The sequence below is a fragment of the Hemiscyllium ocellatum genome, chromosome 38, assembly GCF_020745735.1.
Source record: "Hemiscyllium ocellatum isolate sHemOce1 chromosome 38, sHemOce1.pat.X.cur, whole genome shotgun sequence".
Classification (NCBI taxonomy): domain Eukaryota; kingdom Metazoa; phylum Chordata; class Chondrichthyes; order Orectolobiformes; family Hemiscylliidae; genus Hemiscyllium; species Hemiscyllium ocellatum.
Genome location: NC_083438.1, coordinates 35,942,486 through 36,014,574, shown reverse-complemented (window position 1 = coordinate 36,014,574; position 72,089 = coordinate 35,942,486).

The window sequence follows — 72,089 nt, the reverse complement described above, 5'->3', positions numbered from 1 at the left end:
AAAGGAATAAGGGACAGGGCCAGTGAGGAAAGGCAGATAATGGCACAATGCCCTTGGAAAGCCACATGTTGGTGAACCTGAAGGTTTTTATTGCAGTCTGCAGTTGCTCCATGCCAGCCATTAGAATCATCCTTCTAGATATTAGCAATTTCAGAATTCACCATTTGTCATGGTGTGATTTGAATCAATCCTCCAAAAATCATTAGCCAGGTATGTTGTGTTGCTACTCTGGTGTGATTTCTACTATGCCACCAAAATTGTCACGGACATGAATGTTCACTCTGTTAATCATTCGTCAAGACCCGCATTATCTCCAATCTTCTCAATTTATCTTGCAGCTGATTTGGTGACAATTATGATTCTCTGCCGTGGACAGTGTGGCATCACCAAAGGTGTTTCCCTCTACCTAATCTCCATGGTAACAGCCGATTTACTGATCATTTTGTTTGGTGTCATAATCAGTGTACTTGGTAACAGATTTTTCCCACTCTCATTCCTGTTATACACAGCAGTGTGCAGTGCAAATAATGCGCTGGCCTATGCTGCTATCGACTGCTCTGTCTGGCTGACGATCACTTTCACCTTTAACCGCTTTGTGGCCATTTGTTGCCACAATCTAAAAGCCAGATATTGCTCTGCCAGAACAGCAGCTGCCGTGGTAACCATTGTCTGGTCAGTGAGCATTTTGAAGAATATTCCATTTTACTTCAGATACCAATCTTTGGGCACATGGGGTGGTGTGCCCTGGGGCTGTGGCGTCAGACCAGAGTTCTATATCTTACCAGGATGGGTGGCATTTTTCTGGATCCACCATCTGCTGAACCCATTGATCCCCTACCTCCTGATCCTGCTGTTCAATGCTCTGACCGTCAGGCACATTGTCTTGGCAAATCGGGCACGCAGGGGTCTCCGAGCTCCCAGTAACAGGGCCCAGAGAGGAGATGCAGAGATGGTCAACAGGCGGAAATCCATCATCCTGCTGTTTGTTGTCTCGGGCAGTTTTATATTGTTGTGGATGCCCAAGGTCAGTGTTTTCTTACTGATGGAGATTACCAACAACCATTTTTACCCCAGTTATGACCATCCTGTTCTGATCGCTGACATATCTGGGACAATGCTCTTCTACCTGAGCTCCTGTACAAACACTGCCCTTTATGCTCTGACCCAGAGTAAATTCAGAGAGGAGCTGAAGAGGGCTCTGAAATACCCTTTCACTCTCATCCGTGAATCACTCCCTGCATTTCAGTAACAAACACAGGTGGATATGCAGCTTCCCAGTGGTACATATCCCTCCGTGGATATTTCCTGGTCTCAAAGCATTTCATCTTCCATGAATGGAACTCTCATGGATTGAGTTGAGGATGGGAACATTTCTCTCATTGCTGAACGCAACATTGTCCAATTCTGGAAGCATTTCTCAACTCCGTTTATCATGACAGTTCCCTATTAGAGTTTCTGAGCACTGGTGATTATAAAAATATTCAATCCTCCCTTACACACACACAACCCCATCAGTCCGCTGCTAAACTCTGAAATAGCTAATACAAAATCTGATTCAAATATTGATATGGTTAATGTCATTTCTGCAGTTTCATGCATTCACACACACACACACACACACACACACCACACACACACACACACCCACACATAACACACACACACAACTCACACATAACCCACACACATACACACACCTACACACACACTCACTCACACACATACACACACCTACACACACACACATACACTCACTCACACACACACACACACATACACACACACACACTCTCTCACACTCTCACACACATACATACACACACACTCACTCACACACATACACACACCTACACACACACTCACTGTACTAAAACTGAAGTTTAATGAATAAAAGGTAAATTATGAAACTAATGATCGACTAGGCCATAATGAAGCATGAACTAGAAGTTACCTCTGTAAAGCCAGGAACGTGGTAACCTTGGGCAAGAAACCAAGGAATGCTTCAGTTAGACACAGAGGGCAAAATACAATGAAAGCTCTTTTCATGACATGCACAAAAATCAATAAATGTTATAACTAGTAGAACATGAAGATAATAAAGGAATGTGCCACATAGCAGAAATTGTAAAATAATACATTTTAATTAAAGAAATTGGCAGAGAAAAGCGTGAAATACTTTAACCAATGGAATTGTCATTAATGATTTTTAATGTAAGAAAATCCATAGCGTGAGATGTTTTAACCAATAAAATTATCACCAATGTATTTGAATGGAAAAATAATGTATAAGTATTAGTGCTGTAAAATCTTCCGTTGCGATTTCCGAAGTCTTTTTTGGAAACTCGCCCAATCTTTGAAGATTGAATAAACATCTGTTGCTCCGTTTGTGTGTGTCTCGCAGTATTTCGATTTGCCACGGGAGAAGTGATAGCCGGTGGGGATAAGGACTGATACCAGTCAACTTGGAGTTCGCCTTTTTGAACTTAACCTTGCGGACAGTCTCCCTTGACACAAGGGTTAAAGGACAGTCCACGGTTGGCAGAGTTCGGAGGCAGGACCCGGTTGTTCTGAATCAGATCCCGAGAGTTAGAACAGTTAGCCAAGTGTCAGGAACTATTCTCCGGAGATTCAGAAAGCCTAGACAGAAATCACTTATAACAATATCAAAGACATGGCACCACACAACCTTACATCCCTCTGTGTGTGGTGCTGTTGGTATTTCTGATGTGTCTGACCCACTCTGCATGAATTAGGAACAATAGCTTTGTATAATGTCTGTGAATGGTGTGTGATGGGGTGAATATGATTTATGATGATTGGGCTTCAATGTGAGATATTAATTATGTTGCCTTGTTGACTTTTTGTATTCTGCTATGGATACATATTGAATAATAAATAGGTGTTTTTCAATGTATTACCAGGACACTATCACTCGGCTGTAATGAGGTCCTTGATAATGCACTGTCAGTCGGGTTGTACCTCACTATTAGATTAAATTAGATTCCCTACAGTATAGAAACAGGCCTTTTGGACCAACAAGTCCACACCAACCCTCTGAAAAGTAACCCACCCAGACCTATGTTGACCCCTGACTAATGCAACTAACCTGATGGGCAAATTGGCGTGGCTAATCCACCACAACTTGCACATCTTTGGATAGTGGGAGGAAACCAGAGGAAACCCACACAGACACAGGGAGAACGTGCAAACTCCACACAGAGAGTCACCTGAGGTGGAAATCAAACTCAGGACTCTGGTGCTGTGAGGCAGCAGTGCTAACCACTGAGCCACCGTGCCACCCCAATTGTGCGTTGACTTTTCATATTTTTGTTTTAGAAATTTGAGTTGAAGCTGAGAATTGAAAATTGGAACTTGTGCAGCAATGAGTTTCCTTTTTTAAAAACATTACTCCAAAATACTGCTCATTAATGTTGAAAAATGGCCTAGAAAGATAAAACAGATTAATACTGCTCACAGGACACTGTAGACAATTCGGCAGCAAGATCAAATTAGATTCTCTACAGTGTAGAAACAGGCCCTTCAGCCCAACACGTCCACACTGCATCTCTGAAGAGAAGCCCACCCAGACCCCTACCCTATACTTCCCCCAGACTAACGCACCTAACACTGTGGGCAATTTTGCAAAGCCAATTCATCTAAACTACTCATCTCTGGATTGTGGGAGGAAACTGGAGCAAACCCAAGCAGACACAGGGAGAATGTATAAATGCCACACAGACAGGCGGGATTCGAACCCAGGTACTGTGAGGCAGCATAGCTAACCACTGAGCCACTGTGCTGCCCTAAGATGTTGTTATGTTCGGTGACTGGCAGCTCCTTGGGTGTTGAAATGATTATTTAAGGGAGGACCAGTGCTGGTCAACCAACCCGAAACTTAACTCTAAACCTAAACCTAAACCTAAATCTAAACCTAACCCTAACTCTAACCCTAACACAAAACCAAACCTAACCCTAACCTTAACCCTAACCCAAACCCAACCACGATCCCTAACCCTACCCCAACCCTAAAGCTAACCCTAACCCTAACCCGAACCTAAACCTAAACCCAACCACTAACCCTAACCTTAACCCTAACCCTAACCCTAACCCTAACCTTAACCCTAAACCTAAACCTAACTCTAACCCTAACCCAAACCCAACCACTACCCCTAACCCTGACCCTAACCCTACCCCTAATCCTAACTCTAACCCTCACCCTAACATTAACCCTACCCCGTTTTGCACCTACCCCTGCTCTGCAATGACCCTTGTGAAGCCACCCGTGTGGAAAGCTCTACAATGTCACATCCCCAGTCCAAACCAGATGGTAACGGAATGGAAATACGGGCAAAATGTGTCTCAGTCACGGAGAAATGGCCTTTTGTTGCAAAGTCACAATCACCTCTGTTTCCATTTGAAACACATTGAAACTTGACTGTGCATGTGTGAAGGAATATTTAGAGGCATGGACACAATTGGTGAATCTGAATAAATTGTATTTTACATGTGTTGTATCTTCATTTTCCAATGTTGTTGACAGAATCTTCATGTGATTCGTGATAGTGTGATACCAAAAGGGCTTAAAAAATATGAACAGGAGGATGCCATTCTACCCCTCAATGCTGTTCTGTTCGTCAACAGGATCATGTCTGATCTGACATTCCTCACATTCCTGTTGTCCCCAGAACCAGTGATTCCCCAATTCATCAAGAATCAATCAATCTCAGCCTTAAATGTAGACAAATGCTCTGCCCTCACAGCTCTCTTTAAAACTCACAACTCTCTGAGAGAAGAAATTCCTCCCCATCTCAGTCTGAATTTGGTGCCCCTTTATTCGGAGACAGGTTTTTCTGCTCCGAGACTCTCCCATGAGGGGAAACATTGACCCTATCAAGCCTATTCTGAATCTGTATTTGCTCCAGAATTCTTTACCAAATATTTGCATGCCTTTTAACATTACAAACTTGGTAAACTAAATGCTACACCTCACGATCTTTTCTCCTCTTCTGGTGTTCCTGTATTGTCATCGTGTCCAAATAAACCAGAAATGGTGAATAAAAGGAGACAATGTTTTCTTTACACGCTTGGAATTTCTTTCAGCACAAGAAACGACATGGGATGTAATTCAGTTAACATTCACGCAATGAGATGAGCAATGATTCTCTGGTGATGGAGGGAGTCAGATTGTTTGGATCATTTAGGGCATGGATCTTATTCTGCCACAATCTCTCTGACTGCCTGGACAGATTTCAGGGGCTATTATCTATCTATCTATCTATCTATCTATCTATCTATCTATCTATCTATCTATCTATCTATCTATCCATCTCTCCATCTATCCATCTCTCCATCTATCCATCTATCTATCTATCTATCTATCTATCTATCTATCTATCTATCTATCTATCTATCTATCTATCTAGCCATCCATCCAATTCTGACTTTGGGAGTATATTTCCAAGATCCTCCTGGATTTCTGATGAAACAGTGCTCAATGCAGAGAGATCTATGATATGGAGTCACTGTCAATCCTGGTCAGACAACATGCTGGAACCCCAGTGATTGCTCCAATAACCCTTACCTGTGCTGTTCTGATATCAATTCACCCTCTGCTTCCATCTGTCCATGTAATCTGTGCCGTTCACTGAAGAGAGTGAAGGGGTATTTCAGAGCCCTCTTCAGCTCCTCTCTGTATCGACTCTGGGTCAGAGCATAAAGGACAGTGTTTGTACAGGAGCTCAGGTAGAAGAGCACAGTCCCAGATATGTCAGCGATCAGAACAGGATGGTCATAACTGGGGTAAAAATGGTTGTTGGTAATCTCCGTCAGTAAGAAAACACTGACCTTGGGCATCCACAACAATATAAAATTGCCCAAGACAACAAACAGCAGGATGATGGATTTCCGCCTGTTGACCATCTCTGCATCTCCTCTCTGGTCCCAGTTACTGGGAGCTCGGAGACCCCTGCGTGCCCGATTTGCCAAGCCAATGTGCCTGACGGTCAGAGCATTGAACAGCAGTATCAGGAGGTAGGGGATCAATGTGTTCAGCAGCTGGTGGAGCCAGACAAATACCACCCATCCTAGAAGGGTGTAAAACTCTGGTCTGGTGGCACAGCCCGAGGGTACACCACCCCATATGCCATATGGTTGATACTTAAAGTAAAATGGGATGTTCCTCAGAATGCTCACCAGACAAACAGTGCTTACCACGGTACCTGCTGCTTTCTCAGTGTAATGTCTGGCTTTCAGATTGCCACAACAAATGGCCACAAAGCAGTCAAAGGTGAAAGCGATGGTTTACCAGACAGAACAGTCAATAGCAGCACAGGCCAACACAGCATTTACACTGCACACTGCTGTGTAGAACAGGAATGAGAGTGGGAAATATCTGTTACCAAGTACATTGATTATGACACCAAACAAAATGATTCGTAGATAACCTGTTGCCATGGAGATTTAATAGAGGGAAACACCATTGGTGATGCCACACTTGCCCCAGCAGAGAATCATAATTGTCACCCAACCAATGGAAGATGAATTGAGAAGTTTGTGGATATAGGGCATCATGAGATATGATTGACACGGTGATTATCCACACAACTGACCAAGATGGTGCCACAGTGTTGCTATCACTGATTTAGCAAGCTAAAGCACCTGGTTAACACTCCTAGGGGTATTTGTTCAAATCCTGCCATCACAAAAGGTGAAATTTAAAATTGCTAAAATCTGGAATAAAGACTTGTTTTAATGGTTAGCATGTAACAACTGCTGATTGTCTTCAAACTCCATGAAGTCCACTAATGTGTTCCTTTCCAAGGTGTGTTGGGCCATTCTCTGTCCGTGTTAGTGTACCAGTACAATCTCCCTTTCAACATAACATTCCAATTCATCTTAAAATATCTGGTCAATTCTATGGTTATAGCAGAGGAAGAACCAGTCAAAGCAAAACTGCCTCCCTCTCACTGGATTCACAACACAACCAAATGGAAACATTCACTGTCCCACATATTTGCTCAACTGTTCTTCACCAGAGGTTATAACATTACATCTTAGGCATTACATTTATAACAAAAAACAATGTATTATTCATAGTGGAACAAAGATAATCAGCAAGGCATGATAAACAATATCGACAATTTAAATCCAATCACTCTTTATCGTATACGTTTTCTCACATTTTGAAGGACTGCCAATTGTTTTTTAGATTAGATTTCCTACAGTATGGAAACAGGCCCTTTGGCCCAACAAGTCCACACTGACCCTCCAAAGAGCAACCCACCCAGACCTATTCCACTACATTTACCCCTGACTAATGTATCTAAAACTATGGGCAATTTAGCATGGCCAATCCACTTGACCTGCACATCTTTGGACTGTGAGAGGAAACCGGAGGACACAAAGGAAACTCAGGCAGACATGGGGAGAATGTGCAATCTCCACATAGACAGTCGCCCGAGGTGGGAATTGAACCTGGATCCTTGGTGCTGTGAGGCAGCAGTGCTAACCATGAAGGAATTAATTTATAAAGAAGTGATCTGTAATTTCCCAGTTTGATAATCAGTTTAACAATGAATACCTGAACATCATGAAATCTTTGGATGATGGGTTGCATCTCAAGCACTTGGACCGTGTATGGTGCTTGAATTCTGAAGGCACTGGCCCTTACAAGAAGCTTTTTCAGGCTTCTGGAGACTGTTTCTCATTTATTACATTATTTTCTCAGAATTTTCAACAATTCTATAACTGAGGTGAGAGAGCAAAACAAAAGCAGCACCATCCAGAAGCTTTCAAAAGAAAAGTAAGATCTGTCTCATTCTTGCAACCCTATCAGAGTCAATTGTTACAGACTACACCAAACTCTCTCAAAATATATTAAGAAGGTTGCATAGACTCTAGCTTTTAGTGAGTTTTGAGAAGATTTGTCGCTCAGGTTGAGGTTCTGGATGTAGGGTTTTTTTTTGCTGAGCTCTATATAGTTATAGAGTAGACTCTACCAACAAACACATTGACTTGGATCCTATTTACCACTCCCGAGAAAAAAAACAGGAAATGACATCACCACGGGAAATGATGTCACCATGGGAGATGATGTCACTTACCCAAGGAAACCTAAACACATAAATAGAAAGCGGACCATGCCACCAGTGATTCATCTCACTGATGATGTTACCTAGTATGATGATAAAACATCTGAAAACAAACCTTCCAGCTCAGTGAGAAAACCCACATCTACTCTAACTTTTAAAGTAAGAATAAGGTTTTGTGTTCCAGCTGCAATTCGATTGTTCAAATGACCAGGCTTGAAGCAAAATACATTCTATTCTTGTGCTACAGTTAAAATAAAAACAACAAAACAAAGAAGAATTGGTAAAACTGAACTCCACTGGAAACCTTATCATAATAACAGCTTATTTTAAACAGTAACTGTTCCAATCTAGTGACACACCAAAAACATACCCATGGCAAAGGGAAATTCAGTAAAATAGATTGTCTCACATGCAATTCTAGCAGCAGGGAGAGTCGGCAAACCTTCAGGTGTAAGAAAACGAGAAATAGCAGCTTCCAAATCCAACTTCCAGACCCAGTAATGACTGAAAGTTAAAGTAAAATCCTGTTTCTGTTGGAGCTTGTGTCCATCCCTTCATGCTGCTTCTATTGTTCCACATTTTAAAAAAAAGCCAAGGCCTCACAATCTAAACATTTTGTTAGCTTGGAACAGACCATTTGTCACCTCTGTCTCAACCTCTCTCTCCCAAAAGGATACCGGAGAATATATACATCTTACAGCCATTGTAGTCTCCCACAATTCAATGTTTACTTCCCTTTTCTTTTTCAACATGGTCTGTGGGTAGCTGGCAAGCACTGGTCCTCCCCTAATCAACGTCCAGCCATCTTCCACAAGCGTATCACTATCTCGGTGCTGAATCATCTACAATGATCCTAAAGCAGTGATTGATGGGCATTATCTCTCCAGGCCAGTTCCTAAAGCAAGCTGCAGTCTAATATACTCTTTATTTTAAAGGGAATACACTGTTGCTCAAAGGTGACATTACAAATCTCAATTTCAACTCACGGTTCCAAGTCAAAAATGAGGAAAATCAGAGCAGAAAGGTGAAGATGCCAACAGTTCCTAGCCCACACTATCAAGCCCTTAAGTGGAGGCTAGCTGATGGCCTTCTGATATCATGCAAAGCTATTAAGCCAGACAGTGTACTAATCTCCTGAGGATGTCAGTTCAAATCCAACTGTAGATTCTTCAGTCAAAAGCAGTCAGGATTTAAGGGTTTAATAATGACTCTGTAATGATTGCCTAAAGGAAAATCATCACCCAGTTTATTTTGGAAAGGAAACTGCCGTCCTTACCCCGTCAGGCCTGCATGTGACTCCAGACCCATAGCTGACCTATAACTGGACTCTCCACAATAAATGCTGGCCCAGTCAGTGGCACTAACATAACACTAATGAATAAAATATTATTGCACATTCTGAATATATTTTGCGAGCATGTTTCATAGAACATAGAACATAGAAAAATACAGTGCAGTACAGGCCCTTCGGCCCTCGATGTTACGCTGATCCAAGCCCGCCTAACCTACACTAGCCCACTATCCTCCATATGCCTATCCAATGCCCGGTTAAATGCCCATAAAGAGGGAGAGTCCACCACTGTTACTGGCAGGGCATTCCATGAACTCACAACTCACTGAGTAAACAATCTACCCCTAACATCTGTCCTACACCTACCTCCCCTTAATTTAAAGCTATGCCCCCTCGTAATAGCTGACTCTATACGTGGAAAAAGGTTCTCATGGTCAACCCTATCTAAACCCCTAATCATCTTGTACACCTCTATCAAGTCACCCCTAAACCTTCTTTTCTCCAATGAAAACAGCCCCAGGTGCCTCAGCTCTTCCTCATACGATCTTCCTACCATACCAGGCAACATCCTGGTAAACCTCCTCTGCACCCGTTCCAGTGCCTCCACATCCTTCCTATAGTATGGCGACCAAAACTGCACTCAATACTCCAGATGCGGCCGCACCAGAGTCTTATACAACTGCAACATGACCTCAGGACTCCGGAACTCAATTCCTCTACCAATGAAAGACAGTACGCCATATGCCTTCGTCACAGCACTATTGAACTGGGTGGCAACTTTCAGAGATCTGTGTACATGGACACCAAGATCCCTCTGCTCAGCCACACTACCAAGTATCCGACCATTAGCCCAGTACCCCATCTTCTTGTTACTCTTACCAAAGTGAATCACTTCACACTTACCTACATTGAACTCCATTTGCCATCTTTCTGCCCAGCTCTGCAGCTTATCTATATCCCGCTGTAACCTGCCACATCCTTCCTCACTGTCAACAACCCCACCGACTTTCGTATCATCTGCAAACTTGCTCACCCAACCATCTAGCCCCTCCTCCAGGTCATTTATAAAAATGACAAACAGCAAAGGTCCCAAAATAGATCCTTGCAGAACACCGCTAGTAACTGCACTCCAAGATGAACCTTTACCATCAACTACTACCCTCTGCTTTCTTCCAGCCAGCCAATTCCTAATCCAAACTTCCAACGCACCCTCAATGCCATACCTCCGTATTTTTTGCAATAGCCTACCATGGGGAACCTTATCAAACACCTTACTAAAATCCATATACACCACATCTACTGCTTTACCCTCGTCCAACTCCTTAGTCACCTTCTCAAAGAATTCAATAAGGTTTGTGAGGCACGACCTGCCCTTCACAAAACCATGCTGACTATCCTTGATCCCATTATTCCTCTCCAGAAGTTCATAAATCCCATCCCTTACAATTCACTCTAAGACTTTGCCCACAACAGAATTGAGACTCACTGGCCTATAGTTATAGGGTTATCCCTACTCCCCTTCTTGATCAAGGGAACGACATTTGCTATCCTCCAGACTTCTGGCACTATTCCTGGAGACAACGAGGACATAAAAATCAAGGCCAATGGCTCTGCAATCTCCTCCCTTTCAATGATGAGGTATACATTTATGGGTGAGAAATATGATTACAGTCCTTTACCGGTTTTGCTGAATAAGGATTTCCCACGCACTATACATTTAAAACTACTTGAACTATAATCATATTTCTCAACAATAAATATATCCCTCATCATTGCAACATGCTTGCAAAATATATTCAGAATGTGCAATAATATTTTTGGCACAGACATGACAGGCCGAAGGGCCTGTTCATGTGCTTTACTGTTCCATGTTCTATAAACTAACCCCTCCTTTCAAGAGTGAGTGGTTCTCTCTTATTCTCTCATCCAAAGCTGTAACTTATGCAAGGCTTCTTCCATGATTGAGTTTCATATAATGACATGCCCATCAGAGATCGACAGAATTATAGAGCACAGAAGGATCCCAATCCAATCATAACGCTGATTTAGGAAAGAAATATTTAACTGGTCTCATTGTCTCACTACTCTGATCTTTCCTTATAGTTCTTTGATTTTGATCTTTTCCTGTACTTATTCAAAAGTCCATTAGAAATTATTCCCCCTTTAATATCAAACCCAGCATCTAAGCAGGAAGAAATGCAATATATTCTGGATTGATGAGTGGAATAAATCTTATTTCATGTCTGGTCCTTTCATGAATCCTTTCCCTCTGGCAAAAGAACGATACTGCAGTGGAAATGATCTTGCAGTGAAATGTTATTCACCCTTTACTTGCATTGTTGAAAATGTGTTGCTGAAAAAGCGCAGCAGGTCAGGCAGCATCCAAGGAACAGGAAATTCGACGTTTCGGGCATAAGCCCTTCATCCTGATGGTGGGCTTATGCCCAGAACATCGAATTTCCTGTTCCTTGGATGCTGCCTGACCTGCTGCGCTTTTCCAGCAACACATTTTCAGCTCTGATCTCCAGCATCTGCAGACCTCACTTTCCCTTTACTTGCATTGTCCCTGCATTAAACACCTAAAGGATTTCTCAACATCTCTCTCAATTCTGAGAACAATGTACAAGTTCTTTAATTCATTCACCACACTGATGATTCTTATCCTTAATAAAATTATCTCCCTGAGTACAGTGTATGAAATACTGCAGAGATACTGCAATTTCTTGATTAATATCTTCAAAGTAATACCACTCGGCTACAGATTTCAAAGTCAAATTCCCAATGCCTTACAATTAGATTTACACAGACTACAATAATTTCACAATTTAAAATGATCTCCACACCTGACGACAGTTTAAGAAAAAAAATCAAATTGCTAAAATTATTGGTCTTTGAATGATGGGTGACTCTATTCGCTGAATCTACAGGAAAAGTTCAGAAACGGAATTGTCAATAGTTCCTTGTATACACAGTATGATACACCCCCTGTGACACAGTCCATGTTACTTCCAGTGTACTGAGCAGACTCATTAAGCACATTTCTGTGACATTGTACATTCCTTCTACACTGGCCGTTTGAAAATAGAGATGGAACAAATTCTAATCTCTCCCCTTTCCCACCCCAAGGACTTACATGAATAAATAAGTGTGTTTGTTTTTTAAACTGATACTTGCTACATTGGCGATGCTTGGTTTAGGAAATGGGCAACTTATTTGAAATCTGCCTCTATGTCAGTCACTGGCTGTGTCACTGTGGGTGTAGTGACTAAAGCCCAGAGTTGTGTGAATTTGGTACACTGTTCCCCGTGAGATGCAGAGAGAGACTTAGTTGTAGACACAAAACCAAGAGAAATGGCCTTGTTTTGATTCTGCTGTACAAAGTCACCATTTGAGACACAAATGTTTCATTTTATTCAGGAAGTGCGAAAGCAGAATTCTCCCACTCCAGAACAGGTCCCCAGTGCAACAGACACAATGAGTGCCTCCATCAGAAATAAATTTGACCTTTCCTTGAAATCTCCCTATGGAGAAGCAGCCTTGCTTTTCTCTCAGAGTTCAGTTCAGTGTTTGCCCATGTCGAAGCTCAGATGGTGATGTTTTGGTTGGGTGAGATTGCCAAGGCATGTGGAGGCATGATGGTCAAACAAGCAGAGGAACCGAACAGCTATGGTGTGACAGAATGGGCTCAGAGGGCTGAATGGACTCCTCATTTTATTTTTCCACCTTTTGTACCTGAGCAAGTGAGGAACCACCCCACATCACAGATTGGCCAAATGTGGTCGTTCATATGTGACAAGAAATGAAACATTGCACACAGCAATGAGATTCCTCACTCTACACACAACAGTCAGTGGGTAATTAGTCAAAACAAGAATGAATACACAACGTGATGATGTCCAAGATGATTGTACTATGAAACAAGGTTTATCCCAGAATGAAGGAGAAAGTGAGGACTGCAGAATCTGGAGATCAGAGCTGAAAATGTGTTGCTGGAAAAGCGAAGCAGGTCAGGCAGCATCCAAGGAGCAGGAGAGTCGACGTTTCGGGCATAAGCCCTTCCTGAAGAAGGGCTCATGCCCGAAACGTCGATTCTCCTGCTTCTTTGATGCTGCCTGACCTGCTACGCTTTTCCAGCAACACATTTTCAATCCCAGAATGAAACCTGAATTGATAGATCATCTTGAAACATAAAACATAGGGGCATGGGTAGTCCATTCATCCCATCAATTCATTGTCAATCCCATTTGATATGATCATGGCTGATTATCCAAGTCAGTCCCCTGTTCCTGCTTTCTCCTCATGCCCTTAGATCCCTTTAGCTTTCAGAACTGTATCTGACTCCATCTTGAAAACATTGATTGTTTTGCCCTCAACAGTTTGCAAAGATAAACAATTCCAAAGACTCACCACGCTGTGGTTAAAGACATTTCCCCTGGTCTCAGCCCTAAATGGTTTACCCTGTACCTTTAGACTGTGACCCCTGGTTCTGGAATCATCAGTTTTTGGGGTTCACTAATCTCGGGGTTTGTCACTGTGACACACCCACACAAAGCATCATAGACTTTGCTGACAACAGCAGGTTATTGGGTGAAAGACAGAAAAAATAGCAAACACCTCTATCTCACAGAAGGCATTTTTTCATGAGCTTAATAATCAAAATATTCAATATTTCTTGCAACACTGCCCATTGATGGAGATCCATGCAGAGAGAAATCACACACCTCTGATACTGCTTTCTGTTTCTCATTGACTAGTTCCTTCTGGAATCTTTCTCGTTGCCCGTAGAGACATGTTCACAACTGTTTTTTTTATCCTCGTGAAATAATATTTTCACACAGATATGGGGTTCTAAAGTTTTCCACAAAGTGATGGGCATCTTTTTCATCCAGTCTCTCAGGTATCTCCACAAACAGATACAGAGAATGTTGGAAATGTTGGAGGGAGTTACCGAGATAGGGACGGGATAGGTTCTGGAGGGGTTTACCAAGCTAGAGAGCAGTTACTGAGATAGGGAGGGGAATAGGGGCTGGAGGGGATTACAGAGATAGGGAGGGGTGTAGGGGCTGGAGGGGGTTACAGAGATAGGGAGGGAGTGTAGGGCTGGAGGGGTTTTCAGAGATAGGGAAGGAGTGTAGGGATTGGAGGGGATTACAGAGATAGGGAGGGGGTGTAGGGGCTGGAGGGGGTTACAGAGATAGGGAAGGGGTGTAGGGGCTGATGGGGGTTACAGAGATATGGGAGGGGTGTCGGGGCTGGAGGAGGTTACAGAGATAGGTAGGGGTGTAGACACAGGAGGAGATGACAGAGTTAGGGAGGGATGTAGCGATCGCATCAGGTGACAGAGATAGGTGGGTACAGCGACTGGAGGAATTTACAGAGATATGGAGGGGTTTCAATGCTGAAGGAAGTTACAGAGATAGGGAGGGGAATGGGTGCTGGATGAGGTTACAGAGATCGGGAATGGCGTAGGAGCTGGAGGAGGTTACATAGATAGGGAGGGGCTGTAGAGGAGGTTACAGTGACAGGAAGAGAGTCTGGAGGAGGTTGCAGAGATAGGAAGGGGGTCTGGAGGAGGTTACAGAGACAGGGAAGGTGTCTGGAGGAGGTTACAGAGATAGGGAGGGGGTCTGGAGGAGGTTACAGTGATAGGAAGGCGGTCTGGAGGAGGTTACAGAGAAAATGCGAAGGTTGGGTATCTGTACTCTGCTATCCAACTCAGTCCCCTGTTCCTAGTTTCTCCCTAAACCCTGTGATCCATTAGCCCTGACAGGAACGTTGAATATTGGAGCTGGAGGAGAGTGATGTGGTTCATCCTGAATCAGTTGCAATCCCATGGTGCATTTCATTGTCCATTGAGACTGGGGAAGGTCACATGATATTGAAGTACTGTTACAGCATGGAGACAGATGGATTAAATCATCCTCCCTCCCTCTGTATTCACAACAAGTAAGGTTAACTCATTCATAGACCCTTAAAATTGACACAATACTTCCCAAACAGCCTTTTAAATAGCTGTTTCAGACTCTGTGAATAATCAATTCAAGACACTGGTTTATAGGGTAGATATGGTGGGCGGCACAGTGACACAGTGGTTAGCACTGCTGCTTCACAGCACCAGAGGCCCAGGTTCCATTCCCGTCTCGGGTGACTGGCTGTGTGGAGTGTGTATGCTTTCCCTGTGTCTGCGTGGGTTTCCTCCGCGTGCTCCGGTTTCCTCCACAGTCCAAAGATGTGCAGGTTGGGTGAATTGGCCATGCTAAATTGCCCATATCATTAGGTGTAGTGGAATGGGTCTGGGTGGGTCGCTCTTCAAAGGGTCGGTGTGGACTTGTTGGGCCAAAGGGCCTGTTTCCACACTGTAAGTCATTGAATCTGAAGGGCTTAGCAATTTATTAACAAAGGAGTAATTTTAACAGAGTAAATATAACCAGCAAAGTATTCCCATTGGTCTACACTTTACACTCCATTAGCTTTCATTTCAGTCTCATTCACACAGTAGACAGACAGACAAACTAACACAGTTCAGGGACACATTAAAGTATATAAGAAAACTGACCAGATTATTTCAGCGGTTTATAGGATGGTTCATGTATAGGGATGAATTTTCCTTTGCTGATTTTCTGATGATGTGGATGAGAGCCACTTTACAGTTCACTCAGATAAAGGCAGTCATACTTGTAATTTAGTTTTCTGTTCTCTAAAGCTTCCGAGGACTGAGAAGGGAAGTTAGGTGTGAAGATTTCACATCTGTATACTGCAGCATCAATACCCACACAAACAGGAAACACAGTCCAAACACAATCCAATCTGTGACCTCTCCCTGACAGGCTGACCCTATCCTCCTCGATATCCCAGTTACCATTCAACATCGATCACCTTCCTGAGGTAAGGACTTTTCCAGACTTGCTGGAACCCATTCCCAGAGACTGACCTCATTAATAACCAACTGCTGTTATCTATTTCTCAAAGATGGCAGTTAGGGGCTGTACCTTCAGTTGGAAAGATAATGTGAAAGTAGGTGAATTGTCAAGAGTGTAAAATCAAAGGATTGAGGTAACAATTTAAATGGAAGGTGATAAACATTATAAAAAATCTTGAATCAGCTATGATTCAGTACCAATGGAGGTAAGTTTTGTTTTCTGTTGTCTGTATATCAGGCACTTGGTGAAAAAATGCATCTTGGGAAAGGTGCTTCATTTCTCTTAAGGATGGAGACATGTGAAGGCACTATTACTTTTATTATTGTCCGCGAACATAAATGGGACAGAATGTTGCTCTTCTAGCAAGAAAACTGGGCGGTAAAAATGATTCAATTTGAAAACAATTAGTGGAGCAAATTGACAGTTTTATATAAATTGTTGTCTTGTTGGGGGAGCAAGAGAGTGTCTCAAAAAAAATTGTTGCGTGTGTGTGAGAGAGCCTGTGTGTTTCTGTGTCGTGTGTGCATGTGTGAGAGAGAGAGAGACAGAGCATGTGCGTGCGTGTGCATCTGTCTGTGTGAGACAGTGAGAAAGTGTGACAATGTGCAGATCTGTGTGTGTCTGCGTGTGTGCATGTGTGACAGAGAGACAGAGCATGTGTGTGTGTGTGTGTGTGGGTGTGCTTGTGTGTGAGAGAGAGGGTATGTTCAGGCAAGGCACAATTTGATTGGTTTTTAATCAGCACCAGTTGTTGTGTGTTCGGGAGAGTTCAGGACAGTGACAATCTCTTGCTTGTTCCCTGGACAGGTCACTGCAGCCAAGTGCGTGGAGAATACAATGTAAGGACCAGCCTGTGAAGACAGAGCATCTATATCACTCTCTCCTTTCTGCATGGGGAACTGAATGAAGACACCCTGGTAGCTCAGCGCTCCCACTCGGTGTTCCTCTGCTCTCCCTGAAAACCCTCTGGTAAAAGGGACAATTGGAAATCACTTCCAGGCAAACAGAAATGTCAAATTTTCAAGCAGTGAACGGGAGACTGAGAATTGCTGTCCCCACAACCTCGTTAATCAAACTTTTGTGAAAAAATCAAAAGACTCTGAAAGAGAGAAACATACCTGAACTGGAGCTATTAGTTTATGATTCCTTGATTTTATTTTACCTCCACGCATGATGTTCATAACTTCTCCATCCTTTTTGTGCATCTCTCTGTGTGAACAAAAGTCTTTGAAGAGTGAACAATAAAGTCACAGTTACAGATTGGCGATTGCACACAGGTTTTGAAATTTGTTAATAATAATCTGATTGCAATAAATAGTTCTTTTCACTGTGATGCTAAAAAGGTGCGCATATTCCTTTAACAGAAGTTGGATATTTGTGCACAATTGGGTAATGTGGTGTTTTCATCAAATGTTCACGTTCTTGAGAACTTGGTGAATAGTGGGGCTGGATTTCCAGTGCACTTCAGTTAGACCACAGGGAGAGTATTGTGTGCAGTTCTGGAATCCACATGATAAGAGGAGTGTGTTCACACTGGAGAGGGTACAGAGGGAGATGTACCAGCGTGTTGTCTGGGCTGGAAAGAGTTTCAGTTATGTGGAGAAATTGAACAGAGTGGGTTTCTATCCTTGGAGCAGAGGTGACTGAGAGGAGACATGGTTGAGATGTGTAACTGTATGAGGGACACTGACAGGGGAAACAGGAGATAGCTTTTCCCCGTGGTTGGAAGCATGGAGAACCAGGGAGATAGATCTGAGGTCAGGGCAGGTTGTTCAGATGGGATGTGAGGGAAATGTTTTCACAAAGATGGTGGTGGAAAAGTGGAACTCTCTGCCTGTCAGAGTGGTACAAGCCGAAAGCCTTTTAACATTGAAGAAGAATTTAGAAATGTACTTACAATGGCGAGATGTTCCAGGATATGGACCAAGTGTTAGGAAATGTAATTAGAATAGTTTGGTGGATCTTTGGCCAGCGTCTACTAGATGAGCTGTGCTGTAGACATCAATGACTCTCCGACTGCCGCATTGAATCATAAAAGTTACTGTCCGATCACTGTAAATTTCTTCAGACCCTACAAACCTGCCTCTCTCTGCAATCTCTTCCAGCCTCACTATGCTGTCCACATCTGTAACATCCTTGGCCATCTATGGCCTTTGCCGACTTGTTCCTCCAACCCTGCTACCCCTCCCACCTACTTTTATGTTTTACTCAGCCACAGGATATGGGTGTCACTATCTGGGCCAGCATTTATTCTTCAACATCCCTGAGGATGGGCAACAGACTGCATAGAGTGTGCTCTTATCTCTCTCTCTCTCTCTCTTTCGCTCTCGCTCTCTGTCTCTGTCTCTCTCTTTATCTCTCTCCTAAGCCAAGATAACTGAGTAGCTGACAGCTCTCCCTTACCTCTCCTCTGCTCTCCCTGAAAACACCCTGTTGAAAGGGAGAGTTGAACCCCACTTTCAGAGACCCAGATGGGGTGAATTCTGAGGCCCACTGGTGCTGCATATCATTCAGTCAGATGGTGCAGCTCCATTTCCCTCACTCATCCTTTGTCTGTTTTATAGAAGAGAATTGTGCCCGTGCTCATAATGCAGGATGTAATTCATTCCCAACATGGTTAGTGATTGGGGGGGAAGGTTTCCAGATCCCCACTCTATCTGAATGATTGATGTACTTTACCATGTCAATCCCTCAATGCATGTGGATTAAATTTTAAAACTCCCTTCCCCGCCCACAGTCCCGTTCCTGTTTCATCCTTTCCACACACATAATCCCATCCTTCATCTCCTCCTGTCATTCAGCTGAATCCACACTGTACATTCTCCAAAGCCCAGTGCCATCTTTCTGAGGAACAGTCCCTTACACAGTGATGAACTTACATAGATCAAGTATAGCTAAGGGTTTATCAAACTGAAGCCTAACTGGGTTCCCATTCCAATCCAAACACCATTGAGGAATGTTAACACTGCGGTGACCACCTTGAATGTTTCTCTACCGCTTCACCCTGAATGACACACATGGATAGATCTATCTGTTTTCTTGGTGCAACGTTGAATTTCTTGTGATGAAGGAACTACCAGGACTGACCTTTCTGTGACTCAAGGCAGTACCCATCAATAGATCACAGAAGACCTCAAATTTTCAGTTGCTCCATTCGGTGGAAAGCTGTCTTTGTTTACTTTATGACCAACTTTAAATACACTGCCCGTTTCCTTCATCACTCCTTACCAACTGTTCCATGTTCTTTGGGAAGAGCTAACATTCCCATTCCGTGTCTGAATACCGAAGCATGCAGTATCAATGGTGGTTTTCCACTTGAATTTGCATTCCTTCAAATGTACTGAAGACTGTAAGACGAAAACTAGAACAAAGTATTTTGTTTTACAATGCGACTTTGAGTAGATTATCCATCATTTGTCAGGATGAACAACACCAGATGCATGTTTCAAACAGAATAAAAACACAAATTGACAGCAGATCTGCCCAGCTGTGCATATTAACTCAACTGGAACAAATTAAGCAACTTAGTGATAGGGACAAATACATAACTGTTGCTAAAATTGCCATGACATTGGGTTCCATTAGAATTGGACCCATTGCACCTGGGTGTTGTGTTAGACTCGAGCAGAGTGAGTTCAGATGTGTGAAAGCTTCATGAGCTGAGCTCAGTTGAGTTCAAATGGACTCAGTTGGATAGAGATGGGTTGAGTTGGACTCCAATTAATGGAGCAGCAATGGGCTCAGTTAAAACCCATCTGATTGCTTTATTGTTTTATTCATTGCAAAAGATTTTGACGTGAATATTGTTATCTGTCTGAGATATAGAATTATATTTATTATTTTAGGACCATTTCATTTGCAAATATAATTCCTGCGCTAGTTAATATTAAAAGCACAATTGGGAACATCCCCTTGAGAAGATAACGGGCAGCAATCTATTGTTGTCCCTTAATTCCAGAAAGCAAACCCTCCGTAGATAACAATATACTGAGCGACTGACACGTGAAACAAAACTGAGCAAAGAGGAATGATGAACCAAATGAAGAAAAATACATGTTGGCAGAACACGGTTTGGAAAACAAGTGCACTTATTTTTTGAGAATTATTCCTTCAGGGAGTGCGGTTCACAATCCTTTAGCAGCTCCACATGGAATATACCGGTGTTATGGGAATGCACAATGTAATATGGATGGCTTTGAAGAGAGTGTTTAGTAGACTGGAACTAACACCAGATGTCACACACGGTGTTTACGATCATGTATAAGGGAGTGTTGATTCTTATCTCAGGAGCTCAGTCCAGACTCCAAGCCCAGCGCGAGAGTTAATGAATGAGGTCACCCAACATTAACAATGCAAGGACCAATAATTCTACAGATCTTATTCACTTTCTTCCATTTCTTTGCAATTGTCTGTGTTCCAAGTGAGGAGATCTTCCCCGTTACTGAGTGTGGTGTTTATAGTTCGGTCTGTGTTTTATGGTGAGATATTTGATTTATTATTTTGGAAGCGAGTTGTGGATGGACTGATTGAAGGAGGGACATTGGTAATCTGCAGTGCTATTTTATTGGAATGTTACCAGGAATGAGAATCTTCAGTTGTATGGAGAGAGGAAAGAGGTTGCTCAATATTCTTGGAACTGGCGGTGACAGGGAGTGGGGTTGGAGGTGGGGTACTGGGCATGGGCAGAATAAACACTAAAAACAGGAGAAAACTCTCCTGGAGCTTGCTTGACCGATAAAGCAGATCATGCCTGGTCCAACGTTCCTTATGTTCTGTTCGGTTCCCCATTACAGTTTGTTCACCAACTGACAAAAGACTTTATTGACACAGCCTTAAACATGCACAAGGACTCTTACCCCTCACACTTCTGTCAGTAGCAAACAATTCAAAAGACTCACAGCCCTCAAAGAGAAGATAATACTCCCCATCTGAGTCTTAAACTTTCACCCGTTTATGCTTAGACTGTTCTCCCGGTCCTAGACTTCCCCATCAGAGGAAACATCGTCTCAGGAAGAGTACAAATAAAGTGTGGGAGATACATGAATGATGAGATAGAAAGATCCCTCTCAAGACCAGTGGTGTGAATTTAATAGGATCCATCTATGTTCTATCATTTTATCAGTCTATGCATCCCCATGGAATGTTGAACCCTTGTGTAATTTATAACATTGCAGGAATGAACAATGGAATCCAATTCTGACAGAATGAATTAGCCTTCGTGGTAAGGCCTACATGTGATGGTGTCAATGATGTAAAGCTAATTGGCCAACCTGCAGACTGGAAGCGATGGTTTGATAGAATACAATGGGCAAGAGGAACAAATGAGCTTTGAAGAAACACTGTTTCATGGGAGTGAGTGGTTAGAGACTGGAATGTACTGCTGAAGGGAATGGGAGAGAGGGGTTCATTCCGGGAACCCTAGGTGGAATTATGTTTTCAGTCTGGAGTGGAAGAATATGCAGGTTTATGGTACCATCGATGTGTACCATTGACAAGATGCAACACAGAAATATCCCCAAGGCTCCTTCGACAGCAATTTCCAAAGACATGATGAAGGACAAGGGAACATGGGAAGGACAAGGACAGCAGATACATGGGAACACCACCCCCCTGCAAGTTCCCCTCCGAGCCCCTCACCATCCTGACTTCGAAATATATCGGCCTTTCCTTCCTGGGTCAGAATCCTGGAATTCCCTCCATCAGGGACATTGTGGGTCTACCCTACAGCACATGGACTGCAGCGGTTCAAGAAGGCAGCTCACCCCTCCACCTTTTCAAAGGTGCAACTAGGGATGAGTGAGTCTCACTGGAACAAACAGCTACACCCTTAAGTCAAGACTGAATAAAAAAAAACTCAATTTCCGGTTGTATAATCAATTCAATGCCCAGCATTGTCTTGATAAGAAAACACCTCTTTACAATTACTGTGTCATTTTATTGGTGACTCCCTACTATCTTGCAACTACTAGTTGCTCCCTTCCATGAAGAGAACTCACGGTTCACAGAGCAATGATATTCAAACTTTGCACATTGATTAAAATCACTATTAACTCAACACCCAGACTTCAGTTTTGTAGAGTAAAGATTTCAATTTCAGTTTGTTAATGATTTTTAAGAACACCACTCAAACGGAAAGTAGATTTTTATGAAGGAGTTAATTTAGTTTGTTTTCCAATGTCAATGTTATTTTGAATAACTTTGTGTAGTTCAGAGAGGGCTATGAGAAAAATGGTGCTGTTGGTCACAGACAGACCAAGTTCTTATTTATGCTGTCCACGAAGATAAAGATTTTATTAGATTTATGTTTCATCAGCGCGCCTTACTAATCTAGATTAGATTAGACTTACAGTGTAGAAAGAGGCCCTTCGGCCCAACAAGTCCACACCGACCCGCCGAAGCGCATCCCACCCATACCCCTACATTTACCCCTTACCTAACACTACGGGCAATTTAGCTTGGCCAATTCACCTGACCCGCACATCTTTGTGACTGTGGGAGGAAACCGGAGCACCCGAAGGAAACCCACGCAGACACGGGGAGAACGTGCAAACTCCACACAGTCAGTCGTCTGAGTCGGGAATTGAACCCGGATCTACAGGCGCTGTGAGGCAGCAGTGCTAACCACTGTGCCACCGTGCCGCCCACAAATGTAGAATATGAGGATAGCTATAGCTTTAGTCATTTACTCTGGGTGTGAATTCCAACACCTCACATGGATTTTCTAGGAGGCCATTTCAACTCCTGTCTGTTCTCGGTCATGAATACATTGACTAGTGTCTGTAGTCATTCACTCTGGTCACATTTATCTCACTGTACAAGGGAGAGCTCTGTGTGGAACAACTTTGAATGAGACAATCTTGTAGTTAGCTCTCCAAATTGCGTATTGTGTATTGGTGACTCCCCTTCGTTTAGCTTTCTGACCCTCTTCACGAACTTTGATTCAATGTGTGGTAAAAGTTGAATCTGAAGATTCTGTGTTGAAAGTGAGTTCCAGAATTGTAGCACATTATTCACACCCTGTCCTGCAGAGTAATGCTGCCAGGTACTGGGCAGTCTGAGAGGCTGCTCTTGGATGTGATTTCAAGCCAAAGGCACTTCTGCCTGTGTTATTGGATAAGAAAGATCCCAACACACTAGTAATCCTGGGTTTCCTCACCAATCTCCCTCGCTCAGTCAATATCCCACACTAAGGTAGCAAGAAATATCTTGAATTAATGAGATTAGTGCTTATCGGATGTTGTTCAATGTTGGGTACTCATTTCCTGAATTCTAAAGTGATCTTTGCTCAAAGTGTAGAAGATAAAGTTCCAACCTTCCAACCTAGCTCCCTGAAAGCCTGCCTAACATCCTCACCCCTCTTCCTACCTATATCGTTGGTGCCAACATGGACCACGATTTGGGGCTGCTCCCCCTCCCCCTTAAGGATCCAGAAAACACGATCAGAGATATCACGTACCCTTGCACCTGGGAGGCAACATACCAATCGTGAATCTCTGTCGCCCCCACAAAACCGCCTATCTGTGCCCCGAACTATCTGTGCCCAATAACAATCGCTCTACCTTTCTCCGCCCTTCCCTTCTGAGCAACGGGGACAGGCTCCGTGCCAGAGGCCTGAAACTCGTTGCTTACCCCTGGTAAGTCGTCCCCCCCACAAGTATCCAAAATGGTATACTTGTTCTTGAGGGGAATGACCGCAGGAGGTCCCTGCACTGGCTGCTTCCTCCCACTCCCCCTCACTGTCACCCATCTCTCTATAACTTTCGGAGTAACTACTTCCCTAAAGCTCTGATCTATGACCACCTCTGCCTCCCGAATGATCCTCAGCTCATCCAACTCCAGCTCCAGTTCCCTAACACGGCCTTGGAGGAGCTGGAGATGAGTGTACTTCTTGCAAGTGTAATCAGCAGGGACGCTAATGGCTTCCCTCATCTCATACATGTTGCAAGAGGAACATTGCACTGCCTTCGCTGCCATCCCTCTAAAAGGTAACCTTTAAAAACTAGATCTAAAGAAACAAACAAGCAAAATGCAGCACTTACCTGCTTACCAGAACGGGTCTTATTATTAGGTTAGAGGAGGAGGGCGGGTGGGAGGCTCTACCCCTGTAGTGCCTCGGGTTCCTCGCCTGCGCGCTTTTATAAGAAAAAAAAACCTTCCCAGGTAAGGTAGCGCGACACCAGCTTCCGGGTCCTCTAGGAGCTTAAAAAATTTAAATTTTAGCCGTTAAAATTGGACTATACCCGCGACTTAAAAAAAAACACCGCCAGACAGCCGGTACCTGCTCTGCCGAGAGAGTGAGAGCACTTTTACTTTGTTGGTTCATGGATCCGAGTAGGAAAAGGTATTGCTTTTAACAAAAGGGCACGGTGTCAGAAATGGACAAGAGAACGATCATCGAAATTGTGAGATTTATATTCATTGTTTTTTCTTTAAAGAAGAAAGTAATCCCAAAAAAGAGAGTGTGCGCGTGTGTACGTGTCCATGTGTGAGTGGATGGTATATGAGTGTGTGTGTGAGTGTACGTGTGTGTGTGAGAATTTGTGCGCGTGGGAATGTGTGCATATGTTTGTGTGTACGTGTGTGTGTGTGTGTGTGAGTGTGTGTGTGTGTATCTGTGTGTGTGTGTGTGTGTGTGTGTATGTGTGTGTGTATGTATGTGTGAGTGTGTGTGTGAGAATGTGTACATCAGTTTAAGTGTTTGTGTGTGTATGTGTGCGTGTGTGTGTCTGTGTGTGCATTCAGAATCATTCTGATCAGAAACACGATTTGAATCCATTTTACAACATGCACCAGTTGTGGTGTATTCAGGAGAGCTCAGCAAAGTAACAATCTCTTGCTCACTCACGACAGCCCATTGTGTGGAGAATACAGGGTTCGGAACCAGCCTGCGAAGACAGAGCATGCGTATCACGCTCTGCTCTTTCTGCATGGGGAACTGAATGAAGACACCCTGGTAGATAGGTAATCCTTCTCAGTGTTCCTCTGTTCTCTCTGAAAACCCTCTGTTAAAAAGGACAATTGGAAGTTACTTCCAGAGACACAGAAACAACACATTTTCAAACAGCGAATGGGAAATTGAGAATTGGTGTTCCTGCAAACTCATGTCATCATCAAACATTTGGAAGGGATCAAAAGAATCTTAAAGAGAACAACATATCAGTCCCTGCCAACTCAACTGGAACGACTGAATAGTGTTTCCTTCATGAAATTTTATAACAAACATAATATTTGTGTCTTCTCTGGTTTTGCTTGTGTGAATGGGATTACATAAAAGAGCTAACAATTAAACTTTCATTACAGTTTGGCAACTCAACACGGCAATTTTTGTCATTGGTTTAAACTGGTTTGATTGTATTAAACAGTTAAATAGCAAAGAAAACTGCAGGCCTGTATTCTTGTAGTATGATGTGTATTGTTGGGCAACTTGTTGCTTTAAATAAGTGTTCAACTTTTTGATGACTCAGGAAATAGTGGGGCTTGATTTCCAGTGCACAGTGGGATAAACTTGGTTAGACCACAGACAGCAAACTACACATTTCCAGAGGGTTGTGTTTGCCACTGGAGAGAGAGCAGAGGAGATCTAACAGCTCTCCCTCACCTCCCCTCTGCTCTCCCTGAAAACCCCCCTGTTGAAAGGGAGAGTTGAACCCCACTTTCAGAGACCCAGAAAGGGTGAATTCTGAAGCCCACTGGTGCTGCATATCATTCAGTCAGATGGTGCAACTCCATTTTCCTCACTCACCCTTTGTCTGTTTGTAGAAGAGAATTGTGTCCGTGCTAATAATGCAGGATGTAATTCATTCCCAGCATGCTTAGTGATTGGGGGGAAGGTTTCCAGATCCTTAATCTACCTGAATGATTGAGGTACTTTATGATGTCAGTCCTTCAATGTACTTGGATCAAATTTTAACACTTCATGCCCCACTCACACACCTGTTCCTCTTTCCCCCTTTACAGACATAATCCCATCCCGTATCATTCAGCTGAATCCACACTGTACATTCTCCAAAGGCCAGTACCACCTTCCTGAGGAGCGGTCCCTTACACAGTGATGAACTTACACAGATCAAGTGTAACCATGGGTTTATCAAACTGAAGCCTAACTGGGTTCCTTTTCCATTCCAAACACCATTGAGGAAGGATGGCACTGTTCTGACCACCTTGAATGTTTCTCTACTTCCTCACCCTGATTGTCACACACGGAGAGATGGATCTGCTTTCTTGGTGCAACGTTGAATTTCATGTTATGCAGAAACTACCACAACTGACCTTTCTGTGACACGAGTCATTTCAGTCGTTCGATCACATGAGAACTCAAATTTCCAGTGGCTCCATCAGGTGGAAAGCTGCCTTTACCTACTTTGTGACCTGCTCATTTCTCTCATCACTTCCTTAGCAACTGCTCCATGTTCATTGGTAAGTGTTAACATTCCCAGTCCATGTCTTAACACCAACCCATACAGTATCATTGTTGGGGCTCCACTTGAAGTTGTATACTTGCTCGATGTCCTAATGTGTGCAAAATAAAAAAAATGCAACAAAGTAAGTCCTTTTGCATTCATACTTTGATGAGTTAGTCCATTATCAGTCAGGATTTATAACAGAGATTCCATGCTTTAAATGCACAGCACAAAATTGGCAGCACATCTGTCCAGCAGTGCGCAGTAACCGGACTGGAACAAATTCAGTAACTTGGTGATTGGCTCAATCACATAACTGGTCAGGCAGCGTAGTAGGAGCAAGCGAGTCAATGATTTGGGCTTAAGCCCTTCATCAGGAATGCGGGGTGAGAGAGTGTGTCCAAGGGGGCTGGGTGATAGATGGGAGGGACTGGGGCTGGCGGGGTGAAGGTAGCTAGAAAGAATATAGGTCAATGAAAGTGGAAGTGGTGACAGCGATAGTTCAGAGCAATGGGTGGAGCAGATAACAGTGATGCAGGATGGATGGTAGGACAGTTCAAGAGGGCAGTGCCAAGTTGATGGGATAGATCTGAGATAAGGTGGGGGTAGAGGAGAGAAGGAAACTGGTCAAGTCATTTTTGATTCCAGGCACAAGATGAGGTGTTCTTCCTCCAGGGAGTGGATGTCCAGACTTTGGCGGTGGAGGAGACCCTGGACTTGCATGTCCTTGGTGGAGTGGGAGGGGAAGTTGTAGTGTTCAGCCACAGGTTGGTGAGGATGCTGTATGCCTGTGTCCCAGAGGTGTTCTCTGAGACATTCAGCAAGTTGGCGCCCTGTCTCCCCAGTGCAGAGGAGACCATATCGAGAGCAATAGGCACAGGAGACAAGGTGTGTGGAGGAACATGTAAATCTCTGTCGGTTGTGGAAGGATCCTTTGGGGCCTTAGATTCAGGTGAAGGTGTGGTGTGGGCACAAGTTTTACGTCTACAGTGGTGGCAAGGGAATGTGCCAAGTGCCAATATCCAGAAATAACAAATCATCCTCTGCCATTTTCGCCACCTACAGTCAGACCCTGCAACCAGGGATGTAGTTTCCTCTTCATCCTTATCCTTGTTCTGCAGAGACAATTCCCCCTACGACTCCCTAATTAGGTTCACGCCCACCACCCACCAACCCACCCTTCACTCACGCCACCTTACCCTGCCACTGCAAGAGGTGTAGAACCTACCACATCACGTCTCACCCCAACTTCATCCAAGGCCGCAGAGAATCTCTCAAGATCTGACAGAGATGTTCCCGAACCACATCAACTGTGCTTGTTGCTCTCAATGTGGTCTCCTACACACCGGGGAGACAGGGCACCAACCTGCTGAATGTTTCAGAGAACATTTCCAGGACACACACACACAGACACGAAACAAACTCTCTGCCCTGTGACCGACCACTTCAACTCCCCCTACCACTCCAACATCCCCTCCCACACCACCGTGAACATGCTGATCCTGGGCCTCCTCCCCCATCAAACTCTAGCCACCCGCTGTCTGGAGGAAGATCGCCTCATCTTCCACATTGGGACTCTCCAACCACGTGGGATCAATGTCGATTTCACCAGATTCCACATCTCCTCTCCCCCCGACCTTATCCCAGATCCAACATTCCAACTCGACACCACCCTCTTGAACTGTCCTAACTGTCCACCTTCCTTCCCACCTATCGGCTCCACCCGCCACACTGACTATCACCATCACCCCTCACCTTCATCCGCCAATTGCATTCTGAGTTACCACCCTCCTATTTATCTCTCAGCCCCCTTTGCACTAACCCTCACATTCCTGATGAAGAGCTGAGATCTGAAACATCAACTCTCCTGTTCCTCAGATGCTGCCTGACCCTTCTGTGCTTTTCCACCACCACTCGTTTTGACTCTAATCTCCAGCAACTGCAGTCTCCACTATCTCCACAAACGCATAACTGGTACTAGACGTGCCCTGACATTCCTTTAGAATTGGAATCATTGTACCCGGGTGTTGTTTTGAACTCGAGCAGACTGAGTTCAGACGTGTGAAATATCCATGAGCTGAGCTCAGCTGAGTTCCAATGGACTCAGTTGAATGAAGATGGAACTGATGAAGCAGGAATGGGCTCGGTTGGAGTCCATGTAATTGCTTTATTGTTTTATTTAGCGGTAAGTTTGTTACTAATTGACATTCATTACAAAAGAGTTTGATGTGAATTTTAAAAATCTGCTTGAAAAACATAATGTTTCCTATTATTTTAAGACTATTTCAATTGCAAGTACAATTTCTGTGCTACGTAATAGTCAAAGTACAGTTGGGAACATCCTCTTGAAAAGATAAAGGACAGCAGCCTATAGCTGTCCCTTAATTCCAGGATGTAAACCCACCATCGACAATAACATACTAGATTGAGTGACTGACCCATGAAACAAAACTGAAAGAAGATAGATGATGAACAAAATAAAGATAAACAAATGCTGTCAGAACCAAGGTTTGGAAAATAACATTTTTTTCAAGGAATTTTCTTTAGGGAGTGCTGTTCACAATCCCTTTACATTTCCATGTGGAATATTCGAGTGTTGTGGGAGTGTGAAAGGTAACGTGGATGCTTTTAAAGAGACTGCTTAATAGATTAGAACTAACATCACACGGTGTTTGCGATCATGTATAAGGGAGTGTTGATTGTTATCCCAGGAGCTCAGTCCAGACTCCAAGCCCTGCACGAGAGTTAATGAATGAGGTCACCCAACATTAACAATGAAAGGACCAATAATTCTACAGATCTTATTCGCTTTCTTCCATTTCTTTGCAATTGTCTGTGTTCCAGGTGAGGAGATCTTCCCCGTTACTGAATGTGGTGTTTATAGTTCGGTCTGTGTTTTATGTGTAATATTTAATGGATTAGTTTGGAAGCGGGATGTGGATGGTCTGATTGGAGGAAAGCTGCAGTGCCAATTGATTGGAATTTTATCAGTTATGTGAAGAGAGGAGAGGTTGCTCAATGTTCTCAGAACTGCAGATGATGTGGAGGTGTGTGTGGGGTGGGTTGGACGCGGGTGTGTAGAGTCGTCAGTAGATTAAACCTTGAAGGAATTTTCCCTCCAGTCTGCTTCACCAATAAATCTTGGCTGATCAGACGTTCCACATATTCTTCTCTTTCCCCATAACTCTTCATTCCCGACTGATCAAAAATCTAGTCATGGAACCGAAGATATGCAAAAGGTCATTTTATACCCCACAGCTATCAATGGTCAAGAATATGAAAGACTCAGAATCCTCAGATGAGACATCCCTCCTCATCTCAATCTTAAATTTTCAACCCTACACGCTGAGACTGGGCCCTTTTTTCCCTAGACTTCCCCAAGAGGGGAAACATTGTCTTAGTATTTACCCTGTCCAGCCCCTTAAGAATCTTCATTCTTTCAATGATATGACCTCCCATTATCTAAACTGCAGTGACTAGACTCCCAACCTGTTTAACCTTCGATCATAAGACAGTCCCTCCACGTCAGGGATCTTTCTGGTGAACATTCTTTGAACTGTCTCAAACAAAATGCTAACCTTCCTGAAATAACGGGATCAAAACTGTTCACATTTCTCCAGATGTGGTCTCCCCAGCACCTTGCACTACTCCCCTACTCTTAACCCCCTTTCAACAAGGGCCAGCATTCCATGGCCCTTCCCGATTACCTGCTGCACCCGCGTGTTCGCTTTCTGTGTTTCATGCACAAGTTTCCTCCACGTCTCTTTGTGTTGCAGCTTTCTGCAGTTTTCAACAATAGAGATGATTAAAATTATGACAACAAGTCCAAGGAAAATGATGTCTCCCATACCAGGACTTTCATTAGGCAGAGAGCAGACAGTGTACACAGTGGTATAAGGTCAAGGATTGGAAATTGGTTTTATTTTTAAGCAATATCATTGTTTTGATTTGAATTCTGTCCCTGATCACACACCTTAAAGTGGATTTTGTAATGAACATTTCTTTAAAAAGCAATTCGGTAACAGTGGATACATAGAGAGCAGTTAGAGAATTGTATACCGTCCTTGGGACAAGAAAATACTGGAAAGTTTCACAAAGTGCTTCATCTGATCAATGGTGTTGACAGAACAGAGGAGTGGAATGTTTCCGGTGCCTAGATGTCTGTAAGCCAAGGAAATCGATTCTCTGCAGTTCTTACTCAGACCAAAGCTGAACGGAGATTTCCATTTCCAGCCAGGGATTGTAGTCAGCTCAATTCACTGACTGAGAAGGTACTGGAGGGAGATGGCAGTTAAACATTTAAAGAAGTGCACTGATTAAGAATGGTTAAAGATTAAACTAACAGGTCACAGTGTAAAATTGAGGGGAGGTACAGAAACCTGCATCACAAGCCCAGTGTTATGAGGTGAATGGGAACCATCAGTGCTCTACCAATCCATCAGTCTATGCATCCACATGAATGCAGGACACTTGTGTAATTTATAACATTGCAGGAATGAACAATGGAATCCAATTCTGACAGAATGAATGAGCCTTTGTGGTAAGCCCTACGTGTGATGGTGTCAATGATGTAAAGCTAACTGGCCTTCCTGCAGACTGGAAGGGATTGTTAGATAGAATACAATGGGTAAGAGGAACAAATGAGCTTTGAAGGAACAATGTTTTATTTTAGTGAGCATTTAGAGACTGGGATGTACTGCTGAAGGGAATGGGAGAGAGGGGTTCAATTCAAACAGCAAACATGGAATTTGGTTTTCATTCTGAACTGGAAGAATGTGCAGGACTGTGGTACCAATAGTGGATGCCATTGCTAAGTTACACCAAGGATCCTTAGGCAGCACTGTAAAAACCATGATCAATTCCATCTAAAAGGACAAGGGCAGCAGATATATGGGAACACCACACCCTGCCATTTCCACACCAAGCCACACACCATCTGCAGTTGGAAATGTATCATCACTCATTCACTCTGTGCACATTGGTCTTGTTCAAGGGAGTGTTCTAAGTGGAATGACATAGAATGAGGCAACTTTGTCCATCTTGCAACCAGCTCACCCACTTGTCTATATTGGATTTATTAGTCCCAGTTAATTTAGCTTTCTCACACTCCTCACTTACTTTGGTTCTTTGTTGAACGTAAATTCCAGAATTGCAGCGCAATATTCAAATCTTCTTCTGCAGTTCTGTTGGTATATTGGGCAGTCTGAGATGCTGACCTTAGATGTGATATCAAGACAAAGCCACTTCTGCTTGTGTTATTGAATACTGAAGATCAAAAGGCACCAGTACTCCTGGGATTCCTCACCAATCTCCCTCCCTCAATTAACATTCCACACAAACCAAACAAAATAAATCTGCAATTCTGGATGTAAATTTGCTCATTGAGCTTCTCAAAATTTGCCACTATCTGGAATTAATCAGATGACTGTTTGTCACAACCCTGTCAATTTTGGTTATCAATTTCCTGATGTATAAATGTACCATTTTTGAAAAGGATTTCAGTGTAGGCTATAAAGGACTATGAGGCTATGAGACTATCAATCTGAATTCTTCCCTTTACTTGTTGTTGTTGATCTTGGTGCACACTGGAGCAGTTAAGGGTTCTGATCCCACATATGGAATAACTTTTCAATGTCTCTTCCAGCTAACCTAGTGACGATTGTGATTCTCTTTCACGGAAAGTGTGGCATCACCAAAGGTACTTCTCTCTATCTGATTTCCATGGCGACAGCTGATCTACTGGTCATTGTATTCAATATCATACTTTTAACACTGGTTTTCAAATATTTCCCAGTTTCCTTCCTGTTTTACACAGCAGTGTGCAGTTTTAACATTGTCATGGGCTATGCCGTGAAAGATTGCTCAGTCTGGCTGACCATTGCCTTCACTATTGACCGCTTTGTGGCCATTTGTTGCCACAATCTGAAAGCCAGATATTGCTCTGCCAGAACAGCAGCCTCAGTGATAACCATGGTCTGTTCTGTGAGCATTTTGAGGAACATTCCATTTTACTTCAGATACCAATCTTTGGGCACATGGGGTGATGCGCCCTGGGGCTGTGGCATCAGACCAGAGTTCTACATCTTGCCAGGATGGGTGGCATTTTTCTGGCTCCACCAGCTGTTGAACCCATTGATCCCCTACCTCCTGATCCTGCTGTTCAATGCTCTGACCGTCAGGCACATTGTCTTGGCAAATCGGGCACGCAGGGGTCTCCGAGCTCCCAGTAACAGGGACCAGAGAGGAGATGCAGAGATGGTCAACAGGCGGAAATCCATCATCCTGCTGTTTGTTGTCTCGGGCAGTTTTATATTGTTGTGGATGCCCAAGGTCAGTGTTTTCTTACTGACGGAGATTACCAACAACCATTTTTACCCCAGTTATGACCATCCTGTTCTGATCGCTGACATATCTGGGACTGTGCTCTTCTACCTGAGCTCCTGTACAAACACTGCCCTTTATGCCCTGACCCAGAGTAAATTCAGAGAGGAGCTGAAGAGGTCTCTGAAATATCCCTTCACTCACATCCGTGAATTACTCCCTGCATTTCAGTAACAAACGTGGTTGGATCTTGAACCACATCTCACACAAGTACAGAGAATACTGGAGAAATGCAGTAGTTACAAGCTCAGTAAGTTAGTGTTAAGGTCTTAGATGAGGTGGAATTTGTTAAGTGCATTCAGGCAAATTTCTTCAAGCATTGTACAGAGAGTCCAACTCTGAAAGGGGCAAAACTTGACCAACTCCTGGAAAATAGGGCAGAACTGAGGTGACAGTGTGGGGAGAACTCTGGGACCTCTGTCCATAGTTCTATTAATTTTAAAATAGTTATGACGAGTCAGGAAACTGATCCATTGATACAAATTCTAAACTGTGGCAAGGTGAATTTTGATGGAATTAGACAGGAGCTGGCAGGGGTTAATTGGAGTAGTTTGTTTGCAGGTAAAGGGATCTCTGGCAAGCAGGAGGCCTTTCAAAGTGGGATAGTTAGACTTCAAGGTCCATATGTTCCCACGAGGGTGACAGACAAGTTTGGGAGGAATAGGGAGCCCTGTATGACAAGAGATATTGAGGCTTTGACTGGAAAAAAGAAAAGAGGTATGGGGTTCACATACAGGCAGCTGGGGTCTTGGGAATCCCTGGAGGTATACAGGGAATACAGGAGTTTACCGAAAAAGGAAATCAGGAGGGTGAAAAGGCGGCGGAAGATAGCCTTGGCTAAGAAGATTTGGGTGAATCCAAAGAGGTTATTTTAGTATATTAAAGGAAAAAGAATATTCAGAGGGAGAACCGGACCTCTCAAGGGCCTAAGTCCTCAATGATTATTTCTTTTCTGTGTTTACCATGGAGAATGACATGAAGACTTGGGAGAAAGTGAGGTCTGTAGATGCTGGAGATCAGAGCTGAAAATGTGTTGCTGCAAAAGCGCAGCGGGTCAGGCAGCATCCAAAGAGCAGGGCAATCGACGTTTCGGGCATGAGCCCTTCTTCATTCCTGAAGAAATGTCGGCTCTCCAGCTCTTTGGATGCTGCCTGACCTGCTGCGCTTTTCCAGCAACACATTTTCAGCTATGAAGACTTGGGAACCTGGGCAAGTTAGTGGTGATATCTTGGGGACGGTCCATATCAAGTTGAGGAAGTGTTAGATTTATTAGAACATATGAAGGTGGATAAATCTCCTGGTCCTGACCAGATATATCCAAGAGAACTGCAAGAGGCTAGAGAAGAAATCATTGGGGTCCTGACTGATATAAAAGCAATGCTGTTAGCCATGGGTCAAGTCCCAGAAGACTGAAGGCTGGCGAATGTTGTGATATTAGTCAAGCAGGGCTGCAAAGAAAAACCTGGGGACTATAGAACCTAACATCTGTGGTGGGCAAGTTACTTGAGAGGATTCTGCGACAAAAGATACACATGCGTTTGCAAATACAGAGTTTGATTAGTAGTAGTCAGCATGGCTTTGTGAGTGAGATTTGTTGGATGAAGTGACCAGGGAGGTTAACAAGGACAGGGCGATAGATGTAATCTATATGGATTTCAGCAGTTTCTATATTGTAGGCTGCTCTGAAAGGTTAGATTGCATGGAATCTCGGGGGATTTGGCAAATTTGATACACAATATGCTTGATGGTAGGAAGCAGTGGGTAATAATGGAAATATGCTTGGCAGGCTGGAGGCCTGTGACTAGTGGGGTGCCTCAGGTGTTGTTGTTGGGTCCAATGTTATCCATATCAATGATTTGGATGAGAATGTATTAGGCATGATTAGTAAGCTTGCTGACAACACTAAAATAGGTGCTGTCGTGGGCAGTGAGGTAGGTTGTCAGAAATTACAGCAGGACCTTGATCAGCTGGGGAAGTGGTCCCAGAAATAGCAAATGAAGTTTAACACAGATGAGCATGAAGTTTTGTATTTCTGTAAGTGAAGACAAGATAGGGGTTTCATGGTGAATGCTGGAGCCTTCAGGGTCATAATGGAACAGAGGGAATTGGAGTTCAAGTGCACAGTTCTCTGAAAGTGGAGGCCCAGGGCAGTGAAGATGGCTTTTGGCACACTGGCCTTCATCAGTCAGGGCATTGGGTATCGAAGTTGGGATGTTGCATTTATACATGGTGTCAGTGAGGCCACACTTTGAGTATTGTGTTCAGTTTTGGTCACCTTATAATAGGAAGGATTTTATTAAACTGGAAAGAATGAGAAGAAATTTACAAGGGATGATGCCAAGACTCAGTTGTCTGAGTTATAGGTTGGGGTTGGACAAGCAAGGTCTTTTATCTTTAGAATGTAGGAGACTGATGGGTCACCTTACAGGGGGTGAATAATGTCAGGAGGGCCAGGGATAGGGTGAATACATTCAGTCTTTTTCCCAGGGTTGGGGAATTGAGGACTAGAGGGCATTGGGTTAAGGTTAGAGGGGGAAAGAATAAAAGGGAACCTGAGGGGAAACTTCTTTACACAGAGGGAGGTACGTATATGGAATGAGCTGCCAGTGGTAGTGGTTGAGGTGGGTGCATCAACAATATTTAAAAGGCATTTGGACAAATGCATGGATAGGAAAGGATTAGAAGGATATGGGCCAAGTGCAGGAAAATGGGGTTAGAGTGGACGGACATTTTAGCCGACATGGGCCAGTCAGGCCTGTCTCTGTGCTGTAGAATTCTGTGATTCTATGACTCTAAATTCTGAAGAGTCAAAAACGCAGTTCTGTCTCCGTCTCCCTGGAAGTGGCCAGAACTGTTATGTTTCTGTCTGTGTTTGTGTTAGATATCCAGTATCTGCAGTATTTTGGTTTTATTATAAACAGACAGTTATCTTCCCCCATGCTGGGATTAATTGTAAGTCTATCCAGTCAGTTGAGAAGCAAAATCCCACCTCTTCCCCATTCACCAACAGCTAACATGGTTCAAATCGCCATCTATGTTCCCATCCTCTGATCTACTCCCTGTGGGTGTGAAATCAATGAGGCACTCACTGTTCTACACACCAGCCTATTTTGGTCGCAAAAACCTATCAGTGGTCTGTGCCACTTCAGTGTCCTTAATGTTAAACTGTCTCATCCAGCCCTGCTGTAAAGTCTGTGATAACAACTTTGGAAACTGGGGAGATGTGTCCACTCCTCATACTCTCCAATATACAGGTGTGTTATCCCACATCGCAAAGTCTGAATCTCTCAAACATTACTCCTTCGGCAAAAATAAAAAGTCTGTAAGTCTTTTAAAGATTATTGTGAAGGACATAATCCTATGATAAACAGAATTCAAATCCATTTTGTTGGAATTGTGTGCTTTTATTCAATGTTCGATCTGCAATGTAAAAATCAGAACTGGAACTGTGACTGATCCAGGCTGCCATACCACAGTGGTAGTGTCCCTATCTCTGAGCCAGCAGGCCTGTGTTAAGTGCTGGGTCATAGCATCTCTGAATAAGTTGATTATAAGGTTAAAAAAAGGTAAAAATCCTAAATGAACCCAGAGAAACTCAATAGGTCTGCACAGAGAGAAACAGAGTTGACGTTTCGTGTTTGGTGTGAGTATCTTCTTTCAGAACCTGGCTGTGACTCGTTCCACTGATGTTTACCAGAGCATGTTCAGATTCTCCAATGATTGGAAAGAATATCCTTGAGGTGAGCTACACATGCCTCCATAAACACTGAGGAGACTCTGAAGTGCCCTCTGTGAGGTGGGGATGTAACTCTACAAGAACAGACACCTGCAGTGCTCGGGTCCTGATGCTGCAACTAATTCCTTTTGCTCTGTCTGTAGCTGATGAAGTTCCTTAATAAACTTGTTGACTGAACCTTAACGTTGTCACATTTCTCTCCACGTTGTACCACACAATGGTAAAAGTTTCATAAAAGTTTCATCATACTTCACCCGTAAGCAATATCAAGCCATGACTGAACAACTGAGGTTCTGTAGGACTGAAGGCCAGTGAGTGAGTGGGAAATAGCAGAATTAATAGAGCGGAATTCTGGGCAGATTCTGAGGTCATGCCAAGCGTGTAGGAAGGGAAACCATTGCAAGCAAGTGTCAACAAAGGGCTGGACGTTGACAAACAGAAGCAGGCCAGGACAAACCCTCTGAGATAGGGCATTGAGACAGAGCCTTTAATGAAGGGTCAGGTCATGCACTCAGACTGTAATGATGTTCTCATGGCATTATTGCTGGACATTTAATCCAGAACCCAGGTAATGTTCTGGGGAACTTGGTTCGAATCCCAACATGGCAGATGAGTTTGAATCTCACACAAATCTAGCATTGTGGGTTGAATTATGACCATGAATCCATTGTCAATTGTTGGAAAAACCCATCAAATTCACTGATGTCCTTTTCGGAAGATTAAGTACCTGGTCTGGTCAACTTGTGACTCCAGACACAGCAATACGGTTAATGCTTAGCAGCCCGCTGGATATTAGGGATAGGCAATAAATGGTTATCCGAGCTAGTGATGTCCATGTCCTGTGAATGATTGAAAAAGAGGCAGTGTGCAGTAGTGTTCCCTGTAAGATTTCATTGGCAGTGTCAGTCACCCCACTGTGACAATGATGAGGTAAGCGCAGGATCGACTGGGGGAGCACTAGGCTCCCATCACAACATTACAGGTCTGGACGGTGTTCAGTTGTAAGGTTTTGTTGGATCTTCCTTTGTGCTTCCAGGAATGTATGATGTCCCAGCCGAAAGGTTAATAAGTGTCTATCTAACTGAATAATTCTGTCACTGTTTCACAGGAGATGACTGTCTCTTAACTAGTGTCATATTTATCATTGACATTTCACTGCCTTTTAGAAGTTAGTACGAAGCTATCTTCTTGAGCGAATACAACCAAATGCCTTCTGACAGTCTGCTGTCCATTGAAATATCTTGTCTGTCTTTAGCAATTCAGTTAGTGGGGCAGTGACACTGTGAAAATTTGGTAAGAATTTTTGATAAAATCCACTCAATCCCAGTAATCATAGGACTGCTTTTCTTTTGTCGATGATCTGGGAAAATCTCCAATTTCCTTTGATTTTGCATCACATGGGGCCATTTGTTCATACCCAATAACATGGCCCAGGAAGGTGACTCGGGCTTTGGCAAATTCACTTTTAGCTAGGTTTACCACTAAGTCTGCCTTCTGAAGTTAATCGACCAATTCTGACAAATATTGCAAATGTTCCCTCCATGCCTGACTAAAAATCACTAGGTCATCAAAAGAAACTACACAATTGGGTAACCCGGAAGTGACCTTATTGGTTAATCTCTGAAATGTGACTGGCTCATTTTTCATACCAAATGGCATGACTTTAAACTGATACAGTTTATTCAGTGTTACAAAAGCCACAATTGCCTTTGCTCTTTCTGACAAAGGTACTTGCCAGTATCCTCTGAGCAACTCCAACTTAGAAATGCAAGTTGCTTGTCCCTCCTTATCAACACAGACTTCCAAACGTGGAAATTAAAATGCATCAGTCTTCGTAACGGCATTGACTTTGTGATAGTCCACACATAACCGTTGGGTACCATCTGGCATGGGCACCATGACAGTGGGTGAGCTCCAGTCACGGTAACTCAGTTCGATTATACCACCTTGGAGTGTGCATTCTATCTCCTTCTGAACTTGTGCCAACTTTGGAGGGTTATGCCTAGAAGGATGTTGCTTAATTGGAACAGCATCTCCTATATCTACATCATGCATAATTAGGTTAGTATTTCCCAGCTTATTTCTACATATCTCCCCATGTGATTGTAGTAACTCTTTCAGGTCATTTTGATTTCCCTCAGGGAGATAACTCAATAATTTATCCCAATTTTTTGACAACTTCTGCATTGTCCAATTTAAATGGAGGAATGCCCCATTTAGAATCCTGAACTTGGTTGTGACCAGTAACACAGTCTCCTTTCGCTTTCCTGTCCTGTCAAAATACATTTTGAGCGTATTCACATGGCAAACTCTGTGAGATTTCTTTCTGTCTGGAGTCTTTATCAAGTAGTTCACCTCACTCAATTTCATCCCGATTTCATAAGGTTCACTAAACCTTGCTGTTATAGGTTCACCTATCACTGGATGTAATGCTAACACCTTATCTCCAATTACAAAATTGTGCGTTTTAGATTTTTTTTGTCTGCTTCCTGTTTCATTTCATGCTGTGATACTTTTGAATTCTGAATACCTCCCCACTCTATTTATCGTTCTCAAACATTTGACACATAGTCCACATATGTAGTCTCTGAATTCTGACTTCCCAATTTCCTCTTAATCAAATTTAGCAATCCTCTCACTTCATGCCCAAAAGTGAATTCAAATGGACTGAATTTTGTCGATACATTTAGTGTATCTCTGATTACAAAATGCATGATTGGAATTCCCTTATCCCAACAGTCTTGACTATAAGCCCTCAACATGGTCTTTAATATCTGATGCTCTTTCCAACTCTGGCTGTTCCGCAGAATTGTTTTATTCCAAAGTTGTCCATAACTTCCTTGAAAAAGTTTGATGTGAAGTTTGAGCCTTGATCTGATTTTATATCTATGGGTCGTCTGTAGCGAGTGAAAAAAGTTGACTAATTCGTCTCCAACCCTTCTGGCTGTGATGTTGTGTAATGGAGTGGCCTTTGGATATCTAGTTGATGCATCCATTATTGTTAACATATCCTGATCCCCACTTTTTGTTTCAGGTGGGGGTCCTATGCAATCAATTAAGACTCTTGTAAAAGGTTCCTCAAATGCAGGAATAGGTATTAAAGATGCAGGCTTTATTGTTGTCTGTGGTTTTCCAGTTACCTGACATGCCAAGCAAAATTCAGATCCATCCTTGTGCAGTCCAGTCCGGTAATTATGTTTGTGTACTTTATCTTGAGTTTTTTCTCATTCCTAAATGACCCGCTAATGATGCCTCATACACCACTCGCAACACTTCCATTCTATAACCCATTGGTAATATGACTTAATGAACTTTTGCCCATTTCTGATTTGTTTGAGTATGTGATGGTCTCTACTTCCTCATTAAGACATTATTGTTAAGATAGTAACATTGAGGGACACATTCGGATTCTGTTTCTGTATAGGTCTTTTGAAGCGACTGCTTTGAATTTTCATCTTTCTGCGGCAACTTAGTTAACTTACCTGAGCTAAAGATGCTTTGTCATTTATCTGCTCCTAGTCTGTGTCAATCATCTGATCAAACAGGTGCTCCGCTAATTCCACCTCAACTTTCTAATCTGCACTCTTTGATCTCTCCTGTTTCAACTGGTGACTTTGTGACCTCGTTAGTACCCAGCCAGGAAAAATCCCAGGCTTTGTGCCCTGCAATAGTTAGGTTGCCATGAGTTATCACTGGCTTCTCAACCACGGCAGTCAGCACTCCTACCTGTGAACCAACTAGATCATTAGCAAGGACAAACTGTATCCCTGGAGCTGGGAGTTGTCCAGGATTCCTATCACTTTTCCACTCTTCTCCTGGACACTCTAATCTCACTTTACATAATTGGCTCACCGTGAATTCACATTACTAACTCCTTTTCTGACAAGAAGTAGGTATCTCCACATCTTTCAACATCACAGATTGATAAAATCCTGCAACTCTTTACATGGTAACTTCTTCACCTGCTGCTCCCGACCAATGTGAGGAAGCTTTACCTTCACACGTACTTGGTTTAAGAAGATCTGGCACTCCCTCCTTAAACAACCTCCGACTAGTTTGTACATTCTGGTGCAGCTTTCTAGTCCCCTCTGCGCTTTCCATGACCACTCCAGCAAAATTCACTGGCTTCTCCTGTTTTCCTACCTTTGGCTTCACAGTGCTTTCCCTAACTCGCCAACTCGTGATTTCATCTGGCCTACTTTATTTCTGTGAAAACACCAGAGTTTTTTTTTAACTTCTCTTTCCCTTCAAGGGTTTCCTTTTTACCCTGTGGTAAATTATCCTTATTATCTTCACCGTGATCTATTTTCCCCTTCCATGTGAAGATGTCTCTTTTCCACAATTTCTAACCCTCACCATTTGAAATTGATCTTGCGAGCCAGACTTCACTCAACACACCAATTCATAACCGTCAGCCATTTCAGCTGCTGAGCTTGCTGTTTTAACTCTCAACTCTTTTACATGAGTCCTTACTACTTCAGGAAGTGAGGTTTTGAACTCCTCCAAAATAATTGACTCTCAAAGAGCATCACAGGTTTGTTCTATTTTGGATGGCCTCATCTACCTATCAAAGCTTTTGGTTGATCCTTTCAAACCCAATGTCGGTTTGACCAGGGTCCGTCCTTAGAGTCCTGAAACATTGTCTGTAGGCTTATGGCACAGCTCATATGTGCTTAAGATGGGTTTGTTCACCACCCCATTTGCTCCAGAAACTCCATCTGACGGTGATGCAAATATCTCACCAGCTCTACCTCCAAGTTCAGTTTAGTTTAATTAAATCCCACATGGTCTCTGGCCACCACATTTCTTTCGGAACTTTTTCGAAGAAGATAAAAAAGATTCCATATCCTGCTCATCAAATTTAGGTATATTGAAACAGTTTCTCATCAGGCGTTTGGCTGCTATGGGTTTGCTTATCCTCACGAAGCTTATCATCGGCCTTCAGCTACATCCTTTTAAGCTGACTTTCGCGTCTAAGGAGGAGAAAGTGAGGACTGCGGATGCTGGAGAACCTGGGGGGCGCAGTGAGAGAGAAGAAGGGCTTATGCCTGAAACGTCGAATCTCCTGTTCCTTGGATGCTGCCTGACCTGCTGCGCTTTTCCAGCAACACATTTTTAAGCTTTCGTGTCTAAGGGCCAACTTCTGAAGTTCAACCTTCCTGTCTTTCTTCCTTCACTCTCTCTCCTTTTCTTTCTTCCTCTTTCTTTTTCTTTTTACTCTGCTCAAGCAATTTTTTTTTCTTTTTCTCTTCCCTCTGCTTTTCATCGCAATCCCACCTTTTGCCTCCAACTCAAGATGTGTCATTTTCAATTGAACTTTAGCCATCTCTGAAGAATCTAATAGTGTTTCCAGTAAATTTAAACACTGAGGTATTCCTGTAATTCTATCTCCAAGCTCCAACCCCAGTTTCTCTGTTAATTTCAACAGCTTGGCTTTGCTCACTTTTTGTAAAACCCCCAAAGCCTCTTCATTCACCCCTCGAAAACTGTTGGTGACTGGGAGAGCCACTGCTATCACAAGCTCTGTTTAAACCAACCGAATCCAACACCCAGAACAAAAGACTCTACACCTCTGACTCACTGCTTTCAAGTCCCAACACCCCTAATTGAAACGTCAAATTTCCTGTTCCTTGGATGCTGCCTGACCTGCTGCGCTTTTCCAGCAGCACATTTTCAGCTCTGATCTCCAGCATCTGCAGACCTCACTTCCTCCTCCAACATCCCTAATCCCAATTTGGAACAATAGAACAAATCTGACAAGGAGCCCGCAATCCTGTATGGATCAGGCCATGCTCTCTCGAAACATTACAAGGAAGTAGCCCGGACCCTAATTTTGGGAGTTGCTTTAAGTAGGTGTAATGTGGATGCAATTGTTGAAATCACTTAGTTTTAAACAAAAAGGAACTTATTTGCAAGATTATCAAGTGAAACACAAACAAAAGAGAACAGAATACAGACTGACTTCAACTATTTGAAAACTCGGCAGTTTATCCCAGTTAATGATGCTGTTCCAAATACTTGCAACAATCCCCACAAACGCTCCTTGGCACACAAGGCAAAATCCAACACAGGGTTTTACAGGAAGGAAGTCAAGCAGAGAGGAGGATCGCAACAAATCTGCATCTTTGGATTCCACAGCTTCAAGACTACACTAAAACCCTTCCAACTTAGACTTTTCAGTGTCTGATAAAAAAAAAAGGACCATATAAACTTGCTAAAGGAGCAGCAGCATTGCAGAAGCTAAATGAAGGGGAAGGAATGGGTTCACATTCCGTAGGAATTGAAATCATCACTGAGCCAAAAAAAAGGCTGTCAAATGCCTAGCCTGAGGATGTGATGTTGTTGCCCCAGTTTGCACTGGGATTCACTGCAACACTGCAGCACGCCGTTGATAGACATGTGGGCTTGTGAGCAGGAAGCTGGGTTAAAATGATTGGCTACGGGAAGGTCAGGGTCACACTTGCTCACGGACCAGAGGTATTCTGCAAAGTGGTCAGCTATTTTGTGTTTGATTTCCCCAATGTCGAGTCGGCCACATTGGGTGCAGGCAATACGAGATTGGAGGATGGTACAGGTGACCCAGAACTCGGTGTGCTATCTGCTGTTCCCAGGTACTGGGGAGCCAGGTAAAGATTGGCTGATGGGATGGGGAGGCTGCACCGATGTAAAAGATGTTCTTTGTCCTGCCTGGGACTGCTGCCTTTCCAGTACAAAGAGCTGCCGATGGCCCAGGGTCACATATGTTTTCATATCCAGGATTCCGAGATTAGGGACACTCTGGAGATTGGGGCAGTGACTGCTGTTGTGTAGATTAGATTACTTACAGTGTGGAAACAGGCCCTTCGTCCCAACAAGTTCACACCGACCCGCCGAAGCGCAACCCACCCCTACCCCTACATTTACCCCTTACCTAACACTACGGGCAATTTAGCATGGCCAATTCACCTCACCCGCACATCTTTGGACTGTGGGAGGAAACCGGAGCACCCGGAGGAAACCCACGCAGACACGGGGAGAATGTGCAAACTCCACACAGTCAGTCGCCCTAGTCGGGAAATGAACCCGGGTCTCTGGCGCTGTGAGGCAGCAGTGCTAACCACTGTGCCACCGTGCCGCCCACGAATGGAGGGGAATCATTAATTTGGTTCACAGTACACCATTTGAGCACATCAAGGCCTGACCTGACACAGTTTCTTTCCAATAGAAACAGATACTATCAGGTCGTATTGGGAACTCTGATCCTGTAGGCATTCCCACAAACTCTCCTGATTTCAGTTTACTATTTTTGTTTAGATAGGGAGAGAATAAGAGACAGAGAGACCTGCAGGGCTCAGTGGAGATAAAAGGAGTGGAAGGGAAGGGAAGATAGGGTGAGGTGATGGCCTTGTTATGACTGGCTTGTTCATTCCAATGACACTAATAACGTTCTGGGAACCTGAGTCCAAATCATGGAAGTTTTCTTTCGATACAAATCTGGAATTAAGAACCTCAGGATGAACATGAAACAGTCCTGGATTGTTGGGGGAATAAAGTCCCACCTGGTTCACTCATTCCCTTCAGGGAAGGGAAATCTCGCCTGGTCTGACTTGACATGTGACTCCAGCACCACTGCAATGTGCTTCACTCTAAACTGGCCCCCCGGGTAATTAGGGATGGGTAATATATGTCAGTCTATCCAATCCCAGTGATGCCCCTCGAATAAGTTTAAACAGTAGTGAATGAATGTAGAAACGACAGATAGAGGGAATGAGAAAGGAATGTAAGCAATAAGACAGATGTGGACAAATTGTGGATGTGTGGAGAGAGAAATACTATCAATAATGTGTCCCATGTTGAAAGTATTACTTTAAACCTCAAGATGGTCCTTTTTTACCCCTGGAGAACATGGAGAGCGTGCATGATAGTAGATTATGTGTGGTTTGCAAAGGGAATCACATAGAACCAAGACATAAAGCCCACAACATACATTTGTCTTCATTTTTATTTATTTCCTCCTGAATACTCTCTCAGACATGGAGAGAATCACCACCAATGTGTTTAAAGGAGAGAAAAGGAGGTGAGGGAAGCTTTCCAGTCATTGTTGTCCGGCTGATGGGCTGGGGGGGGCTGCACCGATATATGAGATGCTCTTTGTCCTGCCTGAGACCTGCTGCCTTTCCAGCTGTCGATGGCCCAGGGTCACAAATGGACACGTTTTCATATCCAGGATTCCGAGATTAGGGACACCCTGGAGATTGGGGCAGTGACTGCTGAGGTGTAATGTGTAATGGAGGAGGATCATTAATTTGGTTCACAGAACAACATTTCAGCACCTCAAGGTCCTGGAGGTCATATAAATTGCCCAGGCTTTCTGTAACACACATTGTTTGATCAGACACATGTCCATGAATCAATGTCTCTGTAATAGACGGACGACCTTTTTTTGTAAGAGCAACTTTAATTCTCAAAAGAAGATATAAACATGCTGCTGTTGGAGTGGGATGGTCTTCAACTTCACCCACGCATTGAATTCTTGTGGTTTCAAATGACCCTTTTGGACTGTAAAATGGTGTCATGTGGCTTCTACCTTTCAAAAGGAAAGCGATGGCGTGTTCACTTGGGCCAGGGGCTAGGAATCAAGTAGCAGAGAAATAGCCAGCGACAGAACTAGGAGAAATGAACTAGTTTTGGCATCCAGCCAACACAGGTTTGAGTCTCATGGTTCAAGAGGACAATTCCGCCTCTTTTCCTACTGACATGGAAAATAACGGGGAAATTCAGGTGAGTCCCAAGGACTGGAAAAAGCATCATGAGGCCTATAAACTGTGTTCCCATCTCAAACATGTTTCTTATTTTGATGTAGGGATACATTCACGGATGAGAGTGAAGGGATATTTCAGAGCCCTCTTCAGCTCCTCTCTGAATTTACTCTGGGTCAGGGCATAAAAGGCAGTGTTTGTACAGGAGCTCAGGTAGAAGAGCACAGTCCCAGATATGACAGCAATCATAACAGGATGGTCATAACTGGGGTAAAAATGATTGTTGGTAATCTGCATCAGTAAGAAAACACTGACCTTGGGCATCCACAACAGTATAAAACTGCCCGAGACAACAAACAGCATGATGATGGATTTCCGCCTGTTGACCATCTCTGCATCTCCTCTCTGGTCCCTGTTACTGGGAGCTCGGAGACCCCTGCGTGCCCGATTTGCCAAGACAATGTGCCTGACGGTCAGAGCATTGAACAGCAGGATCAGTAGGTAGGGGATCAATGGGTTCAGTGGCTGGTGGATCCAGTAAAATGCCACCCATCCTGGCAAGATGAAGAACTCTGGTCTGATGACACAGCCCCAGGGCTCACCACCCCATGTACCCAGAGATTGGTATCTGAAGTAAAATGGAATGTTTCTCAAAATGCTCACAGAACACACAATGGTTATCACTGAGGCTGCTGTTCTTGCAGAGCAATATCTGGCTTTCAGATTGTGGCAACAAATGGCTACAAAGCGGTCAATAGTGAGGGCGATGGTCAGCCAGACTGAGCAATCTTTCATGGCATAGCCCATGACAATGTTAAAACTGCACACTGCTGTGTAAAACAGGAAGGAAACTGGGAAATATTTGAAAAGCAGTGTTAAAAGTATGATATTGAATACAATGACCAGTAGATCAGCTGTCGCCATGGAAATCAGATAGAGAGAAGTACCTTTGGTGATGCCACACTTTCCGTGAAAGAGAATCACAATCGTCACTAGGTTAGCTGGAAGAGACATTGAAAAGTTATTCCATATGTGGGATCAGAGACCTTCACTGCTCCAGTGTGCACCAAGATCAACAACAAGTAAAGGAAAGAGTTCAAATCGATGACCACCAGATGCCTCATTGACCTTTATACTGAAATCTTTTTCAAAAATGTTCAATTTATATCTCAGGAAATTGATAACCAAAATTGACTGAGTTGTGACAAACAGTCATCTGATTAATTCCAGATGTTAGCAACTTTTGAGAGGCTCAGCAAGCAAATTTATATCCAGAATTGCAGATTTATTTTGTTTGGTTTGTGTGGAATGTTAATTGAGGGAGGGAGGTTGGTGAGGAATCCCAGGAGTACTGATGCCTTGTGTTCTTTAATATTCAACAACACAAGCAGAAGTGGCTTTGTCTTGATATCAGATCCAAGGTCAGCATCTCAGACTGCCCAATATACCAACAGAACTGCAGGATAAGATTTGAATATTGCGCTGCAATTCTGGAATTTGCGTTCAACAAAGAATCTTCAGATTTAATGTTTACCACATATTGAACCAAAGTAAGTGAGGAGTTTGAGAAGGCTAAATTAACTGGGACTAATAAATCCAATGTCGACAAGTGGGTGAGCTGGTTGCAAGATGGACAAAGTTGCCTCATTCTAAGTCGTTCCACTTAGAACTCTCCCTTGGATAACAAGACTAATGTGCACAGAGTGAATGAGTGATGATACATTTCCAACTGAAGATTGTGTGTGGCTTGGTGTGGAAATGGCTGGGGGTGGTGTTCCCATATATCTGCTGCCCTTATCCTTTTAGATGGAAGTGATCATGGTTTTTACAGTGCTGTCTAAGGAGCCTTGGTGTATTTCTGCAGTTTAATTTAGCAATGGCATCCACTGTTGGTACCACAGTCCTGCACATTCTTCCAGGTCAGAATGAAAACCAAATTCCATGTTTGCTGTTTGGATTGAACCCTTCTCTCCCATTCCCTTCAGCAGTACATCCCAGTCTCTAAACACTCACTAAAATAAAACAGTATTCCTTCAAAGCTCATTTGTTCCTCTTGCCCATTGTATTCTATCTAACAATCCCTTCCAGTCTGCAGGTTGGACAGTTAGCTTTACATCATTGACACCATCACATGTAGGGCTTACCACAAAGGCTAATTCATTCTGTCAGAATTGGATTCCATTGTTCATTCCTGCAATGTTATAAATTACACAAGTGTCCTGCATTCATGGGGATGCATAGACTGATGGATTGGTAGAGCTCTGATGGTTCCCATTCACCTCATAACACTGGGCTTGTGATGCAGGTTTCTGTACCTCCCCTCAATTTTACACTGCGACCTGTTAGTTTCACCTTTAACCATTCTTAATCAGTGCACCTCTTTAAATGTGTAACTGCCATCTCCCTCCAGTCCCTTCTCAGTCAGTGAATTGAGCTGACAACAATCCCTGGCTGGAAATGGAAATCTCCGATCAGCTTTGGTCTGAGTATGAACTGCAGAAAATTGATTTCCTCGGCTTACAGACACCTAGTCACCGGAAACATTCCACTCCTCTGTTCTATCAACGCCATTGATCAGATGAAGCACTTTGTGAAACTTTCCAGTATTTTCCTGTCCCAAGGACAGTGTACAATTCTCAAAAATCTCTCTTTTTGTCCACTGTTACCGAATTTCTTTTTAAAAAAGTGTTCATTACTAAATCCACATTAAGGTGCGTGCTCAGGGACAGGATTCAAATCAAAGCAATGATATTGCTTAAACATCAAACCAATTTCCAATCCTTGACCTTATACCACTGTGTACAAAGTCTGCTCTCTGCCTAATGAAAGTCCTGGTATGGGAGACATCATTTTCCTTAGACTGGATGTCATCATTTTAATCATCTCTATTGTTGAAAACTGCAGAAATCTGCAACACAAAGAGACATGGGGGAAAATTGTGCATGATACACAGAAAGCGAACAAGCAGGTGCAGCAGGTAATCGGGAAGGGCCAAGGAATGCTGGCCCTTGTTCAAAGGGGGTTAAGATTAAGGTAGTAGTGCAAGGTGCTGGGGAGACCACAACGGGTGAAATGTGAACAGTTTTGATCCCGTTATTTCAGGAAGGTTAGCATTTTGCTTGGGGCAGTTCAAAGAATGTTCACCTGAAAGATCCCTGATATGGAGGGATTGTCTTATGATCGAAGGTTAAACAGGTTGGGACTCTAGTCACTGCAGTTTAGATAATGGAAGGTCATACCATTGAAAGAATGAAGATTCTTAAGGAGCTGGACAGGGTAAATACTAAGACAATGTTTCTCCTCATGGGGAAGTCTAGGGAAAAAAGGGCCCAGTCTCAGCGTATAGGGTTGAAAATTTAAGATTGAGATGAGGAGGGATGTCTAATCTGAGGATTCTGAGTCTTTCATATTCTTGACCATTGATAGCTGTGGGGTATAAAATGACCTTTTGCCTATCTTCGGTTCCATGACTAGATTTTTGATCAGTCAAGAATCAAGGGTTATGGGGAAAGTGAAGAATATGTGGAATGTCGGATCAGCCAAGGTTTATTTGTGAAGCAGACTGGAGGGAAAATTCCTTCAAGGTTTATTCTACCGACGTCTCTACACACCCGCGTCCAACCCACCCCACACACACCTCCACATCATCTCCAGTTCCGAGAACATTGAGCAACCTCTCCTCTCTCCACTTGATAAAATTCCAATCAATTGGCACTGCAGCTTCCCCAAGGTCACTCCTCCAATCAGACCATCCACATCCCGCTTCCAAACTAATCCATTAAATATTACACATAAAACACAGACACAACTATAAACACCACATTCAGTAACGGGGAAGATCTCCTCACTTGGAACAAAGACAATTGCAAAGAAATGGAAGAAAGCGAATAAGATCTGTAGAATTATTGGTCCTTGCATTGTTCATGTTGGGTGATCTCATTTATTAACTCTCGCGCAGGGCTTGGAGTCTGGACTGAGCTCCTGGGATAAGAATCAACACTCCCTTATTCATGATCGTAAACACCGTGTGGTGTTAGTTCTAATCTATTAAGCAGTCTCTTTAAAAGCATCCACGTTACCTTTCACACTCCCACAACACTGGAATATTCCACATGGAAATGTAAAGGGATTGTGAACAGCACTCCCTAAAGAAAATTCCTTGAAAAAAAATGTGTTATTTTCCAACATTGGTTCTGAAAGCATTTGTTTATCTTTATTTTGTTCATCATCTATCTTCTCTCAGTTTTGTTTCATGGGTCAGTCACTCAATCTGGTATGTTATTGTCGATGGTGGGTTTACATCCTGGAATTAAGGGACAGCTATAGGCTGCTGTCCTTTATCTTTTCAAGAGAATGTTCCCAACTGTACTTTGACTATTACGTAGCACAGAAATTGTACTTGCAATTGAAATAGTCTTAAAATAATAGAAAACATTATGTTTTTCAAGCAGATTTTTAAAATTCACATCAAACTCGTTTGGAATGAATGTCAATTTGTAACAAACTTACCACTAAATAAAAAAATAAAGCAATTACATGGACTCCAACCGAGCCCATTCCTGCTTCATCAGTTACATCTTCATTCAACTGAGTCCATTGGAACTCAGCTAAGCTCAGCTCATGTATATTTCACACGTCTGAACTCAGTCTGCTCGAGTTCAAAACAACACCCGGGTGTAATGATTCCAATTCTAAAGGAATGTCAGGGCACGTTTAGTACCAGTTATGTGTTTGTGGAGATAGTGGAGACTGCAGATGCTGCAGATTAGAGTCAAAACGAGTGGTGGTGGAAAAGCACAGAAGGGTCAGGCAGCATCTGAGGAACAGGAGAGTCGATGTTACAGACCTCAGCTCTTCATCAGGAATGTGAGAGTGTGTGCAAAGTGGGCTGAGAGATAAATAGGAGGGTGGTAACTCGGAATGCAATTGGCAGTTGAAGGTGAGGGGTGATGGTGATAGTCAGTGTGGCGGGTGGAGCCGTTAGGTGGGAAGGAAGGTGGACAGGTAGGACAGTTCAAGAGGGTGGTGTTGAGTTGGAATGTTGGATCTGGGATAAGGTGGGGGGAGAGGAGATGGGGAAACTGGTGAAACCGACATTGATCCCATGTGGTTGGTGAGTCACAATGTGGAAGGTGAGGCGATCTTCCACCAGACAGCGGGTGGCTAGAGTTTGATGGTGGAGGAGGCCCAGGATCTGCATGTTCACGGTGGTGTGGGAGGGGATGTTGGAGTGGTAGGGGGAGTTGAAGTGGTCGGTCACAGGGCAGAGAGTTTGTTTAGTGTCTGTGTGTCCTGGAAACATTCAGCAAGTTGGCGTCCTGTCTCCCCGGTGTGTAGGAGACCACATTGAGAGCACCAAGCACAGTTGATGAGGTTTGGGAACATCTCTATCAGATCTTGAGAGATTCTTTGGTGCCTTGGATGAAGTTGGGGTGGGATTTGATGGGGTAGTGGCAGGGGAAGATGCCGTGAGTGAAGGGTGAGTTGTTGGGGTTGGGGGGACCTAATGAGGGAGTGGTAGAGGGAATTGTCTCTGCATAAGAAGGATAAGGATGAAGAGGAAACTACATCCCTGGTTGCAAAGTCTGACTGTAGGTGGCGAAAATGGCAGAGCATGTTTTGTTGTATCGGGATATTGCCACTTGGCACATTCCTTGCCACCACTGTAGACGTAAAACTTGTGCTCACACCACACCCTCACCTGAATCCAAGGCACACAAAGGATCCTTCCACAACCGACAGACATTTACAAGTTCCTCCACACACCTCGTCTACTGTGCCTGTTGCTCTCGATATGGTCTCCTCTGCACTGGGGAGACAGGGCGCCAACTTGCTGAATGTTTCAGAGAACACCTCTGGGACACAGGCGTACAGCATCCTCACCAACCTGTGGCTGAACACTTCAACTTCCCCTCCCACTCCACCAAGGACATGCACGTCCAGGGTCTCCTCCACCGCCAAAGTCTGGCCACCCACTCCCTGGAGGAAGAACACCTCATCTTGTGCCTGGAATCAAATGTTGACTTCACCAGTTTCCTTCTCTCCTCTACCCCCACCTTATCTCAGATCTAACCCATCAACTTGGCACTGCCCTCTTGAACTGTCCTACCATGCATCCTACATCACTGCTATCTGCTCCACCCATTGTTCTGAGCTATCACTGTCACCACCCCCACTTTCATTGACCTATATTCTTCCTAGCTACCTTCACCCCCTAGCCCCAGCCCCTCCCATTTGTCACCCAGCCCCCTTGGACACACTCCCTCACTCTGCATTCCTGATGAAGGGTTTATGCCCAAATCATCGACTCGCTTGCTCCTACTACGCTGCCTGACCAGGTATGTGATTGAGCCAATCACCAAGTTGCTGAATTTGTTCCAGTCTGGTTACTGTGCACTGCTGGACAGATCTGCTGCCAATTTTGTGCTGTGCATTTAAAGCATGGAACCTCTGTTATAAATCTTGATGGTGATGGATTAACTCATCAAAGTATGAATGCAAAAGGACTGACTTTGTTGCATTGTTTTTTGTTTTGCACGCATTAGGACATCGAGCAAGTATACAACTTCAAGTGGAGCCCCAACAATGATACTGTATGGGTTGGTGTTAAGGCATGGACTGGGAATATTAACACTTACCAATGAACATGGAGCAGTTACTAAGGAAGTGATGAGGGACATGAGCAGGGTATTTAAAGTTGGTCACAAAGTAGGTAAAGGCAGCTATCCCCCGATGGAGCCACTGGAAACTTGAGTTCTTCTGTGATCTAACGACCGAAATGACTCGTGTCACAGAAAGGTCAGTTGTGGTAGTTTCTGCATAACATGAAATTCAACGTTGCACCAAGAAAGCAGATCCATCTCTCCGTGTGTGACAATCAGGGTGAGGAAGTAGAGAAACATTCAAGATGGTCAGAACAGTGCCATCCTTCCTCAATGGTGTTTGGAATGGAATGGGAACCCAGTTAGGGTTTCAGTTTGATAAACCCATGGTTCCACTTGATCAGTGTAAGTTCATCACTGTGTAAGGGACCGCTCCTCAGGAAGATGGTACTGGCCTTTGGGGAATGTACAGTGTGGATTCAGCTGAATGATTGGAGGAGATAAAGGATGGGATGATGTGTGTGAAAAGCGGGAAACAGGAACAGGTGTGTGGGAGTGGCAAACAGTCTTAAAATGTGAGCTAAGTGCATTGAAGGACTGACATCATAAAGTACCTCAATCATTCAGGTAGATTAAGGATCTGGAAACCTTCCCCCCCAATCACTAACCATGCTGGGAATGAAATACATCATGAATTATTAGCACGGGCACAATTCTCTTCTACAAACAGACAAAGGGTGAGTGAGGAAAATGGAGCTGCACCATCTGACTGAATGATATGCAGCACCAGTGGGCTTCAGAATTCACCCTTTCTGGGGCTCTGAAAGTGGGGTTCAACTGTGCCTTTCAACAGGGAGATTTCAGGAGAGCAGAGTGGAGGTGAGGGAGAGCTGTTAGATCTCCTCTGCTCTCTCTCCAATACAATTACATCCCTCTGGAAATGTGCAGTGTGCTGTCTGTGGTCTAACCAAGTTTATCCCACTGTGCACTGGAACTCAAGCCCCACTCTTTCCTGAGTCATCAAAAAGGTGAACATTTATTTAAAGCAACAAGTTGCCCAACAATACACATCATACTAAAAGAATACGGGCCTGCAGGTTTCTTTGCTATTTAAGTGTTTAATTTAATCAAACCAGTTTAAACCAATGACAAAAATTGCCGGGTTGAGTTGCTAATCTGTAATGAAAGTTTAACTGTTAGCTCTTTTATGTAATCCCATTCACACAAGCAAAACCACAGAAGACACAAATATTATGTTTGTTATAAAATCTCAAGAAGGAAACACTATTCAGTCGTTCCAGTTGAGACGACTGGATATGTTGTTCTCTTTCAGATTCTTTTGATCTCTTCCAAATGTTTGATGATGACATGAATTTGCAGGAACACCAATTCTCAATTTCCCATTCGCTGTTTGAAAATGTGTTGTTTCTGTGTCTCTGGAAGTAACTTCCAATTGTCCTTTTTAACAGAGGGTTTTCAGAGAGAACAGAGGAACGCTGAGAGGGATTACTTATCTACCAGGGTGTCTTCATTCAGTTCCCCATGCAGAAAGGGCAGAGAGTGATACGCATGCTCTGTCTTCGCAGGCTGGTTCCGAACCCTGTATTCTCCACACAATGGGCTGTCGTGAGTGAGCAAGAGATTGTTACTTTGCTGAGCTCTCCTGAATACACCACAACTGGTGCATATTGTAAAATGGATTCAAATCGTGTTTCTGATCAGAATGACACTGAATGCACACACAGACACACACACGCACACATACACACACACTTAAACATACGTACACATTCTCACACACACACTCACACATACATACACACACACATACACACACACATACACACACACAGACACACACACATACACACACACGCACACATACACACACACGCACACTCACACATACACACAAACATATTCACACATTCCCACACGCACACACACTCACACACAAACATACGCACACATTCTCACACACAAACACACACACACACACACACACACACATACACTCACACACACACTCATGCAGATACGCACACACACACAGCCAAATACCATCCACTCACACACGGACACGTACACACGCGCACACTCTCTTTATTTGGATTACTTTCTTCTTTAAAGAAAAAACAATGAATATAAATCTCACAATTTTGATTGTCATTCTCTTGTCCATTTCTGACACAGTGTCCTTTTGTTAAAAGCAACACCTTTTCCTACTCGGATCCATGAACCAACAAAGTCAAAATGCTCTCACTCTCTCGGCAGAGCAGGTACCGGCTGTCTGGTGGTGTTTTTTTAAAGTCGCGGGTATAGTCCAATTTTTGGTTTTTTTTAATAGCTAAAATTTAAATTTTTTTAAGCGCCGAGCGGACCCGGAAGCTGGTGTCGCGCTAGCTTACCTGGGAAGGTTTTTTTTTCTTACAAAAGCGCGCAGGCGAGGAACCCGAGGCACTACAGGTTTAGAGCCTCCCACCCGCCCTCCTCCTCTAACCTGATAATAAGACCCATTGTGGTAAGCAGCTAAGTGCTGCATTTTGCTTGTTTGTTTCTTTAGATCTAGTTTTTAAAGGTTACCTTTTAGAAGGATGGCGGCGAAGGCAGTGCAATGTTCCTCTTGCAACATGTATGAGGTGAGGGAAGCCATTAGCGTCCCTGCTGATTACACTTGCAAGAAGTGCACCCATCTCCAGCTCCTCCAAGACCGTGTTAGGGAACTGGAGCTGGAGTTGGATGAGCTGAGGATCATTCGGGAGGCAGAGGTGGTCATAGATCAGAGCTTTAGGGAAGTAGTTACTCCGAAAGTTATAGAGAGATGGGTGACAGTGAGGGGGAGTGGGAGGAAGCAGCCAGTGCAGGGACCTCCTGCGGTCATTCCCCTCAAGAACAAGTATACCGTTTTGGATACTTGTGGGGTTGATGACTTACCAGGGGTAAGCAACGAGGTTCAGGCCTCTGGCACGGAGCCTGTCCCCGTTGCTCAGAAGGGAAGGGCGGAGAAAGGTAGAGCGATTGTTATTGGGCACAGATAGTTCGGGGCGCACATAGGCGGTTTTGTGGGGGCGACGGAGACTCACGATTGGTATGTTGCCTCCCAGGTGCAAGGGTACGTGATGTCTCTGATCGTGTTTTCTGGATCCTTAAGGGGGAGGGGGAGCAGCCCCAGGTCGTGGTCCACGTTGGCACCAACGATATAGGTAGGAAGAGGGGTGAGGATGTTAGGCAGGCTTTCAGGGAGCTAGGTTGGAAATTCAGAGATAGAACGAACAGAGTTGTTGTCTCTGGTTTGTTACCCGTGCCACGTGATAGAGAGTCGAGGAATAGGGAGAGAGAACAATTAAATGCGTGGCTACAGGGATGGTGCAGGAGGGAAGGATTCCGGTTTCTGGACAACTGGGATTCTTTCTGGGGAAGATGGAACCTCTATAAACAGGATGGTCTGCACCTGAACCTGAGGGGCACCAGTACCCTTGGGGGGAGGTTTGCTAGTGCTCTTTGGGAGGGTTTAAACTAACTCTGCAGGGGCATGGGAACCTGGACTGTAGCTTTAGGGTACACGACCTTGAGTGTAGGGAGGTTAGGAACATGACATCGATCTCGAAGGAGGGTGCCTGTAAACAGGAAGGTGGCTTGAAGTGTGTATACTTCAATGCCAGAAGTATAAGAAATAAGGTAGGTGAGCTTGCAGCGTGGGTTGGTACCTGGGACTTCGATGTTGTGGCCATTACAGAGACGTGGGTAGAACAGGGACAGGAATGGCTGTTGCAGGTTCCAGGGTTTAAATGTTTTAGTAGGGTCAGAGATGGGGCTAAAAGAGGGGGAGGTGTGGCATTGCTTGTCAAGGATAGTATTACAGCGGTGGAAAGGGTGATGGAGGCAGACTTGCCATCTGAGGTAGTTTGGGCGGAGGTTAGATGTTAGATTTGGAGGTAGGTGAGCACTTCGGGGACAGTGACCACAACTTGGTTACTTTTACTCTAGTGATGGAGAGGGATAATTGTGCACTGCAGGGCAACAGTTATAGCTGGGGGCAGGGAAATTATGATGCAGTGAGGTATGACTTAGGATGCGTGGATTGGAAAAATAGGCTTCAAGGGAAGAACACAAATGATATTTGGAGATTGTTCAAGGAACATCTAATGGTTGTCCTTGATAAGTATGTACCAGTCAGGCAGGGAGTAAAGGGTCTTGTGAGGGAGCCGCGGTTTAATAAGGGATTGGAATCCCTTCTGAAAGGGAAGAGGGCGGCCTATGTAAAGATGAGGCGTGAAGGTTCAGTTGGGGCGATTGAGAGTTATAAGGTAGCCAGGAAGGATCTAAAGAGAGAGCTAAGAGCAGCGAGAAGGGGACATGAAAAGTCCTTAGTTGGTAGGATTAGGGAAAACCCAAAGGCTTTCTATAGGTATGTCAGGAATAAAAGAATGACTAGGGTATGTATCGGTCCAGTCAAGGATAGTAGTGGGAAGTTGTGCGTGGAGGCGGAGGAGATTGGAGAGACACTAAATCAATACTTTTCGTCAGTATTCACTCAGGAACAGGACACTGTTGCTGATGTGAATATTGAGTCACAAGTGATTAGAATGGATGGCCTTGAGGTACGTAGGGAAGAGGTCTGAGAAACACTGGAAAGGATGAAAATAGATAAGTCCCCTGGGCCTAATGGCATTTATTCTAGGATCCTCTGGGAAGCTAGGGAGGAGATAGCAGAGCCATTGGCCTTGATTTTTATGTCGTCGTTGTCTACGGGAATAGTGCCAGAAGACTGGAGGATAGCGAATGTGGTCCCCTTGTTCAAGAAGGGGAGTAGGGATAGCCCTAGTAACTATAGGCCAGTGAGACTCACTTCTGTTGTGGTCAAAGTCTTAGAGAGAATTGTAAGGGATAGGATTTATGAACATCTGGATAGGAATAATGTGATCAAGGATAGTCAGCATGGTTTCGTGAAGAGCAGGTCGTGCCTCACAAACCTTATTGAGTTCTTTGAGAAGGTGACCAAGGAAGTGGATGAGGGTAAAGCAGTAGATGTGGTGCATATGGATTTTAGCAAGGCGTTCGATAAGGTAGCCCATGGTAGGCTATTGCAAAAACTACGGAGGTATGGCATTGAGGGTGCATTTGAGGTTTGGATTAGGAATTGGCTGGCTGGAAGGAGACAGAGGGTAGTAGTTGATGGTATAGGTTCATCTTGGAGTGCAGTTACTAGCGGTGTTCCACAAGGATCTGTTTTGGGACCATTGCCGTTTGTAATTTTAATAAATGACCTGGAAGAGGGGCTTGAAGGCTGGGTGAGCAAGTTTGCGGATGACACGAAAGTCAGTGGAGTTGTGGACAGCGAAGAAGGATGTGGCAGGTTACAGCGGGATATAGATAAGTTGTAGAGCTGGGCAGAAAGGTGGCAAATGGAGTTCAATGTAGCTAAGTGTGAAGTCATTCACTTTGGTAGGAGTAACAAGAACATGGATTACTGGGCTAATGGTAGACTACTTGGTAGTGTGGATGAGCAGAGGGATCTTGGTGTCCATGTACACAGATCTCTGAAAGTTGCCACCCAGGTCAATAGTGCTGTGAAGAAGGCTTATGGTGTACTGGGCTTTATTGGTAGAGGAATTGAGTTCCGGACTCCTGAGGTCGTGTTGCAGTTGTATAAGACTCTGGTGCGGCCGCATCTGGAGTATTGAGTGCAGTTTTGGTCGCCATACTATAGGAAGAATGTGGAGGCATTGGAACGAGTGCAGAGGAGGTTTACCAGGATGTTGCCTGGTATGGTAGGAAGATCGTATGAGGAAAGGCTGAGGCACTTGGGACTTTTCTCATTGGATAAAAGAAGGTTTAGGGGAGATTTGGTAGAGGTGTACAAGATGATTAGGGGTTTAGATAGGGTTGACAGTGAGAACCTTTTTCCGCTAATGGAGTCAGCTGTTACAAGGGGACACAGCTTTAAATTAAGGGGAGGTAGGTATAGGACAGATGTTAGGTGTAGATTTTTTACTCAGCTCGTTGTGAGTTCATGGAATGCCCTGCCAGTAGCAGTGGTGGACTCTACCTCTTTATGGTCATTTAAGCGGGCATTGGATAGGCATATGGAGATTATTGGGCTCGTATAGGTTAGGTAGGCTTTGGTTGGCCCAACATCGAGGGCCGAAGGGCCTGTACTGCACTGTATTTTTCTATGTTCTATGTTTTGAATCCACCACTGTGAACTGAAATGTGGAGGAGACGGTGTTGGACTGGGATGGACAAAGTCAGAAGTCACACAACACCAGGTTATAGTCCAACAGGGTTATGGAGCGAAGCCCCTTTGTAAGATGTAGGGAGAGTGAAACTCACGGACACAGAATTTATGGACAGAAAGATCAAGGGGATACAGAGAGATCAAAAGATCCCACAAGTCCCTGCAGGTGACCAAGGGTGTTAGACAGTGGGAGCTGCCCGGGTTTCCTCCAGATGCTCCAGTTTCCTCCCACAATCCAAAAGATATGCAGGTCAGGTGGACTGGCCATGCTCAATTGCCCATAGTGTTAGGGGCATTAGTCAGGGGTACATACGCGGCAGGGGAATGGGTATGAGTGGATTAATCTTTGGCGGATGTGTTAGGCTGAAGGGCCTGTTTCCACACTGTAGGGAACTGAATCAATTCTCTCAAAAGGAAGATTTTACAGAGATAGAACAGTATGGTGGAGTTATGTTCAATGTGACATGAACCCACGGTCAGAGTTGAGGTTGGCTTCATGGTTACAGGACTTAGCTATCAGTTTCTGCTTGGTAATTCTGTGTTGTCAATTATCTCAAAGGCTGCCATGGAGAACACATTCCCGGAGATCAGAGGCTGAATATTCTTAATCTCTGAAGGAGGGAGCAAGCATTCCTGTCAGGGATATTGCTGCACAGTATCCTTTCATCAGTTGCCATAGCGTCTGCCTGGTCTCGCCAATGCAATCAAAAGAAACATTCCTGGATTTTTGGCAGATACAAAAAGCTCTCGTTCACTCATCTCCTTCAGAGAAGAGAATACGACCATCTGACCTTCGTGTGACCTTCCATGTGGATCCAGACCCACAGGAATGTGCCTCACTCTGAACTAATCCCGGGAAAGTTAGGGATGGGTCATAATTTTAGCTGGTCAAACCAATCCCAGTGATATCCCTTGACTGAATGAACACAGTTGTGAATGAATGCAGAACCAATATATGGAGAGAATGAGAAAGGAATGGAAGTAAAAAGAGAGATGTGGACAAATTATGAATGTTTGAGGGGAGACATAGCTTCCATGAAGTGTTTCATGTTGAACATATCACATGAAGCATTAAATGTTTTGTTTCCTGGTGAATATTTTGAGTGGGTGTGATTGTAATTCATCTGACATTTGTAGAGGGAATCAAGACACAACTCCCATAACATGTATTTTTCTTCATGTTGTGTCTACACAAATTAAGATGTCAAACTTGTGAAAGGACCGAAGTCAAACAAAGACACAATGCCCACAAGATGTATTTTTCTTCACTTTTATTCCTTTCCCCCTGAGCTCTCTCTCAGACATGGACAGAAACCCCCCCAATGTTTTGTGAAGGAGAGAAAAGGAGGTGAGGGAAGTTTTCCACGTCCCACGGCTCAGGCAGACAATTTCTCCTCTTCATCTCTTTACGTGGAGAATAACAGGGGAATTCAGGTGAGACATGAAGATTGGAGAGAACACAGAGATGGGAACAAACTGTGTGGGGTATTTCAGTCTCAGTCACTTTGCTTATTTTGATATGGGGATACATTCACAGATGAGAGTGAAGGGATATTTCAGAGCCCTCTTCAGCTCCTCTCTGAATTTACTCTGGGTCAGGGCATAAAGGGCAGTGTTTGTACAGGAGCTCAGGTAGAAGAGCACAGTCCCAGATATGTCAGCGATCATAACAGGATGGTCATAACTGGGGTAAAAAATGGTTGTTGGTAATCTCCATCAGTAAGAAAACACTGACCTTGGGCATCCACAACAATATAAAACTGCCCGAGACAACAAACAGCAGGATGATGGATTTCCGCCTGTTGACCATCTCTGCATCTCCTCTCTGGTCCCTGTTACTGGGAGCTCGGAGACCCCTGCGTGCCCGATTTGCCAAGGCAATGAGCCTGACGGTCAGAGCATTGAACAGCAGGATCAGGAGGTAGGGGATCAATGGGTTCAGCGGCTGGTGGAGCCAGACAAATGCCACCCATCCTGGTAAGATATAAAACTCTGGTCTGATGCCACAGCCCCAGGGCACACCACCCCATGTGCCCAAAGATTGGTATCTGAAGTAAAATGGAATGTTTCTCAAAATGCTCACTAAACAAACAATGGTTATCACTGAGGCTGCTGTTCTGGCAGAGCAATATCTGGCTTTCAGATTGTGGCAACAAATGGCCACAAAGCGATCAATAGTGAAGGCGCTGTTCAACCAGACAGAGCAATCAATAGCAGCATCGCCCATGATGACGTTAAACTTGCACACCGCTGTGTAAAACAGGAAGGAAACTGGGAAGTACTTGAAACCAAGAGTTTACAATATCACATTGAATACAATGACCAGGAGATCCGCTGTTGCCATGGAAATCAGGTAGATAGATATACCTTTGGTGATGCCTCATTTTCCACGAGAGAAAATCACAATTGTCAATAAATTTGCTGGAAGACAGAATGAAACATTATTCCAGGTGTGTGATTGTGAACATTCCCCTTGTTTTGGACAAGGCCAGAACCCACTGAAAACATTTCGACAAAGTAGCCTGTACCGTATCTTTTACTCATTTTTAATGGAGATGGGAAGTGAATATTCCAGTTGTGATTCAGCTGGTCAAACCACTCAGCTTAAAATAAAACAGAATTTATTTAAATACAACCATTGAAACATGAACAAAAGAAAGCAGAATTTAGAATAAATTAACTACTGGAAAACTGAACAACCTGACACACAATAATTAACTGTTCCAATCTAGTAACATCCCACAAACACAGCCCTTGGCACAAAGGGAAATTTAAACACAGATTCTTTCAGGCAGGAGGGAACAGCATCCAGAAAGAGATTTCAGAGAAAGGCAGAGGTATTCTTTACTAAAGCTTCTAACCTTTCATTGTGACTGCTACAGTTACAAAATGAGAAAAAGCCTGTACTGGGAGAACTAGCCTCTCGTCTTCCATTGTTTAACTAAACTCTTCGACACCTCTGCCTTTCCAGCCTCTCTTCAAAACATCCAAGCACAGTAGTGGAATGTTGGGTTCATAAGTTTGCCAATGACACAAAGGTTGATGATGTTATAGATAGTGTCGAGGGCTGTTGCAAATTAGAACTAGACATTGACAGGATGCAGAACTGGGCTGAGAAGTGGCAGATGGAGTTCAACCTGGATAAATGCAAAGTGCTTCATTTTCGAAGGTTGAATTTGAATGCTGAACACAGGGTTAAAGGCAGGATTCTCGGGAGTATGGAAGAACAGCAGGCTCTTGTGGTCCACATACATAGATCCCTGAAAGTTGCAACCCAAGTTGATAGGGTTGTTCAGGAGGCTTATGGTGTTTTGGCTTTCACTAACAGGGGGATTGAGTTTAAGAGCTGGGAGGTTATGCTGCAGCTCTATAAAGGCCTTGCTAGACCTTGTTAGACTTGGAATATTGTATCCACTTCTGGTTGCCTCATTATAGGAAGGATGTAGAGGCTTTAGAAAGGGTGCAGAGGGGGTTTACCAGAATGCTGCCTGAATTGGAGGGCTTGTCTTATGAAGCGAGGTTGAGTTAGCTCAGGCTTTTCACACTGGAGAGAAGGAAGAGGTGACTTGGTCGAGGTGTACAATGTAATGAGAGGTATGTCTAGAATAGATAGCCAGAGACTTTTTCCCAGGGCAGTGGTAGCTGTCACAATGGCTCATAATTTTAGGTGATTAGAGGAAGGTAATATGGTGATGTCAGAGGTAGGTCCATTATGCAGAGAGTGGTGGGTGTGTGGAATGCACTGCAGGAATTGCTGGTAGAGTCAGAGACATTTGGGACATTTAACCAACAGCTGGACAAGCCCATGGATGGCAGTGAATTGAGGGGTGTGTAGGTTGGGTTGACCTGAGATTAAGATAAATACTCTGAACCACATCGCGGGGTAAAGGGACTGTACTGTGCTGGACCGTTCTATGTTGCCTGTCCTCAAACCTTTTTAAAATGACAGCATTGTCACGACTGCCATTGTCAGCACTGACATCAAGAACAGGAACGTCTTTACAACAACAACAACAGAGAGGTTTTCGAATTTGCAATGACCAGGCGCCTGAAAAGACTTTACCACCTGCAGTGCGTGTGTGAAAAATGATAAATTTTGGAATTAAGGAAAGGCAGAAGCAAGGTTGACCAAGTTCCCACAAACAGAATGATAGACCGTACTCGTTGTTTCTGTGCGTGATGCTGATTGAAGTAACCAAGGAGCACTGATACCTTCGAATGTTTCATATCCAAGAAAGCAATCGAATGTAGCTTGAAGCTGCATGTGGAATCAGCATCTCAGACTGAGGAGGACATCATCAGTACCGCTCCGCAGGACAGTGTTTAGAATTATGCTAAAATTCTGGAGTTTGCCCTGAACAGAATCTTGAAATTCAAACTATGTAACCCATCGAGCTAAAGCACCTTGACTGGGTTGTTAACGCTAAACTGACTGGGAGTTATAAATCCTCAATGCGCAATTCAGTGAGCTAGTTGCAAAATAGAGCAGTAGAACACAGTCCAGGCTCTTCCCCCCTCAATGTTGTGCCAATCTTTTATCCGACTTGAAGATCAAACTCTGTGATCATTTTACTATCATCCTTGTGCCTGTCCAAGTGCTGCTTAAATGTCCTTAAAGTGTCCGACTCTACTGTTACCGCTGGAAGTGCATTCCACTCATGCACCGCTCTCTGATGATCCTGCCTCTGACATCTTCCCTGAAACTTCTTCCAATCACCTGAAAACTATGCCCCCTCGTGATAGCCGTTTCTGCCCTGGGAACATATCTCTGGTTACCCACTCTATCCATGCACCTCATCATCTTGTACACCTCTATCAAGTCACCTCTCATCCTTCTTTGTGTCAATGAGAAAAGCTGCAGCATAAACTCGATGCTCTTAAAGTCAATCCTCCTGTAATGAAAGTCAACACACCATATGCCTTCTTAACAACCCGATCAACTTGGGTGGCAAGTTTGAGGGATCTATGGACACCAAGATCCCTCCATTCCTCCACACTGCCAAAAATCCTGCCTTTAATCCTGTATTTTACATTCAAATTTGATCTTCCAAAGAGAACTTTTCCCACTTTTCCAGATTGAACTCCATCTGCCACTTATCAGCCCAGCTCTGCATCCTGCCAATGTCCCATTGCAACCTACAACAGCCCTCCACACTCTCCACAACGCCACCAACCTTCTCATCAGTGGCAAACTTACTAACCAGCCCTTCCACTTCCTCATCCAAGTAATTTATAAAAATCATAAAGAGCAGGACAGTGTAGGGAATCTAATCTCATCAAACCGATCCCTGTGGAACACCACTGGTCACCGAGCTCCAGGCTGAATACATTCCATCTACTACCACGCTCTGTCTGCAATGGGCCAGCCAATTCTGCATCCAGGCAGACAGATTTCCCTGCATCCCCTGCCTTCTTACTCTCTGAATGAGGAGAAAGTGAGGACTGCAGATGGTGAAGATCAGAGTCGGAGAGTGTGATGCTAGAAAAGCACAGCTGGTTGGGCAGTTATGATCACTCCTGATGAACGGTTTATGCCCGTAACTTGGATTCTCCTGCTCCTCAGACGCTGCCTGACTGGTGATTTTCCAGCACCACCCTCTATGACCACTTTCTGAATGAGCCTATTGTGGGGAACTTTATCAAATGCCTTGTTAAAATCCATGTGCGCCACATCCACTGCTCTACCTTCATCAATGTGTTTCATCACTTCCTCAAAGAATTCAATAAGGTTTATGAGGCATGCTCTGCCCCTGTCAAAATTCCAATGTTTCAAGTGGTTCCACTGAGCAGTCTCATTCGTAAAGGAAGATAAACGTGCACAGAATGATTAACCACAGATACTCGTCAATATAATCATGACTGAGAATGGAAAGAAGGTGCAATCACTTCTGTGAAATCCCTGTGATGTGTTGGAATGACAGCAATCTCCTTTCAATACCTTCTCAGGGACAGAATTCAAATCAAAACATTGTCACTGCCCCAAGATACAACCTATTCCCAATCCTTGCCTTTTTTACAGCTGTGCACACTCTCTGTCCTCTGGTTAATCTAAGTTCTCCCACTTCCCTTCTGATTTATATTCGCAAGGACTGATGATGGATATTGGAACATTGGACCTGAAAATGATTAGCCCTTTTTCTCAGTGTACAACATAAATAACGACGTGGGCTGTCCGTGGTGAACAGCCAATTATATATTTTTTTCCCACAGCACTCTTTTCATGAAACATAAGTCATTCAGAACAAAATGGAGATTGCAAAGTAAATGAAAGTAGGTCTCTCACTTCCACCCCCTTTCTGATTGAGTGGAGTGCTTAAAATTATTAACAAAATGGAATTAGGTTCTTGCTCGTCAAAATTGAAGTGTAGATTCTGAATTAATGGTGATTGATGGGATTGTGCGAAGATCCAATATTGTTGCTCTGCTAACCATGAGTTCCCTTAGTGGAAGAGAGAGCATCGAGCAGTGAAAAGACATCAGGCATTAACCAATAAAACTGCATGTTAATTGTAAACAATTTCCTTACCCAGAGAAGATATAGAGCATAAAATTCATTGTATAACAGGACAATGGGTTGTTTTTATTCACGAAGGGATGAGGGTACTGTTGATTGGTCCAGTGACAATTGCCAATGAATTGCCCATGAGAAGGTGGGGGTGAGCTGTAATTCTTGATTTCCTGTACTCCAGGTGTTGTATGTAGACCCACAATGCTGTTAGTGAGGGAATCCCAGGATACTGAGCAAAGGGCACTGAAGGTACAGTGATGGGTTTCCAAGTCAAGATGGGGAGTGGCTTGTCGGGGAACTTTCAGGGGGTGGTGGTCCCATGTATCTGTTGCCCTCGTCCTTCTAGATGGATGTGTCCATGTCTTTGGAAAGTGCTGTCGAAAGAGCCTTGGGGAATTTCTGTGGTGCATCTTGTGGATGGTAGACACTGGTGTTACCATAGTCCTGCACATTCTTCCACTCCGGAATGAAAACAAAAGTCCGTGTGGATTACCCAGATTGAACCCCTCTCTCCCAGTCCCTTCAGCAGTACATTCCAGTCTCGAAACACTCACTACCATGAAACACTGTTCCTTCAAAGCTCATTTGTTCCTCTTGCCCAGTGTATTCTATCTAACAATCCCTTCCCGTCTGCAGGTTGGCCAGTTAGCTTTACATCATTGACAGCATCACATGTAGGGCTTAGCACAAAGGCGAATTCAATCTTTCAGAATTGGATTCCATTGTTCATTCCTACAATGTTGTAAATTACACAAGTGTTCACCATTCCATGGGATTGCATAGGTTGATGGAATAATAAAGATTGAGTGAGATTGTTGGATATTATCCGTCTCTCTATCACCATTCCCTCAACTTTACTGTTTGACCTGTGAGTTTAATGTTTTCACATTCTTACCCCATACTCTTCATAAAATTGCCAGCAGTCATCTCCCTCCAGCACCCGCTCAGTCAGTGAATCCAACTGGCAACAACTCACAGCTGGAAGTGGAAATCTCACTCCACCTCTGGTCCACGTAAGAACTGTGTAAAATTGATTCCCTCTGCTTCCAACTTTCCTGTCACTGGAAACATTTGACTTATTTGCTCTCGCAGCACCATTTATCAGATGAAGCAGCTGTGTAAGATCTTCCCAGCTCCTTTCTGATCCATGGAAGATGTGCAATTCTATGAAGGCTCTGCATGGATCTGAGGTTAGCAAATTTTCATTTTTAATCTCCATCCATTTAGCACCTTCCCAGGGACAGAATTCAAATCAAAACATTGTCACTGCCCCAAGATACAACCTATTTCCAAACCTTGCCTTTTTTACACACTCTCTCTGTCTTCTGGTTAATCAAAGTCCTGCTACAGGAATCATCATAATTTTAATCATTTCTAACATTGAAAACTGCAGAGAACTACAATGCCAAAGCGCTTGGGGAGACTTGTACATCAAACACAGAAAGCTGGCAGACAGGAGCAGCAGATCATCAGGAAGGTCAATGGAATTTGTCCCTGACTTCCAGGGGGTTGGAGTATAAGAGTAGGGAATTCTTACTGCAACTGAACAAGGTTCTGTGGAGACCACATCTGGAGAAATGTGAGAAGATTTGGTCCCATCATTTATCATTTAATTACAGGCAGTTCAGAGAAGGTACTGTAGCAAGATCCCTGGATGATTTGTCTTGTGGGCAAAGATTACACAGGTTAAGACTGAAGTCACTGAAGTTAAGAAGAGTGGGAGGTGACATCATTGAAAGAATGAGGATTCTTAAGGGGTTGGACAGGGTCAATGCTGAGAGGATGTTTCACCTCATGGGAGACTCTAGGAGAAGGGGGCACAGTCTCAGAATATAGGAGCTGAAATTTAACACTGAACTGAGGGGGGGATGTCTTCCCTCAGTGGGTTGTGAGTCTTTCAAAATCTTTGCCATTGTTAGCTGTGAGATATAAAAAATCTTTTGTATATTTTAGGCTGCCTTACTAGATTCTTGATCAGTCGGAGGATCAAGGGTAATAGGGGAAGAGCAGGATGTGGGGAATCTAAGATCATCTGAGATCTGATTTATTGGTGAAGCAGGCTCCAGGGGTAATTTCTTCAGGTTTTGGGGTTTATTCTGCTCACGCTCTCTATCCCGCCATCCCTGCATCCCCCACCATTTTCAGTTCCAAGGACACTGGGCAACCTCTTTCCTCTCTCCATACAACTGAGGATTCTCATTCCTGTAACATTCCGGAAAAATGGCACTGCAGCTTCCCCAAGATCATTCCTTCAATCTGTCCATCCACATCTCAGTTCCACAGTGATCCATCAAATATCTCACCATAAAACACAGACAGAACTATAAACACCACAGTCAGTAACGGGGAAGATCTCCTCACCTGGAACACAGACAATTGCAAAGAAATCGAAGAAAGCGAATAAGATCTGTAGAATTATTGGTCCTTGCATTGTTAATGTTGGGTGATCTCATTCATTAACTCTCGCGCAGGGCTTGGAGTCTGGACTGAGCTCCTGGGATAAGAATCAACACTCATTTATACATGATCGTAAATACCGTGTGTGATGTCTCATGTTAGTTCAAATCTCGTCAGCACTCTGTTCAACTCCATCCCCATTACATAGCACAGTTCCACTACACTGGTTTATTCCATGTGGAGATGCAAAAGGATTGCAAACAGCACTCCCTAAGGAATGTTCCTTCAAAATAAAACTTGTGGTTGTTTTCCAATCCCTTTTCTGACAGCATTCATAAATATTATTTCTTGTTCATCTCCTACTTTCTCTCAGTTTAGTTTCACATCAGTCACTCAATATATTATTGTCCATGGAGGGCTCACATCCTGGAATTAAGGGACAGCAACAGACTGCTGCCCTTAATCTTCTCGAGAGGATGTTTTCAACGGTGCATTGTGTATTAAGGAGCTCAGAAATAGTACTTGCAATTGAAATGACCTTAAAATAATGGGAGACATTTTATTTCTCAGATTTTAAAATGAACTTGAAACACATTTCTAATCAATGTCAAAATGTAGCAATCTTCCACTGAATAAAACAATGAAGCAATGACATGGATTTCAACCGAGCCCATTCCTGCTCCATCAATTGGAGTCCAACTCAACCCATACCCATCCAACTGAGTCCATTGGAACTCAGCTGTGCTCAGCTCATGGAGCTTTTACACACCTGAACTCACTCTGTTCGACATCAACACAACACCCAGGTGCAATGGTTCCAATTCCAAAGGAACCCAATATCACGGCACATTCAGCAACAGTTGTGTATTTGTTCATATCTCTGAGTTGCTACGTTTGTCCAGTCGAGTTAATACACACACTGGACAGATCTGCTAGGGATTCTGTGTTTTACTCTTTGGAACATGGATTCAGTGTTCTGCATAACAGCAAATGATGTATCGGCTAATCAAATTATCATTAAAAAAGAAAGTACTTTGTTGCAGTTACTGTCTTGCACTTATCAGGATCAAGTGCAAGAAAGCAAATTCAAGTGGAAACCCAGCATGATACTGTATGGTTCGGTGTTCAGGTACAGACTGGGAATGTTAATGCAATGAACACGGAACAGTTATGAAGGAAGTGATGAGGTAAACAAGCAGGATATTTAAAGTTAGTCACAAAAATTCAGTTTTCTACTGATTTAGTACCTGAAATTTCGACTCATCGTGCGGTCGAATGCCTTTTGTGTTACAGAAAGATCGGTTCTGGTAGTTCCAACAAAACGACAGCTTCAATGTTGCACCAAGACAGCAGATACATCTGACTGTGTGTGACAATCAGGGTGAGGAAGCAGAGAAACATTGAAGATGGTCAAAGCAGTGCCAGCCTTTCTCAATGGTGTTTGGAATGGAATGGGAACCCAGTTAGGCTTCAGTTTGATAAACCCATGGTTACACTTGATCTGTGTAAGTCCATCACTGTGTAAGGGACCGCTCCTCAGGAAGGTGGTACTGGGCTTTGGAGAATGTACAGTGTGGATTCAGGTGAATGACAGGAGGAGATAAAGGATGGGATGATGGGTGTGGAAAGGGGGAAACAGGAACGGGTGTGTGGGCGGGGCAAACAGTCTTAAAATGTGAGCCAAGTGCATTGAAGGACTGCCATGATAAAGTAGATCATTCAGATAGAGTGAGGATCTGGAAACCTTCCCCCCAGTCACTAACCATACTGGGAATGAATTACATCCTGCATTATTCGCACGGGCACAATTCTCTTCTACAAACAGACAAAGGGTGAGTGAGGAAAATGGAGCTGCACCATCTGACTGAATGATATGCAGCACCAGTGGGCTTCAGAATTCACCCTTTCTGGGTCTCTGAAAGTGGGGTTCAACTGTCCCTTTCAACAGGGGGTTTTCAGGGAGAGCAGAGGAGAGGTGAGGGAGAGCTGTCAGCTGCTCAGTTATCTTGGTTCGGTTCCCTGCATGGAAAGGACAGATGGAGAGAGAGAGAGATAGGAGCACACTCTATGCAGTCTGCTGCCCATCCTCAGGGATGATGAAGAATAAATGCTGTCCCAGATAATGACACCAGTATGCTGTGACTGAGTAAAACATAAAAGTAGGTGGGTAGGGTGGCAGGGTTGGAGGAGCGAGGGGTGTTGATGGACAAGAACTTTATAGACTTAGCATTGTGAGGTTTGAAGAGATTGCAGCAAGAGGCAGGTATGAATGGTCTGAAGAATTTCAGAGACTGGGCAGCAACTTTTATGATTCAACAGGACAGTCAGAGAGCCCTTGATGTCTACAGAACAGCACATCGTGTCTACAGTGGTCAAAAGCAACCACCTAACCATTCTAATGCCATTCTCTAGCACTTACTCGGTATCATGGAACATCTCACCATTGTAAGTGCACATCGAAATACTTCTTCATTGTTAGGAGGGTCTCTGCCTCTCCCACCCTCACAGGCAGTGAGCTCCACTTTCCCATCACCTCCTGTGTGAGAGCATTTCCCTCACATCCCATCTGAACAACCTGCCCCAACCTCAAATCTATCTCCCTGGTTATTCCTGCCTCCAATCAATGGGGAAAGCCTCTTCCTGTCTCTTCTGTCAGTGTCCCTCATACAGTTACACATCTCAACCATCTCTCCCCTCAGTCACCTCTGCTCCAAGGAAAGAAACCCACTCTGTCCAATTTCTCCACATAACTGAAACTCTGTCCAGCCCAGACAACACGCTGGTACATCCCCCTCTGTACCCTCTCCAGTGTAAACACACCCCTCCTATCATCAGTTCCAGAACTGCCCACAATACTCTTCCCGTGGTCTAACTGAAGTGCACTGGAAATCCAGCCCCACGATTCACTAAGTTCTCAAGAACGTGAACACTTGATGAAAGCACCATATTACCCAATTGTTCACAAATATCCAATTTCTGTTAAAGGAATATGCACACTTTTTTAGCATCACCGTGAAAATAACATTATTGTGTTCAAATTACTGTTAACAAATTGAAAGAAAATGTGTTCAATTGCCAAACTGTAACTTCATTTCTTCCACTTCAAAGACTTTTGTTCACTCAGAGAGATGACCAATAAGGACAGAGAAGGAAAATATTTTATGCGCTAAGATAAAATAAAATCAAGTAAACATGTGCTGCTCTCTTTCAGAACCTTTCAATTTCTTCAAAAGGTTTGATGATGAACGAGGTTGTGGGAACAGCAATTCTCAGTCTGCCGTTTACTGCTTCAAAATTTGACATTTCTGTTTGTGTGGAAGTGATTTCCAACTGTCCCTTTTACCAGAGGGTTTTCAGAGAGAGCAGAGGAACACCGAGAGGGAGCGCTGAGCTATCAGGGTGTCTTCATTCAGTTCCCCATGCAGAAAGGAGAGAGTGATATAGATGCTCTGTCTTCACAGGCTGGTCCTTACACTGTATTCTCCACGCACTTGGCTACACTGACCTGTCCAGGGAACAAGCAAGAGATTGTCACTGTCCTGAGCTCTCCCGAACACACAACAGGTGCTGATTAAAAACCAATCAAATGGTGTCTTTCCCGGCACATACCCTCTCTCTCACACACAAGCACAAACGTACACAGATTCATGCACGCACACACTTTCTGTCTGTCTTACGCAGACAGATGCACACACACACACAGAAACACGCACATGCTCTGTCTCTCTCACACGCACACACACACACACAGACACACAGACTCTCTCACACACACAAAAAGTTTTTGAGACACTCTTTTGCTGTCCCAACAGACAACAATGTGTATAAAACTGTCAATATGTTCCACTAATCTTTTTAACACTGAACAGAATTTACTACACAGTTTTCTTGTTCATAGAACAACGTTTTGCCCCATTTTTGGTCCACAGTCAATAATAAAAGTAAAAGTGTCTTTATATGCCTCCACCCTAAAGTGAGATGAAGCACATTTCCCAAGATGCATTTCTTCACCAAGTGTCTGACACACAGACAACAGAAAGCAAAACCTCCCTCCATTGGCACTGAATCATCCCTGTTTTCTTCGTAATCTTTTGTCACTTTCCTTTAAGTTGTTAATTAATTGGTTTCACATTCTAGATAATTCATCCACTTTCACATTATCTTGTACAATGAAGGGAGAGCTCCTACCTGCCACCTTTGTGAAACAGATGACAGAAGTTGGTTATCGATTAGGTCACTCTCCAGGAATTGGTCTGGAAAAGACCTTATCTCAGGCAGAGTGCAGATGTTGAATGGTAACTGGGATATCATGGAAGAGACAGTCAGTCTGTCAGGGCATGGTCACAAGTTGGGTTGGATTTGGGCTGAGTTTCTATTAATCTGGCTATTGGCGCTGCAGGGCAAAGATTTGAAATCTTCCTGCCTAACTTCCTTAATCAGCTCTTTTGAACTCAGGGAACAGAAAACTAAGTTCTAAGTATGACTGTCTTTATCTGAGTGATCTGTAAAGGAGAGTCTGATACACATTTTCAAAAAGTCAAGCAAGAAACCATCATCCCTGCCCATGAACCACCCTGTGAACCACTGAAATAATTTGGTCAGCTTTCTCACATTCTTTAATGTATCCCTGAACTGTTAGTTTGTCTGTCTACTGTGTGAATGAGACTGAAAACAGCTATTGGGGTTTAAAATGTAGACCAATTGGAATACTTTGCTGTTTATATTTACTCTGTTAACATTGCCCCTTTGTTAATAAATTGCTAAGCCCTGTATTTGCCATACAACCCA